This window comes from Podarcis muralis, chromosome 14, assembly GCF_964188315.1.
Source record: "Podarcis muralis chromosome 14, rPodMur119.hap1.1, whole genome shotgun sequence".
NCBI classification, from domain to species: Eukaryota; Metazoa; Chordata; class Lepidosauria; order Squamata; family Lacertidae; genus Podarcis; species Podarcis muralis.
The window spans coordinates 44,539,144-44,611,086 of record NC_135668.1 but is presented as its reverse complement, the minus strand read 5'-3'; the positions used below and the strand labels follow the sequence as shown (position 1 = coordinate 44,611,086).

Sequence of the window (71,943 nt, the reverse complement as noted above, 5' to 3'; positions counted from 1 at the left end):
GGGAACGACTGGCTTGCGTCAGAGATTAGAGACCCTGAGAAAATATTTTTAAAATATTTAGCCTATGACACACTTGTCTAGACGGTTGCTATGTTTACTGCTTGGGAGTGTCGTTATGACCCCAAGTGATAGATTGTACCTGACAAGTTAGTGGTGATCACCTTAGGACAGCTGTATCAGAACAGTCAGCCAAGCAAAAGTGCTGGTGATGGACGTGGAGCAGGGCCAGTGAGCAATGTGGACGGGGAGAAGGTGTGACCTTGAGAGAGTCCCAAGGGCGAGATAGGAAGGCATGGAGGGTTACATTTAACCTTCCACCCACTGCCGCAGATTGTAGCTAGATGGACCAGAGGTTTAACCCCGTATAAGGCAGCTTCCTATAGTTACCCAGGGTTCAGTTTCATCGGAATGGAGGTCAATGGGGGCTGCAATGTCTTCAGCAGAGTCAGCCACCCATGACATGGGGCGAAGCACTGGCCTCAGGTGGCAGAAGTGCAAGAGGCGGCATTCTGCCTGGCCCACTGCTGGAATGCTGGGAGGCAGTCAAGCATGTGGTGTCACCACTTGTCTTCCCCGCCCCAGCCAGAGAAGCTGAGTGACAACAATCTGAATAGCTCCCTGGCTCCCACCAAATTTGGGCACAGAAGTAGGGCACAGCGGTGGCAGCAGAAGTGGGGTGCAGCACAGCAGGCCAGGGCGTGACAATTCCTGTTTGACCTCAGGCTGCAAGACGGGCAGTGCTGCCATGGTCTTTAGGATATATAGTTTTATTTACACATGTATACAACCTGAGCATAGGATGGAGGGTCTGACAGCATTAACATTGCTTTGGGTCCGGCACAAAGCAAGATAAGCCTCTGTGTCTTCAGTTTCTGGTCTCAGCCAAACTCTCACATGCACAGCTCCACTTTTGCAATCAGCTAGCTAAGGTGGGGAAAGGCCCACCCACTTGTCTCTGTGGCAACAAAGCAACCTCTCTGAACATGTAAATAGGAGAACTTAAGTGGCTGGTTTAGGCCTTTACTAAAGGAATTGGTTTGGCTGATTTGATTCTAACATCACAGATACAGGATCACAGGTTTGGAATGGACCTATGATACTATGTGTCACATCTTCTCACAGTGCCTAATTAACTTATGGAATTCAGTGCCACAAGATGCCATGAGTACCAACTTGAAAAGAGCTGCTGCTGCTGCTGTTTAAATTTATATCCTACCTTCCCACAAAATCATGCTCAAGGCAGTTAATGGCAATAAAGTGCAATAATTCAACAAAATGCAAAAAAGGAATAAAAGACAAAGTAAAAAAAATGGTTAAAAGAAGAAAGATAACATATCATTTTTTTAAAAACCCAGCCAATTGCAACATACTTACAAGCCTCTTATACTGAACTGCCTTCCACTATGAAGCAGGATTTAGAGAGAGGTGGGTGCCATGACTGCTGACCATTTGCAATTCTTAGAATTTTGCAATGCTGCCAATCTCCAGTCAAGTCATGCACACAAGAATGCACATGGTGGGGTAAAATGTGAACAAAAATGGGTATGTTGCTGCAAACAACATACAAAAATGCATTCTATTAGGGAAAATCACTTTGCAAAAATGCCTTCATTAGGCAAAAGCGCATACCAAAAATTGTATATTCAGAGAAATTAACATGCAAATGCTGATGAACTTCCATGAGGACTTAACCCACCCACCCCACATTCACAAACTGATGTGGAAAAGTGGAGAACTGAGCTTAAAATTGGAAAAATGAGAAATGGATTTATCCATCTCTAGTATCTGGCCAGTAGACATAACTGCAACCCTAAACATGCTCATCTGTGAATAAGACCCATTGCAGCCTGCACTGATTTTCTTCCTCAAAATAATTCATAACAGCTGCATTTCTACACACTGCCATTTGAATATCCTCCACTACCTGCCGTCGTAATGACAGCCATAAATTTCAAAGAAAGGCACATCAGTTATAAATGTGGCCCAAGGTCACAGAACCAGGAACAGTGCTTTGCAATGCCCTGTGATGAAAAGTTCTTCAGCATTCTCAGTCCTGAAAAATAATTTATTTAAAAGGTACTCAATGCTGCTTTAAAATCGGTCTTCATCATTTGCGTTGGAATACATTATATAGTTATCCTTTGTGGCAGCAAAGAACAGTCAGTGCTATTATTGTGTGGCACCTGCAAGCCATAATGATTTAACATAATCAAGAAGATTTTAAAAGGAATACTTTATCATGGGGGGAGTTACTTCTTCAGTCTACCCAGAATAGTTAGCCTTAGGTTGTCATTGTGATGCTATGGGGAGTGGAAGTGCCTGAGTCCAATTTTGGATGTGTTTTGAGATGCTTGCAGATGGTTTGATTGAGATTGCTGCCAGTGGGTGGAATCCGAAGAACTGAGCAACTAGGGGCCAAACTATGTTTTTTAATGAATCTCTTTAAGAAGATGCATTTGGCCCATTTAATCCAGCATCCTCTTCTCAGAGTGGCCAACTAAGTGCCCGTGGGAAGCCAAAAAATCAGGTCCCAAGCACAACAGCATTCTCCCCACTTGTGATCCCTAGCAATGGGCATTCAGAGGCATATTGCCTCCAAGTGTGGAGGGAGAACATAACCACTGTGGCTAGTAGCCACTGATTGTTAGAATTCCTGCTCCATGATTGCAGTCATGGGATTGTTGTCTATCACATGACGGTATATGTTTTGACTCCACAGAGTGGGAAGTGACAGAGACAGGATGTTTGTGTTACAGTGGTACCTCGGGTTAAGTATTTAATTCGTTCTGGAGGTCCGTTCTTAACCTGAAACTGTTCTTAACCTGAAGCACCACTTTAGCTAATGGGGCCTCCTGCTGCTGCCATGCCGCCGGAGCCCGATTTCTGTTCTCATCCTGAAGCAAAGTTCTTAACCTGAGGTACTATTTCTGGGTTAGCGGAGTCTGTAACCTGAAGCGTATGTAACCTGAAGCGAATGTAACCCGAGGTACCACTGTACTGTGTTCCGTGAAGTGGGACTATTGTCCTTCGTTCTTTTTCTCTTTGCTGTCTGATGCTAGAGAGAGAGGGAGCCATGTTGCAGTGCTCTGTGTGTGTTTATATGTAAATAAAGTAGATTAGCCAAAATGCTGAGTTGCTGAGGTCTGTTGTGCAAACTGTGGATCCCTAAGTGTGCCGGTGTCGGTTGGCATTGGTCGCTGTGATGTTCGGGCTGAAGAAAGCTTATGAAGCTCCTGAACGATCGACCAGGAGGGAGAGAACAGGCCAGTCGGGCATGTGTCTCTGTCAGGGTTCTACTTGAGTGTAAGCTGAACTCCTGACACTGATACCCTTATCCTCTTTTTTTAAAAAAGCCATCCAAGTTGGTGGCCATCACAACTACTTATGGGATCAAATTCTGCAGTTTAACTATGTCATGTGTGTAGAAGTACTTTTTGTCATGTGCCAACATTCAGCTTCGTTGGATTGCCGCAAGTTCTAGTGACATGAGAAACAGGGAAAAGCTTTTTACCACCACCCCTTCTCTACACCATGCATAATGATAGTGGTTAGGGTGCCAGACTAGAATCTGAGAAACTGGGTTAAAATCTGCACTGAGCTAATATGAAGCTCACTGGGTGACCATCTCTCAGCTTAACCTGCCTCAACAGGGTTGTCATGAGGAGGATATGGAGAGGGAGAGAGTTATTTACACCACCTTGAGCTCCTGGGAGGAAAGGTGGGATATATAAAGAAGCAAAAGTAAAGTAAAATAAAATAAAATAAAGCGCAAAGCTTTCTCCCATCACCAAGAAATTTGTCTGATTCCCCTCTCTCTTTCCCATCATTAATAGCAATTCCTGTTCTTCACTATGTTTACATTGTGTTCTGTCTGTCCCTGATCTAAAATCCCTGAGGCAACTAATCACGTTGTGGGTTTTTTTTTTAATACAAAAATTTAATCTTCATCTTTTGTTCAGCTCAGTGCTGAAAGCAACTGAATTATTTCCCAGGTATTGGCAAAGCAACTGAAACATTGTTGTGAATTTTCACCCCCTAACCTCACCTTTCCCTTTTGTTCCCTCATGCTGAGAGCCTGGTGTGCTGAACGGGTTTTTTTGTTTTGTTTCGAGAGCACACTTATGTGCCCATCACTGTCGCATTCCCGTGTGACACAGGGAGTGTGACAGCGATGGGCTCGAAAGCAGAATAAGTGTGTATTTCAAAACAAACGGGAAAAAACAAACAAACAGAAGAAGTATGACAGAAAAAGTGAGTAACTCTGGAAGGACCCTTTGTCCAGCTTTACCTCGAAAACAAATGTGAAGGGAAACAATCAACACCACATCATTACTGCTGTAAAAATAGCATCCCCTTAAAACCCAGGCAACAAGTTACTCTTCGTCAACTGACAGTTGTAATTTATCACTTTGCTAACCAGTGTGCCATGAACTGTACCTGCTGTGTATGATATTCCCACATGCAGGAAAGATGCACACCCACACACAGGGTGGTTTCATAACACCGGGAGCATTATGGAAGCATTTAAACATACCAGGTGGCTCCAAGTATAAAGTAAGTTGGTCCACTGTAGAACTTGGCTGGAACAGATGGATGTGTTTTGCTAAAGTAATAGTAAGTCATTATTGCAGGTGGCGGCCAATGCACTCATTACTGCAGATATTAATATTATGCCGCCTGAAGCAACTGGATGCATAAAACTTGACTCCTTTTGGAATAAAACATTGTCCAGGCTCATTAGTGTTAATCAAAACTTGCAGAAATTTCTTCAGAACAGAATAGAAACATAAAAACTGCTTTCTCCCAATGCTGTTTTTCTGTAACAAAAGCAGCTATTAGAGTATTGTTACATCCATGTTAATAATGCAGTGGTACCTCAGGTTACAGACGCTTCAGGTTACAGACTCCGCTAATCCAGAAATAGTACCTCGGGTTAAGAAATTTACTTCAGGATGAGAACAGAAATTGCGCCGCGGCAGTGCCACAGCAGCGGGAGGCCCCATTAGCTAAAGTGGTACCTCAGGATAAGAACAGTTTCAGGTTAAGAACGGACCTCCGGAACGAATTAAGTTCTTAACCCGAGGTACCACTGTAAAAGGAGCCATGCTTAAACAGGCTGCCTGGAAGCAAAGGGTCAAAAATGAATACTGGAAGGTATTGCAAGGAAACCACTGAAGCTATCAAGAGAATTACTGTGTGCGAGTTACCCGTTAATACAGGGACAGGGAATCTGTAGCCCTTCTAATGTTGATAGACTCCCATCATCCCTGGCCACTGAACATGCTGGCTGGGGCTGATGGGAGTTGGAATCCAACAATATATTGAGGTTGAAAGGTTCCTCAAACCAGCATTAACATCATTAAGGCTATAATTTGGATGTAATGAAGACTTGTTTTATAAGAGGAAACAAAAATTGGAGTAAATAATCATGGAAATGATAATTATTAATGGAAAGAGAACATAGGAAGCCGCCTTATACTGAATCGGACTGTTGGTCCACCTAATTTGCTATTGTTCACACTGACCATCAGCAGCCTTCTAGGGTTTGAGGCAGGAGTCTCTTCTGGTCCTACCTGAAGATGCCAGGGATTGAAGCTGGAGCATTCTGCAGGAGATGTCCTATCATTCAGTCAAGGCTCTTGCCTGTGCAGAAGGCCCACTGGCAAAAGAGTGGTTGAACAAAGTTTGGGGCTCATTGCACATCAGAGTTGGAGAACCTTAGGGCCCCCAAGATTTAACACTTGATATTCTTCCCAGGCTACACACCTCTTCCCAGCCAAGATCCTCCTTGAGTGCTTTTGCCCGAGTGGGATGTGTCTGTGAATTGTGATCATTCCTCTTGCTTGCCTGGAAGGAGGATGTGTGTGCATTGAAACCTCTCATGTTTGCAAGGCTGGAATGTACTCTTAAGATCCACATCCATTGCTCACCCCACTTTTGCATCTGGCCCTGCTCAGCACTGATCTATGGCCCTTGGATGACTACCCATGAAGGAATGTGGTACTCAAGCCAAAAAATATTCCCTATTCCTGATGTACATAGTAAAACTTACACATTAAGAATGATTCCAAAAAAAGGAGAGAATCTTTGTATATCTATTTACACAGCAGACCCACTGAAATAAAGATATTTATTTATTTATTTATTTATTTATTTGCTGCTATATGACAACAACAACAACAACAACAACAACAACAACAACAACAACAACTTTATTATTTATACCTCACCCATCTGGCTGAGTTTTCCCAGCCACTCTGGGCAGCTTCCGGAACATATAAAAATATAATAAAATCTTAGTGGTTTAGACCTAGGGTAGTTATATGAATTAATTCAATGGTTAGTGTAGTAAAGGTAAAGGTAAAGGTACCCCTGCCCGTACGGGCCAGTCTTGACAGACTCTGGGGTTGTGCGCCCATCTCACTTAAGAGGCCGGGGGCCAGCGCTGTCCGGAGACACTTCCGGGTCACGTGGCCAGCGTGACATCGCTGCTCTGGCGAGCCAGAGCCGCACACGGAAACGCTGTTTACCTTCCCGCTAGTAAGCGGTCCCTATTTATCTACTTGCACCTGGGGGTGCTTTCGAACTGCTAGGTTGGCAGGCGCTGGGACCGAGCAACGGGAGCGCACCCCGCCGCGGGGATTCGAACCGCCGACCTTTCAATCGGCAAGCCCTAGGCGCTGAGGCTTTTACCCACAGCGCCACCCGCGTCCCCACAGGTTAGTGTAGTAGATGCAACCAATTGTGTCTAGTTGGAACTCAGATTTCCATACTGGAATACAGTGGTACCTTGGTTCTCGAACTCAATCCGTTCTGGAAGTCCATTCGACTTCCAAAACGTTCGCAAAACAAGGTGCGGCTTTTGATTGGCTGATTGGCCCTGGAAACGATGCCGACAGCCGAAACGGACGTTCGGCTTCCAAAAAAAGTTCGCAAACTGGAACACTTACCGTATTTTTTGCACCATAACACTCACTTTTTTCCTCCTAGAAAGTAAGGGGAAATGTCTGTGCGTGTTATGCAGCGAATGCCTACGGATGGCGGGGGGATCTGCTGCAGTCGTGAGCAGAGGATCCATGGTTCCCCTTCCTTCCCTCCTCTGTGGTTACAAAGCATGGATCCACATGGATCCTCAGGATTTTTGCATTGGGCTACTCCAAACTTACTGTCAGATCACATGTCTGTGGCCACAGCATGAACCACAAAAATCATATATCCATTATTTCGTTTAGAATATTTTTCTTCTTGTTTTCCTCCTCTAAAAACTACGTGCGTGTTATGGTCTGGTGCGTGTTATAGAGCGAAAAATACGGACTTCCGGGTTTGCGGCATTCTGGAGCCAAGCCGTTCAGGAGCCAAGCCGTTCGGGAACCAAGGTACCAATGTATAAGGATTTAGGATAATATTGCAAATGACATTTTAAGTTTTTTTAAAATGTGGCTTGCTAATTATTGCTGATTGGGTTATTTTATGGTACGTATAATGTGTGGTTTGTGTGTGATGATGATAGAATAAATACACTGAAATAAATTCAACAAATTGAAAGAATGAATGCTGGAATTTAGAGAGGAGTAAAAGTCACTAGCAACGTTACTCCTTAGACAGCCTCACAATTTGGTACTTATTTCATGAGCAATCCATCATCGCCCAAGGTTAGTGTAGGTTTCTTTAAAAGGAAAATCACCCTGATTAGCTGTGTTCCTATTTGCATACATCCATATTTATTGCTCACCAGTCCCTGAAATGCCAGATGGCAACATCCCAAGACAAAGGCTGGGTCAGAGACCCTGAGATATGAGGGGAATCGATCTGTCTTAAGGGGCTTTTCAAGGTATGATAATGGTCAGGCATCTTTTTTTCTCCGCGGTTTAATAATCCAAACAATCTGCAAATTAGTGTACCGCAGATGGGAAGAGAATCAGGACTCCATCCACACCATACATTTAAAGCATCATCATACCATGGCTTCCTGCAAAGAATCCTGGGAACTGTCGTTTGTTAAGGTGGACCTAATTCCCTTCACAGAGCTTCCATTCCTAGAGTTCCCTGGGAAGGATTGTAGAATTGTCGCTCTGCGAGGGGAGTAGCAACTTCTAGCAATTTGGAACACCCTTAACTACACTTCCCAGAAATCTCTGGGGAAGCCATGTCTGTTTAAAGTAGTATGATACTGCTTTAAATGTATAGTGCAGATGGAGTCAAAGAAGCTGCCTTACATTTAAGCATTTGCTCGCTGTAAATTTAGGTTTTAGATTTATTACAATGTGCTGCAGTGTGGAATGTTGCTGTTCAAGGTTCCAACTAACACTTGGTCCCCATGGAGCATGCTCAGTTCTCCTTGGGCTGTGTTTGCCTCACCCCACATGGAGCTTAGTCCATTAGGGCAAATGGGGTACTGCCCAACCAACTTCAGGCTGCTGTCACCCTCAGCTGCCTGTCTTCTTACATGCAACCCTTTCAACTGGTGGCTCCAGCTCTCAGCTTCTCCCTCCTTACTCTGTGTTGCCCTTGTAGAACTCAGCAGGGAGGGTGAAGGAGAACTATAAATAATAACTATAAGAATCTTCTTTTGATACAATTTCTCTATTTGCTCAGGAGAGCCAAACCTCCATGAAGCTAGTGGCTGGTTTCGATTTAGATTGCCTGGATGACCTGCTGTGTGAATCTAAGCAACCAGACATTTGTGCCCTCGCTTGCAAGGGTTCTGTGTCCAGGAAACATTTAAAATCTCCCCTTCCACTGCTAATTCCCATGAGTTTTGAATTCTGATTTAAAAAGAAAAACCCAGCAACAAGTTCACTTCTTGTTCGTCGAATCGTATATAGGTGTGGGGTGGGGAACCTAAAGCTCAGGACCAAATTCTGCCCCCATGGCTTCTCTAGGTGGCCCATGGAATTCTTCCTAGGCCACACCCCTCTCCCTAGGCCACACCCCTCTCCCTAAACCACTCCCCTCAGTGGCGCTGCTTCACACCCCAAATGTTTTTGCTTGGCTGGGATGTGTCCCTGAACCCTAACAATGTCTGGATGCAAAGGTTAGATTTATACTGAACTATCTCAGATCTCTTGCATCAGGTACAGTTTGGCTCTGAACCCTTGGTACACGGTATCTGCTGCCTTTAATACAGAAACACAAATGCTTTCCTATTGTGCTCCTATTGTGTGGCTGCAAAAATGTGGAGAACTGAATTTAAGATTGGCAAAAAAGAGAAACGGAGAGAAACCTAGCTGGACACATCTGCCTATCCCTCGTACAGACTCACCACAGCCCACCCACCACGAAGCACAACAGCTCCAAGCAACATGCAACAGGACAGGGCTAAGCCTCTGTTAATTTAAACCATTCTTGTTTGTTCCATAGACAGAATGCAAAGAGATAATGAGATGGAACAAATCCTTTGGCCTTTGATGACATCTCATAGCTTTCCCCTTAATAGTAATAATAAAAATAAAAAAACCTCCCCAAAACCTTTGTCAAATGACGGTAAGTGGTCTTTGTGTAGCCTCGTCCCTTTAACGTCGCTGATTCAATTGCTCAGCCCATGTTTCTCTGTGCCAACTGTGCTTTTAAACCAAAATGAACTTCCACTCAGACAGACGCTGCTCTCATTTCCTGGCTGTGTGGTGAGGAAGTATGTTTCCTTATGAAAGAGCATCTGCAAATGGCAGTGAATTTGATAATGGAACATTAAGGGGTTTGATCTCACTCCCATTCTGTGCCAAGGCTCTCCTCCCTGCACCACCCCCGCCCCTTGTGGGGGGGATTATATATTTATTTCACAAGCTTTATATACTGCTTGGTTGTAATGAAACCTCAAAGCAGTTTACAAAAAAAACACAAGTTGATAAAATTATCTGTAAAAAACACACACAACACGAGTTAAAAACAACTATTTAAAATATTCAAATAATAATAATAATTAACACCACTGGTAAGCTGAAAAACAGATTAAAATATGTGTTGACATCCTGCATGTTTGGATAGCCTTTCCTAAACAGAAATGCTTTTAGCAGGCACTGAAAAGGGAAGAAGAAGAAGAAGAAGAAGAAGAAGAAGAAGAAGAAGAAGAAGAAGAAGAAGAAGAAGAAGAGATTGTATTCGATATCCCACTTTATCACTACCATAAGGAGTCTCAAAGCAGCTAACATTCTCCTTTCCCTTCCTCCCCCACAACAAACACTCTGTGAGGTGAGTGGGGCTGAGAGACTTCAGAGAAGTGTGACTGGCCCAAGGTCACCCAGCAGCTGCATGTGGAAGAGCAGGGAAGCAAACCCGGTTCACCAGATTACGAGTCTACCGCTCTTAACCACTATACTACACTGAAGTACATTGAAGGCCCCTGCCAGGTGTCCAAAGGTAGGGAGTTCCGACGTTTGGATGCTGCCACACAAAAATATCATTTCATACAAATGGGAAATGAGTGTTATGTAGCACCTGTAACAGGGCCAGTTCCGCAGAGCAAAAAAGTTGACTGGGGAAATGTGGGGTAAGGCATTCTCTCAGGAAAACTAGTGTGAAGTATGGACAAAAACACATCTATTGGTGAAAATGACATATTAAAAATGCATCATGTTTGACAAATTGCTTTGCTAAAAATGTTTGTGTTAGGATAAAATTCTCAGTAAAATGCTGATGAATTTTCCTGAGGAGGACACAACCCAGCTTGTACACTTGTACTACGTAGCATGTGGACAAGCCCCAAATATGCAACCCTGATTAAGAGATCACATTCATCCCGAGCCAGCATTTAATACAAGTCATGTCTCATTCCAGAATCGATTTCCAGCCTTCCATTAGTTCTTGGCAGCAGCTGTTGACCCCATCAGTGTAAGTGAGAGGGCAGAACCTGGTTTCCTATATTCATTACGACCATAAGAGTCAAAGAACCCATTATGATGCCTGCAGAGATTGGAAGGCCTTCTATAAACACAAACCTGCCCGAGTGTGTTTTCTGACATCCCCTCCCTTCCATGACATATGGCTTGATTTGGAAAACTGGCTACTGAATTCCGGATTGTAACCCCTCTCGACCGCAGCCTCCAAGTACTTCACCTCTTCTGCTGCAGTTAAAAGAAAAATATGTAGCTTCTGTGTCAGAGTCAAACATGAACCAGTATTGCAAAAATATATGGCAAGCGTAATACGAAGTCGATGACGGGGGGATGAAAACTTGAACGTGTGAGCTGGCATATAAAAAGAATTCCTGTTGAGTTGTTCCAATTCTGATGTCTAGGATTGCCTTTGGGAAGGGTGGAAGTCTTTGAGAAATAGGATCATTTAGAACCTATTTAGGCTGAGAAGGAATGGAAGCAGTCACTAGAACAGGCATGAGCCCAGTGGAGCTCAACTAGAACCACTGGAGAGCCCGGCATTAACAGAGGAAACCAGGTTCCATCTGTCAAGCCTCCACTTTGAATGTTAAAGTCATTGGGTGCAAAACTTGGAAAAGTAGCCACTAGCTTCATCTGTGGCCAGCTGCTAAGAGTTTTATTAGTTTGTTGTTGGTTTTAATTTTTTGAGTTTTAAATTGTTGTTGTCAATTCTTGCAGAATCCAGTTTTCTGACAGCAGAACCTGGGAATTAGTTTAGTGTGGCATTTGTGGCTAACTCCATAGCAAGCCTCACATTTAAAAGACAGAGTGGGAGAGATATGAAAACTGAAATGCCATTCAGTATATATTTTTATTGCCTGTGAGATAATTCATAAAAACAATAAATACTCGCATTGACTCTAAATGTTATGCCTTCTTTTTTTTTTTTACAAAAATGTCAGCCACCTCATTCTTTCACATTTGTATGTTTATTGCCTGTGGATGGAACCTGACCTCACATAATCAAAGAGCAATTGCAGTATTGTTGGTTAAATTCCTTTCAGCGTTGAAGGAACTCAACAGTAAATGTAATAAAAGATGGCTTTTATTTTAAAAAAGAAATGGGGGGAATATGGCTTTAGCAACAGCTAATTTCCTGGCCTTGAATAACCGGTTCATTTACTACTAGTTAAACATGGGTGGCGCTGTGGTCTAAACCAATGAGCCTAGGGCTTGTCGATTGGAAGATCAGCGGTTCGAATCCCCGCGACAGGGTGAGCTCCTGTTGCTCAGTCCCTGCTCCTGCCAACCTAGCAGTTCGAAAGCACGTCAAAGTGCAAGCAGATAAACAGGTACTGCTCCGGCGGGAAGGTAAACGGCATTTCCATGCGCTGCTCTGGTTTCACCAGAAGCAACTTAGTCATGCTGGCCACATGACCCGGAAAAACTGTCTGCGGACAAATGTCGGCTCCCTCAGCCAGTAAAGCAAGATGAGCGCTGCAACCCCAGAGTCGTTCACGACTGGACTTAACTGTGAGGGGTCCTTTACCTTTACCTTAGCTGCTATAGCACTTTAAAAAGAAAGAAAGAAAAGACTGTTATAGTGACATTATACCCTTTATTATCAGAGACCTCCAGACCTGGAATTTTAACCCAGATTTTGCAAATCTGCCCAATATGGATCCATTTGGAATGGACTACAGACTGTTCAAAAGCAATCTAGAAAGTCTTTTTTTATATTCCTTAATGATGAATAAGTGTGTGGGTCAGAGGCAACTGGGAAAGTCCATTTACAGTATCAAAATAATAGATTCTGCCTGCTGCACAGTGCAGCAGGATCCATGGGAGGTGAGGTTCCCATGGATCCCGGTCTCCCAAGATATACAGTAGATTTTAAAATTGCCTTTCAGAGCACACCTGCTTCCAAGGGGAAGGGCTGTAGGTCAGTGACAGAGCATCTGCTCTGTATGCAGAAGGTCCAAAGTTTCATCCAACACATCTCAAGGTAGGGTTGGGAGAGACTTCTGCCTCAAAACCTAGAGAGCTGCTGCCAGTCAGTGTCAGTAATACTGAACAAGACAGACCAAGGGTCTGATTCAGTATAAGGGAGCTTCCTATGTTCCCACAATTGCCCAATGCTCACAGCAGTGCTGCTACTTGCCACAACTATCAGGCAATGCCCACCAGGACCCCACAACAGAGGAAAGAACCCCCCAAGGGACACTTTTACCAAAGTCCCCTCAAACTGGGAGCTGACCCAGGGAGGGTTCCATCTGAGCATGAAAACTTCACTGAATGCAAAATCCCAAGGATGTTTACTTACAAGGTTGCACTGTGTTCAGTGGGGTTTGGCTCCAGGTTAAGTGTGCATAGGCTTGCATTTTCAGGCTCATGCCCCACATTGTGATGTAACAATATAATTTTTGTGCACCTGCATTTAGGGACCCTAGCCATACTCAAATCAAGTTGAAGTTACTCTAGATGATTTGCAGAGCAGTGATTTGTGGTGAGGATAGGCCAGGTATGTGGAAACAGATGCTGTCGGACTCCAACTCCCATCAGTCCCATTCAGCTTGGCCAGTGATCAGGGATGATGGGAGTTGTAGTCTAGCAATATCTGGAGTTGCCACAGGTTTTCCATCCCTTGGATAGACACACATCTCTTCATATAATATGCACTGTTCCATTCATGAAAATGCAATCAATTCTTCCTAATAAGGGCTGCATTTGGATTTGCTTTGCAAGCTTCGAGTAAAGTGTGTGTAAAGGGAGTCCTCAGATTGAGTCCTAGTACACACACTATTGAAACTCCCTGGCATTGCTGGAATTTACCTCCCAGTTTCTGAATCCCCCCCCCCTCCCAGACCCTCCTTCTTAATCATCTCTCCTGTAGAACAGCTAAAGCTATTCAGACCAAGAGTGCTGCAAGAACAGAATGGATGGATTGCAGAAGTCATGGACTGTGCATACAAAAGCACCAACTCATTTGGGAGGCCTCCAGATTCTGATACATATAGAAAAACTCATTCTTGCAACTGCTGACTATATTGGTTCAGGAGCCTGGCCTTATGCCTGGTCGACGGAGCGGGTCCTTCTGCCGGTAGCACTTCAATGATCCAGCTGCTTTTCCAACCCTAGATTGTGGCATAGCTGGCTGCCCACAGCCCATCTGCATCCTAGCCAAGACCTCAGATAGGAGGGAATAAGCTGCACACAGAGTGTAGCGGATTTCTGCTAGGCGTTAATGATAAATCCTCTGATCCACCACTATGATGTCAGCCACATGCTTGGTGTTTATGTCCTGTTCCAGGAGCATTGCAGTTTACCTGGCCACAGATCAGGGGTGCCAACTTGAATAAAATATTGGAGGGGGGCAGGTAAGCTCCTCTCTGCATAACAGAACACATGCCATGTGAATGGCAATGCCCATCGACTTTGGGGGGAGGGGCAGTCCCTCAAATATTTTGGATGTTATTTTCAGTAATGTATGCATTTACTCTACTTTTTACATTTTACCCTACTTGACTGGAGAACTGCATTGCAAAATTCAGAGAAGTGCTAATCCCAAAAGATGGCTGTGTTTTGTTTCAGAATGTGGTCATTAGGTAGCTTCTCCTTTAAATGTGAACTGAATCAAAATGGTCTCTCATTCCCAGTTATGGTAAGTTAATGTAGAGAGTGCATCCCCACCCTCCTGTTATTTGGGTGGAAAGAGCCAGGTTATGCCCTGAGTTTTCCAGGATTGTGTTTGGACGTTTTCCATCTATAGTCAACCCATGAAATTCGCAGCACACTCTCTCATTCTATGTAACTGGCATAATTGATGGATGTTTACATTCTTCAGTTCTTGGCTGTCTTTCAGCCTAGTCCTCTGATGGGCTAGAGGGCTCCATAGGGAAAGCTATATATAAAATCCTGGTGCGTGCAAAATTAGCGCACAGTCCTGGAAATTCTGACTGCTGCTACGTCAGACTTCCCTTGGCTCTCTCTCTCCAATTGCCTCACTCTTTCTTCTTTGACTTCTGTAGATCCAGGTTCCTGCCTGATCTACAGATGAATTTCCTGATTGCTTCTGCTACCTGAACATATTTAGTGCTTGCCTTTGCTTTTAAATAGTCAGTTTCACAATCCTAGATCTTGACTCTAAACCAGTATTTACAGGAATTTCCTCTGGCATTCAGGCTGCCAGTAGGGATTCTTATTGGCATTCAATGAATTAATTTGCAGCAGAGTATTGCAATATTCAGGGACGCGGGTGGCGCTGTGGGTAAAACCTCAGCGCCTAGGACTTGCCGATCGTCAGGTCAGCGGTTCGAATCCCCGCGGCGGGGTGCGCTCCCGTTGCTCGGTCCCAGCGCCTGCCAACCTAGCAGTTCGAAAGCACCCCTGGGTGCAAGTAGATAAATAGGGACCGCTTACTGGTGGGAAGGTAAACGGCGTTTCCGTGTGCGGCTCTGGCTCACCAGATGCAGCTTGTCACGCTGGCCACGTGACCCGGAAGTGTCTGCGGACAGCGCTGGCCCCCGGCCTCTTAAGTGAGATGGGCGCACAACCCTAGAGTCTGTCAAGACTGGCCTGTACGGGCAGGGGTACCTTTACCTTTACTATTGCAATATTCAGTGTGTAATGGGAAAAAGTAAAAACATCTTGATTTCGCTCTAGGCACTGCAAAGCTTTGGGTTTTTCCCAATTTCTCCTTCTCTGTGTGCGAAACTTACAACTAAATAAATACAAAGCAAATAATGAATCTTTAAACCCTGTCTCAGAAAATCCTTTCGGTTGCTTTTGGCAGTCTCAAGACCAATTGCATTTTTGAGGAATTGTAGTTTTCTTTGGATACTTTGTTCATGGAATGTCTGATACCAGATGATGAATGTCTATCAGGAAGAAATCATGACATACCTACTTGAAGAAGCACATGTGTAAAGGTTGCTACCTGCCATCTTAGTCCATATCTGCACTATGCATCTAAAGCAATATCAGAATAAACTATCTCACATTAAACAGCCATGGCTTAGCCTGAAGAATCCTGGGAATTGTGGTTAAGGGTGCTGAGAACTGTCAGAAGACCCCTATTCCCCCTCTCAGAGTTACAGATCCCAGAATGGTTTTAGCAATCAATCCCTGTCCTCAAGAATGTCTGTGAATTGTAACTCTATGAGGGGGGAAAAGGGTTGCCTAATAATTCTCAGCATCTTTAACTAGCTACAGTTCCCAGGATTCTTTGGAAGAAGAACCCATGGCAGTTTAAAGTGGTATGACACTGCTTTAAATGTATAGTGCACACATGGCCTTAATATGCATGGTATCAGAGCATGAATCATAACAGGTTTTTTTTTAATACGGATCACTGATTTTTCTTTTAAAAAAGATCAGTGGTGCTATAAGCCCTACCCACTCTCCTCCTGAACACTATCCCTTTCCTTAGCTCCATCTGCCCACCAAGCCGGCCTGCTCTACTCTTAGCAACTGATGAAAGCAAAAATGTGATCATTGTATAAATAGTGAACAGAGTAGAGCTATTGATGGAATCATCTCCCTTCGGAGGTGTAGCAGAACCACCAATGACATGGATTGTAACTTTAAGACCTTGTGCTGGAGCTTGCTTTTCTCTCTTCCCTCCCACTCTTTCCCCCTCATGTGCCAAGTCCTTTTAGACTGTGAGCCTGAGGGCAAGGGCCATCTTCGCATTCACTGCCTTTTTTTGACTAAAGGGTGAGATATGACAAAAATATAGGATTGGTCTTTTGCTGCTTGTTAAAAATACATCTATTTACTCATGCAGTTCCAGGTCATTAATTCTTAGTTCCAGCTCTTAATGAACCTCTGATATCTTTTTGTTTATCTGAATTTATAGCAGCTGGACATATTGTTGCATTATTGTATGTGTGTATTGCTCACAGGGCTGTCTTAAGCATATGCGGTGCCAGGGTGCAAAGATCTGCCTGGCGTCCCCCCCTGGTTGCCCAGTCCCAGGTGTACAGGAGGGCGGAGCTGGCCGGCCGCCTCAGCGTCTTGCTGGCTTGGTCACCCCCGAACTCACGGCACAGAGCCACTCACAGTAGAAGAGCCTGCCGCGGCACTCTGACTGACAGATGGGCTCTTCCCTGGACTCAACTCTCTTAAATCCAATGGGACTTCTTTCTGAGTATCTATGCAGAGCATTACACTGTAAGCTGATCACCCTGCAATTGAATTGGGCAAGAGTGGGAAGCTAGAGGAACAATTCATTGAGCCAACACCAGTTCACAGCTTGGTTTTTGATATGATAAATGGTGGTGGCAGTGACACAGAAAGAACTGAAGATCTTCGTTAGGGGCACCTTTTTCTTTTTGCAATGCTTTACACAGAGAGCTCTCCTGCTGCAACGAAATGTGATATTCAACAGATGCCAGTGTTTCGGCTGATAAGTAGGGGGGAGAAAACCCCCCCTCTGTTCAAAATGAAACAGGAACCACAGCACAGAAGGCTGTGTGGGTTTTCAGCCATCTGAACTGTTATTATGATTGATGTGGAACCGATCGTGGGAACTGGATCAGAGGGAAAATATTACGCTGACTGAATATATAATAAAATTTTCTGATGAGTGACTTGGCTAAGTTGCTGGTGGAGTTTGGAAAAGGCAGGCTGTCTCTCCCCGTCCCCCAATGCCGGAAGTATTCAAAGCAATTTTGGTTACAACCAAACATTTGCCTACAGCATTTGAGGCAGATCTGGAGGTTCCAGATTTCTGCTGGGGATGTTTAACTCTGGCTTTCTTGCATGGACCCAGGGATTGGAGAAAATAGCTTACAAGTCCTGCCCCATCCTAACTGTAAACATCATCACTTGATACTGCAGCTGTGCACAGACACAAACAATTATCGTAAGCATGAAGGTCAAAGCTCTGTACATCAACTTTCATCTATTTGGGTGCTTAACACCCTTCATTTCTGTTATTTCTAGCAGGTAGCTGTCATGATCCTGGAGTCAGATTCCTCATCTTCAGAGTATGAGGAATTTTGAAGCCAGAGGCGAAGGGAATGCAGGGTTAACACTAGACATGTTCTCATATGAGCCTGTGTGGCTTTAAGATAAGCATCACAGGCTAAGTGCTCTGGCCTCTCATTAGTTAAGGTCCAAGTGATGGGTACCAGGGACAGAGACACCTTTGTCGTCCAAGGTGGTTGACACTGCAGTTGTGGAATTCCCTCCTTAGCTAGGTCCACTTAAGTACTTTCTCTTCTTGTTCTTAGACGGATACTACAAAAACCTCACCCAGTCACAAACCAGGTATTTTAAGACAGATTTCTACTCTGTTTATGCTTTCTCCTTGGGTTTTAATGCCGTTTTGCTTTGTAATGGTTTTGTTTGATTTATTTTTCGATCTGTTTTTCTTGTAATGCTTTTGTTTATTATTTCATTATCATTGAAAGAATTGAAAAGTTGCCTTTTATTTTTATATCAATAATTAAATGCGGGCAAATAAAATCTTACGAAGGTTTGTGGTTGCTTGTCACCATGCTATTATCCTATGCTTTTAAATTTCTGACAGAAGGGATGGGTGAGTCAGGTTCTCTCCAATTCCCATTAATCTAATCTTAAATTCAGTTCCCCACATTCCCTATCAGTTTGTGATCCCGCCCCACTCCAGAAAGTGCTAGTGAATATTCATCAGCATTTTGGTGTGACCCCCCCCCCCCACTATAACACATTGTGTATACAATTTTGCCTAACATACAGATATATTTTTTTGCAAATAAATTTCCCCTAATATAATGCACTTTTGTGTTATTTTATGCATTTGTGTGCATGCTTTCTCCTAGTATATGCATTTTGTACACATTACTTGGCTGGTGAACTGTGTTGCAAAATTTAGAAAATTTTGAGGGATGGCTGTGTTTTGATTCATGTATTGTTTTGGGGAGGGCAGATTAGGTTGAGTTCACTTTTAAATACAAACGGAATTGAATTTCGTCGCCATCACTATCTGAAAGTCAAACAGACAAGGCAGGCTTTGATGGCCTTTCCCAGGCTCCGTCAATATGATATGCCATAGAGAAAGCAAAGAATCCACTTGAAACCCCATGAAGAGTTGGCAAGCACTGAGGCAGGCTGAGGCAGTTGCCAGCAAACTATTACTGCTCATTAAACCTCAGGAAATCCTTCCCAGCCTTTCCTGGTTGTGTGAAGTTGTCTTTCACTTACAATGAGCAATATGGATCAAAACACCCTTTTGAACCACTCTCTGCAATCTCAGAACAGCATTCTGAATGGGCAGATGATGCTAAGACGTGGAAGGGTCAGCAGAGGCTGCAGAAAGGATCTGACTGTTCCAGGTACCTCATTAATTGCTTTTGAAAGCCTATGTGGTCCCTGCGTTTTCTGCCTCATGCTGAATCTGCATTTGGGGCTGTCCTTGCCACTCCTCCACCTCTTTTGTACTGAAAGCCCTCACTGAAGCATTCATCGCCAGCAATACATTTCTAGTGCAAACAACAATGCTGCCATCAACCCATTGCTGTAGTGTCTTTGTTTTTGACATACAAAGATGAAAATTGCCAACTGCAAACTAGCCCGTTTCCTTAAGCTGGAAAAGGAGGTTGTATGTACTGGTGTATAGGGATGTCAGAGAATCCTGACAAAAATGCAAGTGGAAGTAGAAATTACTGATGTTTGCTATTTCATTCCATGTCCAGAACAGAAATCAATCAAATACCTGTGAATAAAATTGGTATTTGTTGTTGTTACTGCTTTCAGTCTGCAATGACATGTACCGTATTTTTTGCTCTATAAGACTCACTTTTTCCCTCCTAAAAAGTAAGGGGAAATGTGTGTGCGTCTTATGGAGCGAATGCAGGCTGTGCAGCTATCGCAGAAGCCAGAACAGCAGGAGGGGTTGCTACTTTCACTGCACAGCGATCCTTCTTGCTGTTCTGGCTTCTGAGATTCAGAGTATTTTTTTTCTTGTTTTCCTCCTCCAAAAACTAGGTGTGTCTTGTGGTCTGGTGCATCTTATAGAGCGAAAAATACGGTAATTGATAATGCCTCCCCCCACCCATTCACATTGAATTTCCTTCCATTGAACTGAGAGGAAATAACATAATGACAAGTCCGCTAAACCTTTTGGTGCAGCAAAATTGTGGCTGGGTCCCAATGTGCTGCATCGCAGTCCAGACGAAGCCCCGTTTCTTGCGTGGCTCCCTGGCCAGCAAGGCAGCCTAGCCTTGTCTTGCCAGTCAGGCCTTGTATTCAGACTTACTCAAATTCAGCCAATCTGGGGCAGGCAAATTGGCTTACGCCCTGTGGGTTTGCCTACCTCATAGCAATCGTCACAACTTTGGCATTGGGAAAGCCTTAGTATTGGTTGGAGGGGAGGTTGTAACCTCAACCTGCCCCTCCAAATTATGGGTATCCAGTTAAAGGAATCTGGGAGTTGCTTCTGTCCAGGTGGCCAGGCAGCGGCTGGAGCCACAGCACACCTAAAAATGGCGATCCCACAGTGGGCGCTTCTAGTTGATGTAAGTCATAGGCCCCCCCCTCCTGCTGTCGGGTTGACCTAGGTTTTACTTCCAGCCAGTGGGCCTGGAAGTTCATGGTGTTACCCAATGCCTATGCCAAACCTCTGACACCTGTCAATCAAAAAAGTTGTGGCCTTATTTGATCCCAATACACTGTCTTGTCTGTTATTGTTGGTCGGTAGCACACAATGTAATTTATTTAATTAACTGTGTAAGCGAAATAATTTTGCCATAGCATGTGGTGGGATGAATAGATTAATTTTTGGCAGGAGGTGAACTGCCGTGGAACAGAAACAGTGCTGTATACGATGGATACGGAGCAGAAAGGAAAACAATGCCTTCTTACTATTGGTACTGTTATTCTGTGCTTCTTAAACATACCCATTAAGTAGCACCCTTTTCCATCTGTGGCCATGCCCCATTTTTCTACTGGCTGGGGGCAGAACACTTCTCACACATCTGACAAAGAGAGCACTAGTCCATGAAAGCAAAATTCTGCAACAAGAACATGGTTGGACTACAAGGTACCACCAGAGCATTGATTCTGCTGCAAAAAGGGCTGACATAGCTACCTTAAACAATTCAGGTAGAAAAAGCGGGGGGGGGGGGAGGATATGCACCCCTCCTACTGGATGTACTCTAAATCACACCACACCCTTTATAGCAAATCTTAGAGCAGACATGGCGCAGGTCTAGCGCCATAATGTCTTTCTCTCCCTAAGAGGCAATTAGATGCAATTCATTACCAAATTGGGAAGTAACGTCTAAATTAGACACTTTTTCCATCTTTGGGCAGAAATTGAATCCCCCCCCCCCCCGCATTAGATGTTGTTTTCCAATTTTAAGAGCATGCTGTTTCACATTCAAAGATACCTTTTGGCCAAAACAAAAGAATCTCACGAACATGAAACTTGATGCCCTCAACTTGCTGTGCCTCACCGAGTCTGGACAGGGGTCTAAATGAATTTGTAGTGTGAATATATTGCTGATTCATTTTTGTGGCTGTCTGTAGGGCAGGAGGAATTTTGCTTGTTGACGTTTGATTGAAACCTGCATTAGCTGCCAGCGCCCACACGAACCGGAAAAAAAGAACTTAAAGGCAAGTGAGAGATTGACTGTAGACATGTACATCTGATCTGACTGATTTTCACACTTCCCTAGATTTAACTAAGAGCTGCTTTCACAGAAGCTCTGGCAAACCCATGCCCTTTCTAAATAAAATTATGAACAAATTGCAAATGCATGTGTGACCACATGGAATACAAATAAGGAGACTGCTTGTGAAATTCCTTCCATTAACTATAATTTCATTTATTTAAGGTTTCCTTTTTAATATTCTTCCTTTCCACAAAATGTGCCCGAGGCAGCTTACAATCAATGTGGAACAATTTAAACAAATCAATATATAAAAAAATGCTAGAATAAGCCACCTGTAAGATAAGGAAACAGCCTAAATGAACAATTGGCAGCAGCAAAAGGCACAAAGTGTGTCTTACATTTGATACTAAACAGATTAAATCTATGAAGCAATTAACAAGATAGCAATTCAGTGGAGGAGGGGAACTAGGCAGCCAATGGAAGAACAACCACTGAGAAAATCCTCTCTGCAACAGCCATTGGCTAAACTACAGGTTACCAGGGCCAGCTCTAGATTCTGGGTAGTCCTTAGGCATTTACAACCCACATTTCTTGCATTGTGAAACCCAAAGCACCATACCTGTAGTTCCCAGGCAGTCACTCTTCTAGGCAATGACCAGAGAAGCTTTAGCAAGGCTGTGGCCTCAGGCTTTATTGGGGTGGGGGAATACCAAGAGAAAAAGAGGTGGCAGAAAACGAGAGAGAAACAAGTGGCCTCATCCCCCCCCCTACTAATCCCACCCTCTTTTGGCTTTAACCCTGTCCACAATTGGCCTGCAGTCCCTGATGGGTTATCCCCAAGGGAAAATACAGCCCTTGACAGGGGTGGAATCTACACACATATAAAAAATGCTGTGAAAATGCTTAAAAAAAAGTTTTGAAAAATACATTGAATTTGTCATAGCTCACTGTCGCCATCTAGTGTCACATTTGTATATTGCATGTCTTTCACATAAGCCCTCTCTGTCCAAAATTCCTGGGTGCCAGCTTGATTGTATGTGAAGCTGTGCACAAGTTTTCCTACCTGGAGATAATCCTCATGCAGAAAAAAGTCACCTAGTAGTAATTAGAAATGTGTGTTTGCGCCCTTGGAAAGTATGACTGTTTGGAATCAGATTATGGCAATGACTGCAGTGCTGGCATTTTGTTAATGGATCAACGTCTCCTTTTGTTTCTTTAGTTTGCATAGTTTGATTAAGAGACCAAAGTATGAATGAAAGAAAGGCAGATAATTCTCTTTATAGAGATTGCACTGTGTGGAAACTATGGCTTTCTGAGTTAATCAAGCATCCCTGAAGAGCTGCCAACATTCATTTTCCTTGTAATGCCCATTAGAATGCAAGAGGAAGCAGACGACACATCATGGCCAAACACCTGACGTTCTGGCATTGTGAATGTAACGGGGTGAAGAAATAATTCTCTCATCATCAGTCACTAACAAAAGCAGTACAGGAAGAAAGATAGAAGGAAAGTGGGATGTAAGGATGGAGGCAGAATTCAAGGCTATATTGCACATTTTGGGCATTTTTTAAATTTACGTAAGTTGTTGAACTCCAACACCCATCAACCCCAGCCAGTGTTGTCAGAGCTCAGGGATGATGGGATTCCAAAAATATCTGGAGGGCCAGAGGTTCCCAAGTAGGGCTGTAGACTTTTCTAAAATGGAGCCATGGGGATGTGATTTTCTTTCCCAGGCAGAGAGTCTTCGGGAAAGTTTTTCCAGAGAAATGAGACCAAGCTGACAGGGTTGGGGAGGGGAGGGGGTGGAGAACCTTCCATGAATCAGCCCAACTCACATTGTAATTCAGGGTACACACAGCGCCAGCGGACACTCCTACAGAATAAGTCCATCAGCTGCCTTAATGCCCATGTTCTTCATAAGTATTCTTCAAACCTGCTATTGGCAAAAACAGAAATGAAGTATCCTCTAAAAGGTTTACTAATGAAAAGAAACAGGCTTTCATTTTGAAAAAAAAAAATCCATACTCAATCCAAGATTACAAAACATATAGAGGAAGAATTAATAGGAATAGCCTATGAAAAGTATAGCATGGACACGATGAATTCATGATGAAATCCCTGGCATAGTGAAGAGGAATCAGGGCCGGCTCAAGACATTTTGCCACCTGAGGTGGACCCCAAAATGGCGCTTGTTCCCTGCCAGGGAAGAAGAGGTGAGGGAAGATCTGTACCAGGAACAAAGGAGGCGGGGGAAGAAAGATCAACTGCTGTCCCTGTGGATCCTGCCACCTGATGTGGCCACCTCACCTTTGCCTCATGGATGGATCTGCCTTGAGGGGAATGCAGGCGAGCATAGTTCCAGGACTTTTTTCAGAGCAGGAGCAATGATGAAGTGATAGCAAGGCTTTCAAATTCTTTTGAAAAACTAGAGGGTCTCAGCTTTTAAAAAAAATTAAAATCACCCCCACTCCCCAGGTGGCAGCCCTTTCACCAAACCAGCCCAGTGAGAATTGCCCCTGTTCAGAAACCATGGGACACTGGGGTCATACCCACACCATACATTTAAAGCACATGGTTTCCCCCCCCAAAATCCTGAGAAGTATAGCTTGCCATCGCAGAGCTGCAATTCCCAGCACCCTTAAAACATTGCAACAGTTTCCAGGATCCCTTGGGGGAAACTGTGTGAATTAGATGTATGGTACTGATGTGTCCTAAGGGTCAGTAGGAAAAGGAAAAAGGAAAATTGGGAGTGTGAGGAGGGGAGAGGGAGAGTTGAGTGTCCTCATCAGCTGATGAATGAAGATTAAACCTTGCCGCCTAAGCTGTGTGGCCCTGTTCCCTCAGCACAGCCATTGGAGGATTACACCCTGCCCTACCTATCAGTCAATGTCATCAGTGATGTCAGGTGGGTGTGGCTTTAGGGGGGAAATGGCTTGGAGCGCCAAATTGGACTTCTTAGCAGGCCATGATTGGTCTCCACATACTGGAGCTTTCTCGGCTCTATGCTAGAAGGTAAATAAAATTTTTGCTTGGGGTTCCCTAGTATTTGCTAGTAGCAGGCTGAAGCCTTCAGCAGGCATCTGAGCAAAAATCCAGCTTTATTAGCCCATCTGTGCCCTAAATCTTTCTCCCTAAATTTCAGGGTTAGACATTTCAAAACAGTGCCTCAAACGCGGCAAATGACACAAACTAGAACACAAAGGCCTTTTCCAAAAAGAACAAAGCTCTTTTGAAGGCAGCTGAAATTGTCAATGCTAAATTAAAAATTAAAAATCCATTCCGTGGGCTGAAGAGAGATGGTGAGTCTGCCAGACAGCCCTTAGGGCGATGAAGTTAAAAAAAATAAAAAATCTTTCCACTCCAGCTATAAAGCTCTCTTTCGTAATATATTTATCGCGTCACGAAATATATAGCTGACTTGCATGAATACGTTGCATGGGTATCGTTTTCTTTGGCAGCATCTATGTGAAAACAGCTTGGATGAGTAATAATGAAACCTGTGGAAAAAAATCTGGTTCCTTTACTGCCTAATTATTGATGGGCATCAAAAGCAGCAGGCTGGTGTGTGCGGTGTTTTTTTAAAGGATTTTTCCTCCCTCAATCCAATAAACAACTGATGCATGCTGTTTGCACAAAATTAAGAGTTATATGCTCATAAACATATAAACATCAGCTGTATTTTTCAAGCAGTGTGTTTAATACGTATTAAATTGAAGTTTTATCTTTGCTTAGCACTAAGATGACAAAGCAAAATGTGGGCAACAGTGAAGGCTGTTGGTGCTAATATTAGACAATCCGTCCATCTCCACCATGCGCTTGGCCTCACCAAGCAAAAAGAATGTGCCATATCTCATATTGCCCATGTTAGACTTCTCCGCAATTGTATTGACCTCGCCTGTCAAAGCAAAAGACATATGGCTTTAATACCGAACAACACTTCGTTCTCATAACAAAGCTCTGTTGCACGTACCGCACACTAGTGCTCAATAGCCAGGAAAGTTGAACTCGGTCCTGCTGTTTAGCACTTAGCTCTCCTCACTGGCTGGCTGACACATGTCAGAACTTCAAAGCTCGGTCATAAACTATAAGCCACAATCTTGGTGTAATCAGCAGCAAAATCCCCGTTGGCTGTAAATGTGAAAGTCCAGGGGTTGTAAGCAATGTTTCTGCACAAGCTAACCTTATCATCCAGTCCTTGCAGGGTGCTTCAGCCACGGACAGAGATTGGCTTCGGATCAGTGTAGTCTGCACCAATGGTGCCATTATTTCAACCTTAGTACTTGAGGCCTGCAAAAAGTCACATCAAAGGGAGGAATTCACTTTGAGGCTTGCAGATAGTCCACAATGTTTTTGGCGAGTGTCAGAATCAGGTTCTGCCCTAACAAAATGTGGTTCAACTCATGTTTGGATCTTGCCAACATAGATTTGCTTTAAAAAAATTCCTTATAGGAAGAGCTGTGTGAAGCTCTCCTAACAAAGGAAACGTTAATACCTTACATTTTAAGTAGTATTATACCACTTTAGTAGTCGTGGAGATTCCTGAGAACTTTCAGATTCTTAAGGGTGCTGAGAATCGTAGCTTTGCAAGTTCAGCACCTTGAGCAAACTGCAGTTTCCAGAATTCTCCATGACTGCTAAAGTGACATAGGTGCTTTAAATGTATGGTGCAGATGGAACTGGAAAGAAGACTTGACTATGAATGGGTGTGGGCTTGTTACTGTTAGCCACTAGAGGGCAGGCAGAGTTAACCTTAGCTGAGTCTCAGCCCCAGGATCAATACCAAAGATCAGCACTTTGATATCAGGCAAGTGCTGTACTTTTTGGGGGGAGCTGCTAAAGATTTCTTTTGTTTAAGTGAGCCTACCCAGACACCTACATTTGACATGTATTTTAATATGTACATATTATTTTACAACGCATATTTTTTAAACTGCTGGCTTTATTGGTAATTTTATTGTATATTTTATATTTTATGTAAGCTGCTTAGAGAATTTGATGATTAAGCTGCATATAAATCCTGTTAAGAAATTATAACAAAAGAATAAAAACAACCTTTCTCTTTATTCGTGTTCCACCAGCAACTGAAGTCACTCATTTTTAAACAAGCTTTTTAATTCTGTTGCAGCTTAATGTATATATTGTTAGTTCTGCTCTTTATGTGTTGCTGTTTCTAGTTTGGTAATTTGGGTTTTAATGGTTCGATAATTTTTGCATATACATTTGTTGGCTGCTGCAAGGAGCTTCTTTGTGGAGGGAGAAGTGGGATATGGATTTTTAAAAATGAAAATGAGCAATTAATCAGGTAGTCCCTCATTCAGATCTCTCCCCTGCCTTGAACTGAGTATACAAGTGGGGCCTGCAACAAAATGTTGCATTGTGGAGCACTGCTGCCCAAAATTCCAGCTGTTCCCTTCCCTGTTGTGCTCCAGAAGATTCTCTCAAAGCCTGGGGTCTCAGTCCAATGAGGTAAAAGCCTTTTACCAAAACACTTGTCCAAGAAAGTACAGTCCAATGTACAGCATAGTCTCAGTTAAGCCAAGCCCAATCACCTTATATTCTGTGGCCTCCTAAACCACATTCTAGCTCAGGTATACCCAAACTCAGCCCTCCAGATGTTTTGGGACTACAACTCCCATCATCCCTGACCACTGGTCATATTAGCTAGGGATGATGGGAGTTGTAGTCCCAAAACATCTGGCGAGCTGAGTTTGGGGATGCCTGTTCTAGCTTCAGCTGCTTGGTAGTAAATAAGTTCTAGGGACTGCTCATTCACAAGTAGACCCCTTACTCATGAGCCACATGATGACTCAAAGTCTGTAGACATATGTTGTGTCATGGCTCTTTGGATTGGACTCTGGGCCTTTTGGCACCAATCTTCTCAGAGACTGAGGGGTGGCTCTTCCTCCTCCTCCTCTGACAAAGTTCTTCAGCAGGTCTCAACCTTTGACAGCTCCACAGGAAGATTCTCAGCACTGGTGCCAGGAGGCCCTGCCTGTTGCTCAAGGTTCTTGCCCTGTGAAGCGTCTGGTTTGTCCTCCAAGGACTCAGTGTCTGGCACCAGCTCAGGGCTAGGCAGGATGGCCCCACCCCTGATTTTCCGCCCTGCACAAAACAGCCAGTCAGAATTTACACTGGGCTATTTTGAGGGTTCGTTCTATAGGACTAAACTTTTTTTTGATACTTCTGCAAACTTCTAGTACCTCTTCTGCTGCCTCCCTCTAATGGACAGATGTAGCCAATCTTGCTGTGTAAGTAATGACATTCACAGCCTGGACATTAGAAAAAGAGGGAACAATTAACCAACATGCTATTATTCTTCCCAAGAATTATGACCCAAATCTGTACCTCTCTTTTTTTGTTGTGGGAGAAGTTCAATTTTCATTTTTATTCTCTGTATTTCCTTCCTTCTTTCTCTATTTCCTTGTTTCAGGGATTCCCATACTGTGTGACTCATAGACCACCAGTTGGTCCATGAGCTTCATTCAGGTGGTTCATGGAGTGTTGGTGAAAATACCATTAAAAATCATGCAGCATCTACTGAAGTGCTTTACCATTGATACAACAAGCAGAAAAATCATTAAGTGGTCCACCGAGAGCAATTGTAAAGTGATCTGTGGGGATGGAAATGGGAGGGTGGGAACCCCTGCCTCATTTCTTACATGGTTTTGAATTGTATGGTTTTGATTAAATACGTTTTTAAAAAGCAATATTAAAAAATGATTAACAAGCATTATTATGTTTCAATAAGGAAGGCAGTGAGAAAAAACGCTCAATTTTTATAACATATTGGAATAATAAGGATTCAGCCTTAAGAATATTGGGAATGTTATAAAGGAGGTGTTGGTATGAATAAGACTTTAGCACTGGGTGGTTAATAATGTATCTGGTTAGCGATATAATAGCTTCAAATTTGAAAAACAAAACAAAAACAAAGGCAGGGAATTAATTTGGGAGTAGGAGGGTGGAAATTTCTTATCATCATTGCATTTGAAGCTATAGAAAAAGTTTGTACAAAGCATTTGCGGAATTTAAAAAAATGCAAATGAAAAATTATTATTATTTAACTGCTACATCGCCATTCCTCTCACAGTGCAGAGCAACATGGCAACACAACTTGATTACTGCAATGTGCTCTATGTGTGGCTACCCTTGAGCCTGGTCTGGAGGCTCCAGCTACATTGTGCGCCCAATTTTATGGAACTCCTTTCCAGTTGATGTCTGGCAGGCCTTCCTCCCTTATGGCACCTGTTGAAGACCTTTTTATTCCAGCGGGCATAGCTGCTAACTTCCTGGGGCCCTGGGTGCCTAAGCACCCACAAAATTCCCCATGAAGGGGCAGGGCACCCACAAATTTCAGTGCCAGGGCCATGCACGCTGCATGGCACCCATGGGTCCAGGTACCCACAATCGCAGGGCCAAGCTGACACTCTTGCCAGCAAACATTTTATGTTTGGTTTTGTCGTTACAACTGATGTTTACTTTAGGGGCACTGTATCTTTGTAAACTATTTCGAGATGACTGCGGTTCAGAGATACATGAAGGTTTTAAATAAATAAATCAAATGAATAACAATCACTTGCAAAAACTGCAGGACCATGGCAAGTCACTACTTCTCAGCCCAGTCTGCCTTACAGCGTTGGGGCGAAGTGTTGGTGGGAATCTATTTATGCTATCTTGAGCACCACAGAAGAAAGTCATGTTGTATACAGTGGTACCTCAGGTTAAGTACTTAATTCGTTCCGGAGGTCCATTCTTAACCTGAAACTGTTCTTAACCTGAAGACCACTTTAGCTAATGGGGCCTCCCGCTGCTGCTGCGCCACCAGAGCCTGATTTCTGTTCTTATCCTGAAGCAAAGTACTTAACCTGAAGCACTATTTCTGGGTTAGTGGAGTATGTAACCTGAAGCGTATGTAACCCGAAGCATATGTAACCCGAGGTACCACTGTAAAGTAATAAATATGAAATATAAAAGGTGTAGTTTCTTCTCACACATCACTGCACAGCACATCTCTTGGGTCATTGTCCCTGAAGGTAAAGGTAAAGGTACCCCTGCCCGTACGAGCCAGTCTTGACAGACTCTAGGGTTGTGCGCCCATCTCACTTAAGAGGCCGGGGGCCAGCGCTGTCCGGAGACACTTCCGGGTCACGTGGCCAGCGTGACAAAGCTGCATCTGGTGAGCCAGCGCAGCACACTGAAACGCCGTTTACCTTCCCGCTAGTAAGCGGTCCCTATTTATCTACTTGCACCCGGGGGTGCTTTCGAACTGCTAGGTTGGCAGGCGCTGGGACCGAGCAACGGGAGCGCACCCCGCCGCGGGGATTCGAACCGCCGACCTTTCAATCGGCAAGCCCTAGGCGCTGAGGCTTTTACCCACAGCGCCATCCGCGTCCCATCATTGTCCCTGAAGGGTGCTTTAAATGTGCCCAGACTTACCACAGCTCAGTCTCAAATAGTATTGCATTATAACAAAGAAAATGCCTCTGAGCAATGTGCAGAGTGCTTGCTTTTACATTTCAATCCTACCCTTCCTTTTTTATTAAAAAAGCACACATTCTCCCACTTTTATTCTCACAACAGCCTTGTGAGGTAGGTTAAGAAGATGAGTTAGACTAGCAGAAGATAATGTACAAGTGCTGTGACGCTGAGGAGTGACTTGCGCCCAGCTTTTCCCAGTTTTATTTATTACATTGCTACCCCACCTTTCCTCCAAAGAGCTCGAGGTGGCACACATGGCTCTCATCCTCACAACAACCTTGTGAGGTAGGCTAAGAGGAGAGGCTGGTGAGCTCCATGGATAAGTGAGGGGATTTGAACCCTGGTCTCCCAGGTCCTAGTCTAGAACTGTTCTTCTTTGGTGATCACTCGTAGCAGAGTAAGATTGTTAAACCGTGTTTATGGAAGACAATGAGTCTGTAAGTGACTGTAGCCACTACACGACACTGCCCACCACACATTATTATTATTATTATTTCACTGTTTCAACCCACATGCGAGAGAAGAGCTGCGACGGGCTTTGAGCCCAGACACCTCTCCTTCAGGTTAGATGAATGAGCGAAAGCTTCTCCTCAGGGAATAAAAGCGAAATAAGCTTTCGCGCCTTTTCTCCCGCGCTTTGCTTCGCGCCAAAAAACCGCGCGCCCCCGCCCCCCAGCGAGCACGCGCCTTTCCCCATCCTCCTCGCGCGCTTCCCTCGTTCTCTCCCAAGCGGGAAACGAATGAGGAAGCTTCCCGCCTTCTCTCTCCTTCTCTCTCCTTCTCTCTCTCTCTCTCTCCACTCTTCGACCCGCCCCGCCGGCCAAGAGCTGAGAAGGCGTCACGCGGGCTTCCGAACCGACCGACCAATCAGAGCGAGAGGCCGCCACGGCGCGCGCTCCCTTTGCCCGGCTCTCCCACGCCCCCTCCCTCCTCGCAGCTTACCCGGCGCAGCCTTTTAAGAGCGCGCCAGCCGCTTCGCCGGCGCAATCCTAGTTTTGCTGTCTCTTGCAACGAGTTGCTGCTGGGCGTTGCAAGCTTTTCCCCGCTCCGCACTTTCTTCCCCTGCGAAGAAAAGTGCTTCCCCGCGCGGAGAGACGCTCGCTGGGCGCTTCCCGACGGCAAGCCGTTTGGAAACCACCACCCCAGGGGCTTTCCCGGGTCTGGCAGCCTCTTCCCCCATGCTGAGCCGGTCCCTCCCGCAGTAAGTTAGCGCCCCCCACCCACCCCACCCCACCGGCCGGCATGCTGCTGCCTGTCTTAGCGGGGCTGGCTTTCTCCGCGTGGGGGGCAGCGGGCGCCCAGGAGAGCCCTCCGGGGAGCCGCTTCGTGTGCACCTCGCTGCCTCTGGACCCTGCCAACCCGGGCTGCCCGCTGCCCCCCATCCCCATGCAAGGGGGCGGGCTGCCCCCCGAGGAGGAGCTGAAGGCCACCGTGCTGCAGCTGCGGGAGACGATCCTGCAGCAGAAGGAGACCATCGGGAACCAGAGGGAGGCCATCCGCGAGCTGACCGCCAAGCTCGGCCGCTGCGAGACCCCCGACGGCAAAGCGGGCACGTGGAGGAAGGAGTTCGGCAAAGGCAAGGACACCATGGGCGACTTGCCTCGCGACCCCGCCAAGATCATCGACCAGCTCAGCCGCACCATGCAGACGCTCAAGGATCGCCTGGAGAATCTGGAGGTGAGGACGGGGGAACGCGGGCGGAGCTGTCCGCGGTGCTGAAAGTTAGCCGCCGACTTCGCCAAGCAGGGACGGCAGCCAGTTGGGGGCAATGGATAGCGGGGAGGGCTCTGTGCCGAGCGGGAGCTGTCTGTGGTGCTGCAATCTGGCCTCTGGTCCTGGGAAAAGAGCGCACCCCGTTGGGGGTGATTGACAGGTGGTAGCTAGGTGCGGGGTGGGAGCTGTTTGTGGTGCTTCCATCTCTTTTTGGAAAAGAGAGCAGCATCCTTGTGGGTGACTGATGCCAGGTAGCTTGTGTTTGGTTTGAAGGTGAGAAAGTCACTTTGCCTTTGAAACTTGACTCTTAGGGAGTCCTAATAGGGATAAAACAACCTTTTGTTGTCCAGGATGCTGAAAATTGGCTACTGGTGTGGAAAGGAGGCAAGCTAGACTTATGCTGCAATTCTAAAAGTTAGCCTTACTAGGGAGCAAGCACTTCAGGGCACACTGGAATTTACTTTTTTAAAGTAGGCATTGCATTGTAAGTATCACTGAGTTCAGCTCTAACCCTTCTTCCACAGTGTTGAAGGCGATATGTATATAGGAACACGGGAAGCTGCCCTATACTGAGGTAGACCATTAATCTAGCTAGTTCAGTCTGCCTGCACTGACTGGCAGTGGCTTTCCAGGGTTTCACAAGGAGGGAGTCTCTCTCAGACCTGTCTGGAGAAGCTGGAAATTGTGCATGCAAAACAGATGCTCTTTCACTTTGCTACTGCTCTTCTTCATGCCTCCCGCTTTCTTTATCCCTCTGTGACAGTCACAGGCTAAAATACATTAACTTACCCCAAGGTCATCCACAAAGCCTTGGGGCTGAGATTTGAACCCAAATCTCCTCAATCTATACCCCAGACTCTATCCACTATACTATACTAGCATGATGGCTAAATGGAGCCTCCATGTGTAGGGGGACTGTACCTCTGAATACCAGTTGCTGAAGGAGGCAACAGCTGAGCATGGCAGCAGCCCTTTTGCCCTGTTTGCAGGCTTGCCAGAGATGGCTGGTTGGCCAGTGCAAAATGTTGAGCTTGATCCAGCAGTGCTATTCTTATACTGCTGCATAAATAACCTACACATTCTTCTGAGTAGTTGTAGTGTCGAGGAACAGGATTTGATATTATCCCCCATCAAGAAGTGCCCAGATCCCATTATAGCAGCTTTGCAACCTTCATTTTCTTAAAAATAGTTTATTGCTGTCCATATCTAAAGAATTGTGTGAAACATCTTCATTCCTAGTCTATGCATCTGGTCCATTCTATAGTATGGTGCTGTTCCAAGTTCAAATACCAGGTCATTTTTGGGGGAAGAACTCCATATTTGTGCCCGCCTGTCTTCTTTTTTGCCATTTTCTTAGCCATTCAAGATTTGTAACCTATAGTTTCATCTTCTAGGCAGCTGAAGGTGCGTCTCTCCTTAGGGGATTGTTGTCACCCGCTAAATATATACGTCGTAGATTATCAGGGGAGCAATTAGTGAAGTTTCAACCTTCTGGGACACTGCAATAAACAGGCTTCATTTCCCAGAAACTCTTAGTCATCGTCTCATCTTTAATGGGATTCTTTTTAAAAAGAAAGGCTGCTCAGGTTTTATGTAAATCACTTTCTTGAACTTCTCTTTTATAAAAGGGGAACTTTATTATCACATTAAGCAGAGAAGCTATACTTTAATCCAGGCATAAGAGGGAGAATATGAAGGGGAAGTGAGATCCGGAATTGGTCAATTTATTAGAAATCCAAAGAAATAAAATATTCACCAGCTCCTGGCAAGGCAATGCTTGTTCTGAGCCCTGGTGCAGATTTTGTGAAAATTGATTGCAACAAGTACAAACTACAGAACTGGTGTTTATGAGGTGCTATTTCCCCCAATGGAAGCACAAGAAGGTATAGATGTTCTATGTGTGTTTACCAATAAAATGGATTGAGAGGAGATTTGTGGGTTTTATTTCTCTGCCCTGGTGCTTTTCATTTCTTTTTCTTAATCTCAGCCTTGGCTAAGAACATAGTTGCTTAAGAGGTTGCAGTGTAACGTTGACATCCTAGATAATGTGTCCTTGGCATATGGTGCCATGTAAGAACATGAAGGTTTTTATTTTGTTTTAAGTGTTAAGTGCCGGTCCATCTTCTCAACAGTTTAACTATAAAACCTGCTACAAAGACAATTGGAATGAATGAGACAGTACTTTAGATATTATTATTTTTATTATTAGATATATTATTTTAGATATTATTTTTCAGCCCAGTGGTCACTGATGCTTAAATATTAATGCAGGGTATATCTCCTCTCCCAATCCAGCTGTCATTTTGAAGGACATGGTTGAAAGCTTTTTGTAATCAATGCAGAATTCGGTGTTTGAAGCAGCTCTTACATTTGCTTGAAGTGCTGTCAATGTATAATGAGGAAGTCTCATAGTAATCAAATATCAAGGATACAGCTGTTAAGGACAAGTTTTCCCCCTTCCTCTTTGGAAAGGAACATTATCAGTAAGGTGCAGCACCTTTGGAAATGCTAGATGCTTTGATTACCTGTGGGACACAGTGAGGCAATCTGTGGCCCAGAGGTCACAGGTATCCCCCTGTTTCATTTCATTTCATTCTTCTTCTTGACTATGACATTGAATAAACATAAGGGTGGATGAACTCAGTAACATCAGGCCTATAAAAATGTAAATAAAATGACTAGCAGCAATGCTTTTATTGCACAGTTCAAAGGCACCCTCATGAACGCTCCAGTAAAAGGATTCAAAGAGTTAGCCATTCAGTGACGATTTACACAAATTTATCTGCATTCCCCAAAATCACATGTCTAGATTGGCGTGAGATCTCTGTCGCATGTGCCATAAGCATTTAACATTTGTTCATGCAAAGAAATGTTAAATCTGGCAGCTAATGCCCCTGTAGGAGCTATTGCATGCCACCAAAGTCACACATTCCCCCCCCCAAACATACCTGCATAGAAGTGACATCACTTTCTGTAGAATGGAGCGGCTTAAGAGTTATCAACCGTCCATTTGTAAGTAAAAAAAGTTGACTTCTGGTCATAACTGAAAGTGTTGGTTTGACCCAGTGGTAGCCAATAGGATACCCTCCAGATAGCATTCGAAATTAGCCAGGTGCTGGGCGCATTTTGTACCTGGCTATTGGCCACTTGCGACCATGTGAAGATTATTGGGGCACCAGGACAACACCTGATGTCTCTACTCTCTGGAGCTGCATGCCTGGGGATCATTGGATCTCGCCTGTTGGCACACACTAGCAACACAGCCTGTAGAAGTCAATCCATTATATTTTATCTGCAAAATCGGAATGAATTTTAGGAACCAAAAAGTTGTTTTGAAAAATATGACTTTCGAGCCATCTGGCTCCAAAATGGCAACTAGGCATTCTGTTTTAGTGACTGTAACCCAGGTTTAAGGAGCCAATTGGCTCCTAGCTTATATATCTGAGTTTTTTAACACTGCCTCCAGATGTTTCCAGCTTCCAGCAGCTGCAGCCAGCATGGAGACCTCTATACTTCCAGAAGTCCTTTTCCCACAGCTGATCTCCGTATTGATTGCTGAATTGCTCTTGTAGAGCATGAAGCCAGGTCATTTCTAGCATTGCTCCATCTTTGCAGGGTATCGTTGACTTGCCAAGACCCTCCATTTCTGCTTTCCTAAAAGAAGGCTAAAACTTTGTTTATTCCAGCAACCCTCTACAGTTGTTAGAATGAGATCTGTAAGGTCTGGCTGTTGGGGATGCTAGTGTGGACTGCTTTAATTCATTGTTTTGCAATGCCTGTTTTATTTATGACATAGCTCATCTCCCCACCCTCACGGCTAGTTTTTTTTAAAAGGAGATGTATTTTTCAAACATGAACTATTACTGAATTATAAATTGGAATTTAAAATAAGGCTGTGTTCCTAATCATGCTTATTTGAATATTAACAGTGTTGTATCCAATGCTATTCCTACTCATAGTAGACCCCTTGAAATTAATGGGAATGACTCTCTTGGGATACTGTTAATCAGCTATTAGATGAATTGAAGACTGCTGCTCTCTTCCTTCCTGCCCTGAAAGGCTGATCTGTGGAAATCCAGCTTTTTAAAGAGAGGGTGGTTTACCGGGTTCTGCATATACATCCCCGGCTGTTAGATCACAGAGGAGAAATGTACACACGTTTCCCATCTGCACACATGGTTTCCCATACAGTGAGATATATGAACTCAGAAGCTCAATTTTTGCTGCATATGCTTGACTTCCGGCTGCCCTGGGGCATCTGAGAAGATAATATAGTATTAGTGTCTCGTTAAGTTTAATGAATGAGAATTGTGGCGTTTTGTTTTGTTTCCCCCTTGTCCCCTCTCCTTTATAGCATCAGCTCCGAGCGAACGTGTCCTATACAGCCCTGCCTCACGATCTCCGAGAGATGCTTCAGAGGAGGCTGGGAGATTTAGAGCGCCAGCTTTTAAGCAAAGTGGCAGACCTGGAGAATGAGAAATCCCTGCTTCATAATGAGACTTCCACCCACCGGCAAAGGACAGAGGCAGCACTGAACGCACTTCTTGAAAGGGTTTCTGAACTAGAAAGAGGTAATAATGATGCCTAATTTACACCCTCCTTTGTATATTCCGGCGTGGGTTTATTTTTGTTTGACTTGTTGACTCAGCAGGAGCTCAGATGTCCTGCAACACTCCAGCCCTGTGTATTGATTTAGGGTGCAGTGATGCCTGGAGCAACTTGTATTGCTGGTAGTGGATGGGGACAGGCGTTACTGCATTGGTCTGAATCTAAGCTGAATAAATAAATAACAGAATAAGGGCATACTGAGTGCAGACTTATACACACATTTGGACGATGGATGTGTCAGAATCTTAAGCCTTGTCAGAGGAATTGGCCACTCTCCAGGCACCCGGCTTTGATTCCTTGTTGACCTCCCCGTCTGCGACTCCCGGCAAGATACAGGCGAAGGTCTCTATCGGCGACCCTCCTCTAACGTGAGAAGAACACACCACTCTTCCCCTCCTCCCTGCCATCCCCAGGGAGGGGAAAGAGACAGACAGAAATGTATTTACATGCCTTTATTTCTGTCTTTTCCAGCAGTACAGAGAAACGTGTCTGCACTCTGTTAACACCAACAGCAGAGAGATAAACTCCACCCCTGTACTTCCAGTACAGGTCAGATGACACTCTGAGCTAACATCCGGTGCTCAGTACAGTGAATAGACTGTCCCTTTGTTCCCACGGTACAGTCCCAAGCATCAACATCCTGTTTGGCTTTCCAGCCAGCTGGAGCTCGCTGCTGCATTGCTCCTTTTTCGTAACAGGATGTGCAGTACCTCCACTGTAGTTGGCCACTGTTAGAACCAGGGCCAGATTTAGGTTTGATGAGGCCCTAAGCTACTGAAGGTAATGGGGCCCTTTATATGTCCAGCTGTCCTTTGCCAACAACAAATTGTCTCTGTTTTTCGTGTTGAATATATGCTGTATGGTAATTTATGGACCTAATAGGCATCTAAAGCCATTTGCACATGTTGCCATGCAACCAATCTATGCAGAATGTAGGCACCCTATATATAGAAATGAGCAAACCAGTGATATTTTAGGGAGCAGGCTAGCAGGCGGGGCCCATTACTTGCATCATAGGAGCCTACACAACACAAAACACTGTTGCTGTAGGTAGGTTTTGTTTTATTTGTTTTTTGTCTTATATTTTGGAAATGTACATCCAGTTCCCCCCCCCCTTTTAATTCTTTTGGGGGGCCCCAAGCGAGTGGGGCCCTAAGTTATAGCTTGTTTAGCTTATACATAAATCCAGCACTGGTTAGAACAGGATGCTGGGTTAGTTGGCCAATGGCCTGATCAGATAGGGCTTTTCTTATACACTGGTACCTCGGGTTACATACGCTTCAGGTTACATACGCTTCAGGTTACAGACTCCGCTAACCCAGAAATAGTACCTCGGGTTAAGAACTTTACTTCAGGATGAGAACAGAAATCGTGCTCCTGCGGTGCGGCAGCAGTGGGAGGCCCCATTAGCTAAAGTGGTGCTTCAGGTTAAGAACAGTTTTAGGTTAAGAACGGACCTCCGGAACGAATTAAGTACTTAACCCGAGGTACCACTATATTCCTATGTTTATGTAGCACCCCCTCTTGTTCAGTGCAGAATCTGCAATGCAGGATGCAGCTGATGTATTCCTGACGGATGGTTGTACAGCCCCTCCTTAAAACATACCCAGTGAAGGGGAGCCCACCACCTCCTGCTGTCAAAAAGCTCTGGCTGTTAGGAAGCATCTCCTGATTTTCGGCTTAAACCTGCTTCCTTCCCTCCAATTGACAACTACCACTTGCTTCTAGCCCTGCTCTCCAGAGCAACAGATAAGAAGCCTGTTCCATCTTTGCATGGCGGTCCTGTAGCTATTTGGAGGCTACTGCCATGTCTCCATCACTGCATGGAATCCATTCTCACGATCTCAAAGGGATGATGTCGAGCAAGGAAGAAGTGGCATCAATCCTGCACGATCCATTTCTGGCAATGGAATTCCTGCGGTCCCCCAGCACACTTTTCATTTGCAAAGCAAGAAGAGGCCTTGTGGATCCATCTAGTCCAGCATTTCTCAAACTTGGATGCCCAGCTGTTGTTGGACTACAGCTCCCACCATCCCTGGCCCTCCCTTTATGGGAGTTGTAGTCCAACAACAGCTGGGGACTCAAGTTTGAGAACTGCTGGGTGTAATGGTGGTGGCTGGTGCTGAGGTCAGGCTGAGGTAGACTGGGCATTGTCCCATTCACCGTAGTGGATCAGCGCCTACTGTTTAACAGTCTGTTTCCCATAGTGGCCAACCAGATACCTCCAAGGAAACCCAAAATCAGGGCATGAGGACAATAGCCCTCTGCCATTTTGGCTCCCCAGCAGGTGGTATTCAGTGCTTTACAGTCTCTGAACCTGGAGAATGCATATAAATATCATGACTAATAGCCACTGGTAGACCTCTCCTCCTCCATGAATTTGTCTAATTCCCTTTCAGAGCCATATCAGCAGGTGGCCATCACCACCATCCTGTAGCAATGAGTTCCATAAGCTATAGCACAAGTCTGTCCATGTAATGCACAGAAGCAAGTCCCATTGGATTCAGCAGGGCTTATTGTTTGCAGCATTGCAGTCTAACTTTAAGTGTTGTGTGAAGGAGTACTGCATTTTGTTTGTCCTGAACCTCCTATCAGTTAGTTTAATTGGTAGACAGAGGAAGAGAGAGGTACTTACCCTACCTGTAAAGACGTCTTCTTTGCCTTTGAGCAAGCTGTGAAATGAGACAAACTTCCCTTTTCTTTTTTGCTTTTAATTAATTGCTGAATGTCACTTCTGTTCACTCCACAGACCTTGGGGCAAGCATGTCCTGTCTCAAATGCGCAACCTTTACTGTGGATTACTCCTGGAGCCACTGGGGGACACTCTTAATCCTAATCATTTAATCAGATCCTTAGATTTAATTACTGGGAAACAGCACGCTTGGCTAGAGTTTGTGTATTTAAATTTCAAGCACACATGGCAAGGGAGGAATAACACGAAACTGTCTGCATAATCATTTTTCCTTTCCTTTCCCCCCTGCTTTTACAGAGCAAGAGTGTGTGAATTGCTTAAATATAGATTCTCTTTAAATGATATTTATAGCGTTAAGCAAGTCTGGATCAAGGCTTGTTCAGGCAAATTAATGATTGCACCTCCGAATTGTGCCAAGGGATGCATTTTGTGAAGGTTAAGCGCCAGCCTTTGCAGGAGCCAGGTTGCACATATCTGGGCATGCCATTACTCTTATGGGGAAAGGGTGCAAACGTTCCCTAAAATAAATCTCTAGACCACATAAGCACCTCTAGTTTCTCTTTTTTGTTGTTCGTTATTGTTGTTGAGCAAAAGCAGGAGAATCTTCATTTTGGGTCGCTTAGTTGTTTTTGCCATGATGCGCTAGTTACAGGGATGTTTTGGAGATATAGGAAGTCTAGTGATAGGAAGAGAGAACGCTGCTGGGCTCCTGTTCTGCTTTGCAACCTTCCCAAATGCAATTCGATGCTTCCCTAAAGGCCATTCTCTTGGTCCCACCACCTTCGCAGGCATGTTTCGCGAGGACATGAGACAGAGCCGTCTTGGTGGCTGCTCCCAGATTGTGGAACTCCCTTCCACAAGAGGCTAGGCTGGCCCCCTCTGTGCTTCCCTTTCACTGGTAGACAAAAGATTTGTTTGTTCAGACAGGTCTTTGGCCATTAGCTGACTGTTTTGGCAGGGTCTTCTATGGCTGGATATTCTACTTTGAGTGTGTGTGTTTTCAATGTTTTTAAGGGTTTGCAGTGCTCTTTTTTAATACGGTGGTACCTTGGTTTACGACCATAATCCGTTCTGGAGGTCCGTTCGTAAACCAAAACAGGTCGTAACTCAAGGTGCGCTTTCGCCAATGGGGCCTCCGAAAAAATGGGTCGTAATCCCAAAAAATTTGTTCGTAAACCAAAAAAATTGTTCGTAATCTTAAAAAATGGGCCGTAATCCAAAAAAAAAAAAAAATATCGCAAACCAGGACGCACACTTCTGGGTTTGATTTGATCATAATCCAAAATGGTTGTAAACTAGGCTGTTCGCAAACCAAGGTAGCACTGTATGGTTACTTACTAGTGTTTTTTTAAAAGAAATATTGACACTTGTTGTGTGTTTTAAAACACTGATTGTATTTGTTTTAATTCACTGGAAGAAATGTAAATCAAACAAATTTGGTTGGCCACTGAGGGAATAGAATGCTGGAATAGATGGATGGGCCTTTTGTGAGACTCAGCTCAGCTCCTCTTATGGTCTTGGGGAATGGGAGACATCTTCTCAGCGTGAAGTCCCAAAAACACACTGTTGGAAATAAGTGTCTGTGGAATGAAAAAAGACTCAACTCCTGAGACTAAAATTAGATGTGGCGGCAACAGACTAATGTGGTTCAGCCTGGTTCTGTCTTATATTTGGTCCCAAGGTATGGTCTGATGACCTGTCAGTCCCACAACCTTGCTGAAGCTAAGCAGGTCTGATCTGATGGGTGATCACTTGGAAACCAAATGTGTGTTGGCTTGGATTCCAATACAGTGTGTGCAAGGTTCCATTGTAAGAGCAAACAGGACAATATCTAAGGTAGGCCAGGGATTTGGATTGTGTCCCCAGGTTGTATAAAGCAGGCACCCCCAAACTTGGCCCTCCAGATGTTTTAGGACTACAACTCCCATCATCCCTAGCTAACAGGACTAGCGGTCAGGGATGATGGGAGTTGTAGTCCCAAAACATCTGGAGGGCCAAGTTTGGGGGTGCCTGGTATAAAACAAGTGAAGGGAACCTTTTGCCCCCATATGAATCAGCCCAGACTCTGTAGCCTTCAGCAGAGCCCCTTTTCCATGTGCCCCCCGAGGGAGGGACAGAGGGTGGCCACACAAAAAATGGCTTTTTAAGTGGTGCTCCATCCCATTTCTGGAATGCTTTCATCCGGAAGATGTACCTGGTACCATCATTGTCCATCTTTAGGCACCAAGACTTACTTTGCTTAGGCCTTTGGTAATTAAGTTGTGTCCTATCGTAGTGGTCATATTTTAGTATACTTATTAAAATGTCCTTATAAAATGTATTTTGTAGTGCTCATTGTTTTAATTTTTTTCTGGTTTTAAAAGATTTTTAGGTGCTGTGTTTTGTCAAATAGCTTTTAGCCTTTTTTTTGTATGAGCAACTGATAAATTCAATAAATGATAATTATACATTGCATATAATTGCAATGGTTAATATTTACATTGCATTATATTTAAATACTCCACCTTTGCTCTGCAAAGCTTAAGTCATTATACATGGTTCTTTCCCACTTGCCCCATTTATCCTCACAACAATCTTGTTAGGTAGGCTAGCCTGGAAGATGGTAGCTGGACCATTGGTCATGGTGGCTGAGGCTGATGGGAACTGGAGTCCAGCCACATCTGGAGTTCTGCAGGCTCTCTATTTCTGTACACAGGAGGTCCTCCTGTGTAACTGCAGCTCCCATCATCTATGACCATTTGGCCATGGTGATCGGGACTCATGGGAACCGGAGTCCAGCACCATCTGGAGAGTCATTGATTTCCCATGCCTTCTTAAACCTCTAAATCACACTGACCCTTTATATGGGTGCAGGACCAGCATTGAACCTGAGTAAACATGTTTGGAATCAGGCTGAAAGATGGACACGTTGATAAAAAATTAACAGAACCTTTTATCCAAGGTGAAAGGCAGCATGGAATGAAAATGTTCATCTTCTCCCCAGAGAGACATGCTGTTCCCAGCTGGGTTTTAACCTCTTAATAGGGTGGTGATGCATTCATAGAAAGAGATTCCAGAGGCAAGCAGACTGCTGCAGAACTTGCGACCAAATACACTCAAAGGGAAAATGAGTCTGAGAAAGCAGCAGGATAAGTGCTGCAAATCAAATCCCCAGGTCTTGAAAAGCAGTCAAAAGCTATTTTAAAAAAGCTGACCTGCTAGATTTCTTTAAAAGCAAACCATCTGGGACAGGTAGTGTTGAGATCTGCCGGAAATTGCCACATGCAGTCTTGATGTAAGTTACCTATATCCTCAGTCTAAAAAACACATTTACGACGAAGTCTGCTCCATAGAAATCAAAGGCTTTGTGTTCTGTTTCATTGCAAATGAATGTGCTTGCCAATTTCTTTCATATATATATATATATATATATATATATATATATATATATGCCACACAGAGGAAGGAAGGAATAAAACGCATAGTGATGTTTTTTTTAATTAAAAAGAAGGCAGCTATTCATCGGTAAGCACAGAATCAGAACGTCTAATTAAACGAAGATACCACATACATACTCTGCAGAGGGTCTTGGGTTCAATCCCCAGTATTTCTAATTAAAAGGAGCAAGCTGCCTGAGACCATAGGGACACTGCCAGTCAGAGTATGTAACACCCAGTTAGATGGATAAAATTGTCAGAACTGGTACAAGGCAGCTTCCTATATTTCCAATCCTGACCCAGACAGCCTACAGTCTGCGATGTTTGCTTCAAGGACTCGGGCAAGGGATATCTTTTCAGCACCTGTGGCATGACACCCAATAATCTCCACATACCCCAGAGGAGATTGCAGTAAATGCTGCTGTCCACCAGAAGCTGCTCTCTGGGTGAGACTGAGCCATTGTGTTACCTTCCTGGCAGGTGGGTTGCTGTTGCTTACCCAGGAGGGATGGAGGCAAGGCAGTGGAGAGGTTGCTACAGTGCAAACGCACTTGCAGGAGTGCTAGATTGGCTCTGCTGTTGTGTTTGCACTGCATCAACCTCCCCGCTGACTCACCCACCCCTCTTCTGGGGAGCTAGCATGGTGCCTCTGCCCCACTAAACAAGGCTATTCTGTGATACCTGCTATCTATTTTCAGATAGACATGTGGAACTCACAACAAAATATTACACTTTACAGCATGGGTAGGCAAATTAAGGCCCGGGGCCCGGATCTGGCCCAATCGCCTTCTAAATCTGGCCTGTGGACGGTCCGGGAATCAGTGTGTTTTTACATGAGTAGAAAGTGTCCTTTTATTTAAAATGCATCTCTGGGTTATTTGTGGGGCATAGGAATTCATTCATTCCCCCCCCCAAAAAAAAATAGTCTGGCCCCCCACAAGTTATGAGGGACAGTGAACCGGACCCCTGCTGAACAAGTTTGCTGACCCCTGCTTTACAGTACAGTGGTATCTCTGGTTATGTACTTAATTCGTTCTGGAGGTCCGTTCTTAACCTGAAAATGTTTTTAACCTGAGATACCACTTTAGCTAATGGGGCCTCCCGCTGCTGCTGCGCCGTCACTGTGCGATTTCGGTTCTCATCCTGAAGCAAAGTTCTTAACCTGAGGTACTATTTCTGGGTTAGCGGAGTCTGTAACCTGAAGCGTATGTAACCTGAAGCGTAGGTAACCTGAGGTACCACTGTATTGGTCACCCAGCCATGCTTTTTTCAAGCTTACTCCATTCCATTCCTACTCCTGCCCAATCTCCCAGTCAGTTAGCATTCCATGCTTACTGAGCATGCTCAGTCCTCACTGGGCTTCCATAGAGCTTTCCTTTCCCTAAAGATTTCTTATACTTTCGTTGTATGGGTTGACTTCCCCACCTACAAGTTTGTTGTACTTCTGCAAATCTTGGGGTTCTCCCAAGACCGCTGATCCCTCCCTCTTGTGTGTGGGTGATGCTGTTTTGGCTTCATAAGCAACAGCCCTCACAGCTTGATAGGTTCAGCACAGCTTCTTAACCAAATTGGAATAAGTGGGTTTTCACTGTCCCTTTAAGATCCAGCACTTCTTCTTGTTGTTGTTCCTGATATTAATTTATATAAATCTTATTGCCAGAAAAAGGCTTCTTAAACAGTGTTCAAGTACAAAAAGCTTGAAGGGGTTCTAGCGATTAAGATAAATAAGATTATAAAGGGAGGGATAAAGGTTTAAAATGAATAATGAACGATCTTGCTGAACTAATTTTTAAAATAGAATACAAGAAGGGAAGGTGGGTGGAAGTAAAGAAAATAAGGTTTTGAAAGTTATTAATATGAAAGAGTGTTCTTTTTTTATGTTAAATTTTTTCCTTTGTATTTTTCTGTTTTTCTGTTTGGACTTTCGATGTTCGTTGTTTGTTTTTTGTGATTTTTGTTGATGTTAACTTTTTGGAAAACTCTAATAAAATATTATTATAAAAAAAAAAACAAGTACAAAAAGCAATTCCACAAGCATTAAATTATAAACATCCACAATCAAAATACACAATAAAATGATCCCATTCAAACTTTAAAATACAGGGGGCACCACTGAAAAGGTGCTTTCTCCTGTCACATACATCATGAAGATCCATAAAATAGATATATTTTATATTTTAATTTTAGACACTTAATACTTCAGGGAAGAAACTTTCCGTGCAAGGATGAAAACAGCACGCTTCTTAGTTTGCTTTCAGAGCTCTTGCGTTACTTTTATGCAAATGTGATTGATTGATTGATTGATTGATTGATAAACCAGGTAAAACCTGTGCAATGAATCAGCTTCTTTATTTGAGTGACCTCCCTGCAATTTACGTGGGTAACCTTGTGTCCTTTGGGATATGGCTGTAGGTACCAGCGCCTTCAAATCGCCGGATGAATTTAAAGTATCCCTCCCTCTCCGCACCAACTACTTGTATGGGAAGATCAAGAAGACGTTGCCTGAGCTGTATGCCTTCACTGTGTGCTTGTGGCTGAAGTCGAGCGCCTCTCCGGGAATAGGGACACCCTTCTCCTACGCTGTCCCTGGGCAAGCTAATGAAGTGGTGCTGATCGAGTGGGGGAACAACCCCATTGAGCTGCTCATTAATGACAAGGTGAGGAAAGACCTGCCTTCCAGTGAGCCAGTGTGGTGTAGTGGTTGAGAGCAGTGGACTTGTAATCTGGTGAACCGGGTTCGATTCCCTGTTCTTCCACATGCAGCTGCTGGGTGACCTTGGGCTAGTCACACTTCTGTGAAGTCTCTCAGCCTCACTCACCTCACAGAGTGTTTGTTGTGGGGGAGAAAGGGAAAGAAAGCTGCTTTGAGACTCCTTAGGGTAGTGATAAAGCGGAATATGAAATCCAAACTCTTCTTCTTCTTCCTTTTGAGAATCCCATTTCTTTCCACCAGCCAAGGCAGGAAAAAGAAAGAATTCCCACTGTGCAATAGTGAAATGTTCAAGGATTAAGCTCTGCTGCACTGTAAGATGTAGCAGAGTTGAATCCTGCCCTGCTGAAATAGTAGAGCAATTCTTCATTCAGTCTGGCGGGTCAATGTATTTGAGCCCCACTCTTGTTAAAACCATAAACAGGCAAATGGAGTGTCTTGGTACATGGCCCCTGGGACGGCAATTCTGTGCACACCTGCTCCCTAACAAGTCCCATTGAACTGAATGGGTCTTGGTTCCAAGTAGAGATGAGCCAACCGCTTTCTTGTTTTTTACCCAATCTTAAGTTTGCCACACCTTTACATCAGTTTGCATAAAATAAAAATAAAAATCCTCATGGAAATTCATTAGCATTTTAGTGCAAATATCTCCTGATAGGGACATTATTTGTATGCAATTTTGCCTAATGCACACATTTATGCAAAGCAAATTCTGCTAATATAGCACATTTTTGCACGTTATTTTCACCAATGTACTTTGGGTACCCATAACTTGTCTGCAGAACTGCACTGCAAAGAAAAGTGAATTTTGAAAGATGGCTGTGTTTCATTCTGCATATTGTTTTGTAATGTGAAGATTTGGGAGGCCACATGACGTTTACTTGCTTGCAGAGGGAAGGATGAGGCTCCTAGACTTTCACTGCTGCAAGTTCTCCCAGTTGATTGATCAGGTTGTAAAGCTGCAGTTCTTGAATTACTTTGCCGGTAGAAGCTCCTTTCACCAGAGTGCGGCTCGTTGGCTTGGCCGCTTTAAAATTAGGGTGTAAGTCACGTAACAATTAATCAAGTCAGCAACTGACCTATTACAAATGTGGTCAAAATAAGGCTCTGTCAGAAGGAGAAATGTGTTTGTGTGTAGCTGGGGAGGGGAGGAGAAAAGGCCTGTTGTTCTGTGCAGATGCATTGTGGTAGTCTCATAAACATCGAATCCCTGGGAGTGTTATAAGAGGTTGCTAAGAGACATGTGCATCATTCGGAATTTGCCACAGTTCATAATATATGCACACAGGGCTTCATCAGCATCCAGGTACAAAAATCAATTCTGCTAGGCAATTCTAAAGGAAAATGTATTTAAGCCTGTTCAGAGGATATTGCTGTTACCACGGGGGAGCTGCAATGATTCCAGATAGATAGAAGGAATCATAGAATTGTTGGAAGGGACCCCAAGCGTCTTCTAGTCCAGTGTTTCCCAACCTTGGGTCTCCAGCTGTTTTGGGACTACAATTCACATCATTCCTGACCCCTGGTCCTGCTAGCTAGGAATGATGGGAGTTGTAGTCCCAAAACAGCTGGAGACCCAAGGTTGGGAAACACTGTTCTAGTCCACCCCCCTGCAATGCAAGAATCTCAGCTAAAGCGTCCACGACCGATGGCCATCCAACCTCTGCTTAAAAATCTCTGAGGAAGCAGAGTCCACAACCTCCCAGGGGAGTCCGTTCCACTATCAAACAGCTCTTACTGCCAGAAAGTTCTTCCTGATGTTTGGTTGGAATCTCCAACTAAATACAGTGGTACCTCAGGTTAAGAACTTAATTCGTTCTGGAGGTCCGTTCTTAACCCGAAACTGTTCTTAACCTGAGGTACCACTTTAGCTAATGGGGCCTCCTGCCGCTGCGCCACCCCTACCACGCTGCCTCCACCATCATTCCTGTTCTCATCCTGAAGCAAAGTTCTTAACATGAGGTACTATTTCTGGGTTAGCGAAGTCTGTAACCTGAAGCGTCTGTAACCCGAGGTACCGCTGTATTTATGGAATCGAGGATAAGAGTTTTTGTGACAGACTGTATGTCAGGCCTTTTCGCTTTCCAACACAAAATAGCTGAGAAGATTACAGTGGTACCTTGGGTTACAGACACTTCAGGTTACATACGCTTCAGGTTACAGACTCCGCTAACCCAGAAATAGTACCTCAGGTTAAGAACTTTGCTTCAGGATGGGAACAGAAATTGCGTGGTGGCGGCGGCAGCGGGAGGCCCCATTAGCTAAAGTGGTACCTCAGGTTAAGAACAGTTTCAGGTTAAGAATGGACCTCCAGAACGAATTAAGTTCTTAACCTGAGGTACCACTGTATTTCTTCATCAGATCAACAGCTCATCTAGTCTAGCATCGTGTTCCCACTGCGGCCAGTAGATGCCTATGGGGAACCTACAAGCAGGATTGACCACAACAGCACTCCCATCCACTCATGATCCCCAGCATTCAGTGGCCTAGGAATCTGCGTTACACTTCATCAGACCATTGGCCTATCTAGCTCAGTGTTGCCTACACAGACTGGCAGCAGCTCTCCAGGGTTTCAGGCGGGGCAATTCCCCCAGCCCTACCCAGAGATGCCATTAGGGATTGAACCCGGGACCTTCTGCCGATGCTCTGCTACTGAGCTGTGGCTTTTCTGCTTCTGATACTGCAAGTAGTGCATAGCCATCCTGACTGGTAGCTATGGCAGACTTCTCTATAAATATGGCTAATTCCCCTTTAAAGCTTTCCTAGTTGGTGACCCTTGGCTGCAGCTTTTGGTGGAGAATTCCATAGCTGGGCTATGCGCTGTGTGAAGAAGCACTTTATTTCCCCTGCCCCGAATCTTCCAACACTCAGCTTTATGGGATGACCCCGATCAGTATTGATCCGGAGCAGAACTCCAATGTATAGTTAGCAGAGTAAAAACTTAAAACACATTGCAGGATCCAGCAGAGCTTTACTTCTACTAAAGGCAAAGGAGCATAATGGTCACAAATCCCATATATTCAGGACTGGCACTGTCCATAAGAAATCCAGTTGCAGCAGATTTAACTTAAACTTACTTACAATAAGTCTAAACCTTAGCACTAAGCATACAGTCATACCTCATGTTACGTCTGCTTCATGTTACGTTCTTTCAGGTTATGTCCTACGGCGACCCAGAAGTACTGGAAAGGCTTACTTCTGGGTTTCGCCGCTTGCGCATGTGCAGAAGCGCAAAATGACGTCACGCGCATGTGGAGAAGCAGCAAATCGCAACCCGCGCGTGCGCAGACGTGCCGCTGCGGGTTGCGCTCTTTTCATGTTGCGAAGGGGCCTCCGGAACGGATCCCGTTCACAACCAGAGGTACCACTGTACTATGTACAGAACACCACACCAGAAGGAAAAGAGATAGAAAGAGAAAGTGAAACCCAGGCTCCTTCTGGCCTTACTTTTATAGTGAGCATGACCTTGACAGAAAGAGATAAAACAACCAGTTTAAACCAACTGTAGAGTACTCGGCTTTTCTGAAGGAATAACGCAAACATTATGAACCGTCTGCTTGTTTATTTCCCACAGAGAAGCTTGCAGAACCCTCTTGAATTAATTAGAACAGGAAAGATCTCTACGTGTCGGATCAATACTTTCTGCACTAAGAAATGCAAACTGACAGCAGGATTGTTGGGGAGGATGCACCTCCTTCCGCCCCCCCCCCCCCCTTTGAGAACGCTGCAGTGTGTTAGTGTCCAATCTTCACAACTCTTCTCCTTTAGGATTTGGGTTTCCTGAGGACTAGGCTCTTGCCGCTCAGCAAACAGGTCCAATGGATGCTGTTACACTTTGGGATAAGCAGGGCAGAAGGCAGGGGAGCCAGCAACAGGAGGTGACAGAGTCAGTGACTCATTCTAGTTTTGTCCCCATCTTCCTCCCTGCTGAATTCTACAGTTCAGCTTGATCCTGCCGCTTAGCATCTGCCTCTCCTCGCTGATTGGACACATGACGGATTTGCCAAGCTTCGCCATAAAATACGAACCGAGATTCCAGTTTAATCAGCAGCAAAATCCTGTTGGCTGTAAAATGGGAAAGTCCAGAGATTGCAAGCCATGTTCCTGCCCTAGCCAACCTTACCGTCTGTTCTTTGCTTCAGCCACTGACTGGCTCAGGATCAGTGTGGTCTGTGCCAATGGCGGCTGGTGCCCATTGGGCCTCCCAGGGAGGAAGGCAAGGAGGCCAATGGTGGGTAGAATCAGTGACTGGCAGAACCAATTGATTCTAGCTTTGTCCCCATCCTCCTCCTCCTCCTCGCTTCTACAAGGGGCAATGCTGAGACTAAAGAGGAGGGAGCTGACAGGCAGGGCCTCCGCTTGGATTGGGTGCAGGTGAGAAGGCAGGCAAGCGAGGATTGGCTGAAGACATGCTGAGGTTGGTGATGCAACATGCCTTCAGCCACACAGACCAGCCTCCCCTGGACAGGCCTGCACCCTTTGGGCGTAACGCTCCAGGCATCCACAATAACCTTTATTATCTTCCACAGGTCGCCCAGCTCCCGCTCTTCATTAGCGATGGAAAATGGCACCACATCTGTGTGACGTGGACCACGAGGGACGGAATGTGGGAAGCTTTCCAGGATGGGGAGAAGCTTGGGACCGGGGATAATTTAGCTCCTTGGCACCCCATTAAGCCGGGAGGGGTTCTGATCCTTGGTCAGGAGCAGGTGAGTTGTGCTAGGTGCTTATTTTCCCCCTTTTCCTCCTTCCAAGAAATTAAAACAACAGGAAATTGGACATCTCCATTCCTTTCCCAGAGCTATAGTTCCCAGAGAATTTCAGCGATCAATCAGTCTTAAAAAGGGTATTTGAGAGTTTTAGCTCTGTGAGGGGAATAGAAGGCCTCATAACAACTCTCATCGCCCTTAAACTACAGCCCCCAGAATTCTTTGGGAGAAGCCATGACTGTTTAAAGTGGTTTCATATGGTTTGAATGTGGCCTGAGAGGTACCTGCAGATATCCTTTTTTATTGTGCATTCATGGAGTTGTATCCAATATTAGTCTTATTCAGTGTAGATTAGTTGAAACCAATGGGCATGGCTAATTTAGACCTATTGGTTTTCAATGGGTTTACTCTGAGTAAAGTATCATTGGGTGCAACCCATGATGGTTTTGGGGTAGTTATACACAATCTCACTTTCAACACTGTTTGCACCTATAAAAGCTTTGGGGCAGACACACTGCTTCATCATCCATCAGTGTGTGTCCTGCAACTCCCTGTTGGAATCCAGTAACTTTTTATACCACAAATGCCCCGAGGTGTGTTTTGGTTCTGCATTTGTTGCTCTGTAGTGCAAGAGTGCCCTTCTGTGTGGCAATAATGCAGAAGCATTGCATGATAACGAATAAAGCAGAATGGTGTGACCAGTATAAATCATAGAACTGTAGAGCTGGAAGGGACCCTGAGGATCATCTAGTCCAACCCCCTGCAATGCAGGAATATGCAGCTGTCCTATATGGGGATCGAACCTGCAACCTTGCCATTATCTTTTTTTTAAAAAAATTATATTTATTGAAGTTTTAACAATAGACTCAACAATAACAATAACAATTACAATAACAACAAAAACCACTACACACTACACAGATACAGAAAAGAAAAAATACGAAACAAGAAAGAAAGATAAACAATCAAACGCATAAAAGAGAGGGAAAAAAAAGAAAAACAGCACATAAAATTATACTTTCCAAAATGCCCTTTCATTAACTTGTTCCTTTGACTTCCTCTCGCCTCCCTTTTTGCTTTCTATTTTAATTTGTTGTTTTTGCAAATCCTTCTAATTTAACATTACCTGCTTTTTCATAATAATATATTACACACAATCTTAAAAACAGCTTATGCAAAAGTCAAATTGTTTAATGCCAGTCTCTTTCTAAACTTCTTTAATTTTGCCAAATTTCTGTAAATAGTCTTTAAATTTCTTCCAATGCAACCTTGCCATTATCAGCACCAAGCTCTAACCAACTGAGCTATCCAGGCAGTAATGTACTGTTATTGCTTCAATGACATGTTGCAGAAGACTGCACCTGTCTTAAAAACCCCCACAGTAGTTCAACTAAGGGCTATGCACAAAAAGTGTTTTAAAATACAGGTTCTGCCCACAATCTTGCAAATCCAACTATGGGAGAGACCAGTATAGAAGGGGAAAGAAACATCCCCAAAGGGTGTGATTTTCATCTGCAGAAAGGCAGAGAGTAGGTGGGGAAGGAAAGGAGGAAGAACACGTAGGGAGCTGTCCCGTACTGTGTCAGATCATTGGCCCATCTAGCTCAGTATTGTCTACACGGACTGGCAGCAGCTCTCCGCATTCCCAGCCTGACCTAGAGATGTCAGTGATTGAAACAGGGACTTGCTGCATGCTAAGGCAGATGCCGTACCATTGATCTGTGGCCCTTGAGACTCTCCTTCCTCTTTTCCTGCTGGTTATCTTTCTATAGCCTAGCATCTTGCTTCCCACACTTGTCAGGCAAATGTTTCTGGGAATCCCATAAGCAGTGCACAACAGCGGTAGCCCTTTGTGACGTTGCTGCCCAGCAACTGCAACTCAGTTGCATGCCTCCTCCGAACACGAAGGAACATGATCCGTCTTGTTATTTCTGGCCTGCTTTTTGAAGCCCATACCCTGGGGCAGCTTACAACAAATCAATAAAACACCACATTAAAATTTGAAATTCAAAAGCATCTCCCGAGCTTTAAAATAGCGGCAGTAGAGAAAAGTTATTAAAACACTGCATGATGGTTCATTCAGCAAGGTATTTGGGGCCTGCCTAAAGGCCAATGAGGAAGGACCAAACCTGGGGATGGTATTCTAGGAATGCAGGGCCACCACAGGAAAGGCCCTCTTCTTCATCTTCTACAGGGAACATCCATAGTTCATGGGTAGAGCATCTGCATTGTATGCAGAAAGTTGCTGGTTCAAATCTATAGTGTCACCAGGAAGAGACCCCTGTCTGAAATCCCAGGGAGCAGCTGCCAGTCAGTGTAGGCAATATGGGCTCAGTATAAGGCAGCTTCCCATGTTTCTGTGGTTAATTCTCCTCGGCCACCTCTTCCCCTCCTCCTGCTAATGTATTATAACATAAAAAACCTAACACATCTCTGACATATTGTTGGCCATACTGTATTTCTTTATTACATATTTATTTTACCTTTCCACCAGGAAAGTGTCGTGGTTACAAAGCAATATTTTAACCAATGTGGGGCTTGAACCCATGACCCTGATATTAAGAGTCTCATGCTCTTCTGACAGAGCTATTGAGGGCCTCACATATGAGTACATCAGTCTCAGTATGTTGCAAATGGCAACATCACACATGTTGCACACAAATAAAAGATTCATGGTTGTAACTGAACACAGTGAATAAACCATCCTGCACATTCCTGAGCTCGCCACCCCTTGCAAGGGTGCTGATTCCATTGTACTAATGAAGCTCATTGCATCACTATGGGACTCCCCATTCAACTCAATAGAGGGGCACCTCTACATAGGAAAATCTGCAATAAACAATTTATGTTTATTGGGGAGCAGTCCCCATCCAAAAATCTGTGTTGCATTCTTAGGGTCCCTTCCAACTCTACAATTCTGTGATTCTATGTGTGACCTAAGGATCAACTGGAGGAGATACTGGAAATAGGAAACCAGAGTCCCTCAAGATGTTGCTGGACTACAACTCCCATCATCCTTGACCATACTAGCTGGGGCTGATGGGAGTTGGAGTCCAACAATACGTGGAAGGCCACAAGTCCCCCCCCCCCACTCTTGGTATTTAGGATTTGCATGCAGATGGCCCTAGATTCAATTCCTAGCATCTCCAGGAAAGTCTGAGAAAGGCTCCTGCAGTTCTTCCACCACCAGTCAAGTAGTCAATACTGTTCTAGATGCACCAGTGGCTTGACATGACACTGAACGGCTTCCTAATTGAGAAAACCAGGCCCGTAGCTTTCTGCCTACGCAGAAGTAAGCTGCACTGGTTTCTTTTTCTCATCATTTTAGCAAACGTAAAGATACTGATTTGGCCATCTCTTTTAAGGACGGTCTTGAACTAATCCAAGCTTTGGTTTTCATTCACTTTTAGGACACTGTTGGAGGAAGGTTTGATGCAACTCAAGCTTTCGTTGGGGAGATGAGCCAGTTCAATATATGGGACAGAGTCTTGAAGCCTGAAGACATCATGAATATTGCTAACTGCTCCACCAACATGCCGGGCAACATCATCCCCTGGGTTGACAACAACGTGGATGTGTTTGGAGGTGCAGCGAAATGGCCCGTAGAGACGTGCGAAGAGCGTTTGCTCGATTTATAGCCATGACCATAACCCATTGAAGTGCCCCGTTTTTCTTAAGACAATCTCTCGTGAGGTCTGACGCTCTGATGCCCCTATCCGCTTCCTTTCATTAGCGTAAATTTTAATTACCCCTTAGTAAACTCACTGCCAGGGTACCAAGGAGAGGCACAGTTCTCCACAAGTGCTTGCATCAGCCTCCCTTAATTAAATGGGAGGTGGTGTACGAGACAAGGGTTCCCAAACTGGTCTGCAGGCCACCAGTGGTCCATGAGCTTCATTCAGGTGGTCCATGACATGTCTGCAATAATACCATTAAAAATCACACAGCATCTAGCTCCGTGCACTGCAATTGCTAGAGCAGGCAGAAAAATCCTTAAGTGGTTCACCAGGACCCTCAGCAATTTTCAGATGGTCCATGGGGGGAGGGGGAAGTTTGGGAAGCACCTGTACACTGTTATGCCCTCAACCTGTCCATCTTTGATTCTGCTGAGCGGAGCTCCCGCAGAAGAGGTTCGTGGCCAATTCTGTCTGTTACCTGCATGGGTTCCTGGCTCGAATTTCCAAAACCATCAAGCTCTCAGACTTGAGCAGTAGATAGTGCCATGGATCCGCGTCCAAAGCTTACTTCCATCCCTCTGGCAGAAACCCCATGTCCCGTGCAAATACTTTGCCCCTGCTTAGTGACAGAATGTGTCCCGTCCTAACAGCACATGGTGTCAAATAAAGCACAAACGTCATAGGGGTTAAGTGTAAGGACTTACATGCAATTTGGTCGTCGCAATAGATTCATGCTGTTTCCCACTGAACCTGTAAGGCCCAGCCCTGTGTTTACAGCCAAATGGAGGAATTGGGAGCCCTTGTGGGGCTGAAGTGAAGAATGGGAAAGGGGAGGTTCCTTAAAGCAGGGGTGAATTACTTCCTGTGGCCCTCTGGGTTTCTCTAAATGGCCCTATGGAAATAGAACAAGGCCCTGTCTTTCCAGTGTGGAGTAGTGGTTAAGAGCAATGGACTCATAATCTGGTGAACCGGGTTTGATTCCCTGCTCCTCCACATGCTGCTGCTGGGTGACCTTGGGCCAGTCACACTTCTCTGAAGTCTCTCAGCCTCACTCACCTCACAGAGTGTTTGTTGTGGGGGAGGAAGGGAAAGGAGAATGTCAGCCGCTTTGAGACTCCTTCGGGTAGTGATAAAGCGGGATATCAAATCCAAACTCTTCTTCTTCCTTTCTTGTGCCCACTTCAGGCTGTAGGCAGAGTCCCAAATTTCTGGAGGATCCTGTCATGTGAGAATGAAACTGTGTCATGGAGAAAAAGGCTATCGATGGCTACTAGCCACAATGGTTGTATTGTCCACTACTGTCATAGATGCAGGATGACTCCGAATGTCGGTCGTTGGGGGACCCCAAATGGGGGGAAAGAGAGGTTGCACTCAGGTCCCATTTTGAGGCTTCTTGTAATCTGGTTTGCCACCGTGGGAAGAGGATGCTGGACTAGATGGGCCAGTGGCCTGGTCTGGCAGGCTCTGCTTACGCTAACAGAAATCCAGCTTATCAGGGTTATGGGTTTTTGTTGATCTTCCTTTCGCTTTAGATTTCCACATGCAAATTGTTGTTGGTTTTTTTAAACACTAGCAGTATTCAAACATGTGGCATATGCAGCATGCAGTCTGAAATGGTCTGTAGCACAAAGGGCAATATGATATTCTGTTTCTGCACTTCTGAATCATCTCAAGGAAGGGGTAAAATTAAATGTGTCTATTGCCCTGGTTCAATGGGTCTGGGACTTTGATGCATAAGCTGCCCTGTCGACAGGTTTCCCTGTTCTTTTCCAATGGAAGAAGCAGAGCTGTGAGCTCATCCTACCTTTACGCCAGGTGTCCTCCTTTGCGACTAGGGATGGGGGAAGAGATTTGATTCCATTTGCACTTAAAGGGGAGCTAATTCACACTTTCAGAAACGATCTACAAATTGAAACGCAGCTGTCCTTTGAAATCCACTCTTCTTCAAATTGAAACACAGCCCTCCTTTGAAAGCCACTCTTCTCTGAATTTTGCAGTGAAATTCTCCAGCCAAGTACAAAAATGCATTTGCTAGGGTAAAGTATGCATAAAAATATTCATATCACTGAAAACAATATTTAAATGCATGATATTAGGGGGGATTGCTTTGCAAAAACATGTCTGTTGCACATAGTTGCATACAAACATGTATATTAAGAGGAATATGGCGGATTTTCATGAGGACTTTTTTAAAAAATGCAAAGTGCTGTGGAAAATATGGATAACTTTAAGATCGGAAGTGAGAGGCTGTGAGAGAACCAGAATTCTGCAGCAGTTCGTGAAATTGTGTGTTTTTTTAAATGCTCATGAAAATTCATCAGCATCTTAGTGCAAATTTCTCATAATAATAATAAATTTCTCTAATAATCACATTTTTGCATGCAGTTTTGATTAATGTGCACATTTTTTGCAAGCAATTCCTCCTAATAAAATGCATTTTGAATGTATTTGTTTTTGTGCACACTTTCCCCTAATATATGCATTTTTGTAAACGTTGGTTGGAGAACCCTATTGCAACATTCAAATAGCTGCAAATTTCAAAGGACGGCTGGGTTTCAGATATATTGTTTGGGAAGTGCGAATTTAATAGATTTGGCTTCAGATGAAAACTGAATTGGATTTCTCCACCATCACTGGTTACGTAGAAGTAAATCCAAATATGGCTATGACGGGTTGTGAATCTTGAGGCACGTTGCAGACCTCCTTTCACACTTCCCCTTCAGAGTATATCATTTGCAGTTGTTCTAAAGTCCTTAGGCAATAGTTAGGATCTCTAAGTAAACCCAGTCACAGAGAGAGCCCAAACCTTTGCTAATAGGATCCTGACCTCCCCTTTCCTCAGACCCCAGCCCCTGTGTTTTGGTAGCCCTTCCTTTAAATAAAAAAAGCACTTTTTAAATGCTATGGTAACTTTGTCTTAATATTGCATCATTCAGGCCCTTAAAAAGCAAAAGATATGCACTATTTACATTGCAAAAAGTGTTGCTGTACAGCTGAGAAACGGGCAACACCTTTCTTGGTTTTGTTCTTGTGTGTGTTTGTGATGTGGTACAATGTATAGGAGTCCGTTTTGCGGCATGCCATTTCACTCCAGCCTCGCAGGAAAGTGTTAGCAGCACCATCTACCCTGGATCTACTCCTGAGTAAGCCCCTCTGAAATGAACCTTGGAAGGTGGTGGACTCGCCTTCCTTGGAGGTTTTTAAGCAGAGGCTGGATGGCCATCTTCAAGGATGCTGCAGCAGAGGATTTTGTGCATCGGACAGGGGGTTGGATAAGATTACTTTTGAGGGTCCCTCCCCCCCCCCGAATCTCCGATTTTGTGAATGGGAGTTGTGCCAAGAACTTGGTGGTGCCCCTTCCGCCCATTCATTTCAGTGGAGGCTTGTGCAGGACAGCTGTTCAAATGGATCGTGCCATGTGTTTTTGTTTGTTCATTTTATCTGACCAAATTTATGTACTGCTTGATTGTAAATAGGACTTTACGAAAAACAAAACATAAAAGTTGTCACTTTAGCAATTTTGATGGCATTCAGTTTAGCCAGCAAGGGATCTGACCAAGGTCTCTCTCTCTCTCTCTCTCTCTCTCTCTTTCTCTTTCTCTTTCTCTTTCTCTTTCTCTTTCTCTTTCTTTCTTGTATCCACTACTAGTCCTAGGCTGTGTACACACTATACAGTACCTTTAAAGCTCATTCAAAGCACATTTCCCACCACCGCAAAGAATTCTGGGCACTGTAGTTTGTTAAGGGTTGCTGGGAATCGTAACACTCTGAAGGATAAACTACACTGCCCAGAATTCTTTGAGAGGATAAATGTGTGTATGCAGCCCTACACAGAATAGACCTGTTGAAATTAATGGACATGACAAACCCAGGCTCATTAATTTTAATAGGTCACTTACTTAGATGTAACCCTGTCTTCCTTTCCTCCAGGGCAGTTCAGTTGTTGCTGGGGCTAAGGTTTTCTGATTGTATTCACGTCCTTCGTTGGCTGATGAATGTACTGGAAGTCATTTGCTGGGTATTTACGTGGAAGTGAACCGAGGCCTTCCTTCGTTCCTGATCCGTTACGCTCGCATCGCAGAGTAGCATGCACAGGGATTCTGAACAGGGTTGCCAACTGACCAGAAGAAAGTGATCTGGGCTGCTCTTGTGCCTTGCACAGCAGCTTGCACTGCATAAGGGGAAGCTTTTCGCAGCATGGGTCTGGCTGTTAATCAAGTTTGGTGGTTTGAGCCCACCCATGGATGGTTGTGAGCAGGATTCCTGCATCGCAGGGGGTCAGAGTAGATGACCCTCGGGTCCCATCAAACTCTATAATTCTAGGAGTGTGTGATCGTCTCTACTAAGGCCTCCATGTCAAACTGCTGTTGGAGGTGCTTCTGCAGAGAGCTTGTCTGGAAACCCTTCCAGGTTTTTTTTTGACCAAATGCATGTGAGTTGGAATTCCCACTGGGTGACATGGGGGAAATCCCATCTCTCATGCACATTGCTCCCTTAATTCCCTGCTTTGGGGCTTCCCAAAGGCATCCAGCTGGACACTTGGGGAAGCAGGGTGTGCTGGATTACTTGGACCCTTGTTCCGAGTCAGCAGAGCTCTTCCTTTGTCCTGAACAGTTGGCAACCTTATTCCCGAGGCTAAGTTCCCAGAGATGCTGCTTGCCCATTTATTAGCCCCAAGGCACTATGATTCAATTGATAGGGGAGGCCTCTGGCTATTGGGAAACCATGTGTCCTACTTTTACACAGGGTGGTCCTCTGTTTGAAGGCGTCTTCTTCTATTTGAAGGGCTGTCTGGTCCAAAGATAAAAAGCCTAAGAGAGAAGAACAGGAGGGATTTTGAAGTTGGCCACCCTCAGTTAGCACAGAGGGAGCAGATGTCTTAACCCCACCATGTTGAGATGTGTTATATTTTTATTCAGATTATAGTTAATTATTTCTAAATTCTGTCTGAACACTGGAATTAACTTATGCAAATATGTGTCCTCCTTGTCCTCTTTTTTTTTGGCGATACCCTACACCTGAGTAAGGACCCTTGATCTTTATTAGGTACTGACTCTTAGCCATACTTAACCTTCTGGGTATATTTTATTTGTTTATTTCCTTTTAAAATAATCTACCCAAGAGACTTTCCAAAGGGGATTGTACTTTTGCTTTGCCTTTCATAAGCATGTGCCAAAGTTAAGGATGTTGTTTTAGTCCGTCCCGTCCCCCTCCCCTGCACTTGCTAAGAAACATTGGCTCTTCACTGGGCACTTCACCTGCAAGTCCCATTGAAATGAATGGGCACAGTAGTGCTTCAGTAGATGCCGCCCATTCATTCCAATGGGAGTTTGTGCAGGAGGACTTCCTGTTGCGGGGATGGGGAGCCTGCTGTCCTCTATACGCTGTTGGACTCCCAGTTCCCATCAGCCCCAGCCAGCGTGGCCAAGGGATTATGGGAGCTGTAGTTCAACAAAAAACCGAAGGGCCCCAGGTTCCATATCCCTCTTGGACAATGTTTATGATTTTCTTTATCTCTCCCAATTAAAAAACAACTGTCTGTTATTATTTTATTTTTTTAAAAAGAAATATCTCCTGTGATGGTCCTTTGTGCTTTACAAAAAATAAAAATCAGCAGTGTTGCTTTTTAGTTCTTGTTCGCTATCATCATATCTGTAAGCACTGAACTGTCTTTAAATGTGTGTTTTTTAAAAAAGCAAATGTGTTCTTTTCCCAATACCTTGTAGATGTGGCTCCCCTCCCCCCTTTTTTTGCATTTGGTGACTGTTTGGCTTGCATCACTAAGAGTACTTACATGACATATTGGGGTGGGGGCAGGGGGGACAGAAAGCTGATAACCTTTTCTGATTTTAGGGGGATTTTAAAGGGAGGGGAAGGAAGGGAATTTATATATTTTAAAAATCATATATTATTTTTCAAATGTTTGGATTGTACGGAGCTCTCGTGTAGTGACTGTATCATTTGTAGGAGAAAGTTGCATATTTCCATTAATATGTAGTACAATGTTCTTTTCTTTTTTTTAAAAAAAGAGGAAATTAAAAACTTGCACTGTAAATTTAAAATGTCTTGGTGCTTTTGTGAAATGCTGATTCCACTGCCACGAGGTTCGCATGTTGGTTTTTCAATCAACTCCAATCTTATCTTTGCAAATGGGGAAGATTGAGAACATGAGCTAGTCACATAAATGCACCTAAGCCCTCCTTCTTTCAAAACTCTTTAAACTCTGTTTTATGCATGTGTTTCTAAATCTCCCCCAAATAAATGCAGCTGGAAGGTGCACGACTTTGATAGGATTGTGCCTTAAGCAAGGTAACCAACCCAATGCATTCCTAGGTGTTTCGGAGTACAAATCCCATGATCCTTGACAACTGACCACTCTGGTGGGAGTTGGAGTCCATAATATCTGGAGGGTTCTAAGCTGGCTCCCCGTCCTTTAAGATGCTAGGCTGACCTTGCGTTGGCAACACAAAGACCTTTCTGTATTGTGAAGCTATTTTCCCATCCTTCATTGCCTGTGCAAAATGATAGTGCTAATAACAACGACCTGCTCCAAACCTCCCCAGTGCTCCTCAGCTGAAAAGAACGTGGGTCTTGGTCCAATGTGTGATGCATCCTTTTAAGAATGTGCAGAAATTCAAAATTTTAGAGGGCCATGTGTATGGCTGGAGACTCTGCCCGTTTATTTAAGAACTTTGAGGCAGTTCATAGTAGTGGCACTGAAAGGCGATGGAGAATTCCGATGAAACTGAAAAGGAAGCAGAAGTTGTGGTCAGGAAGGGAAATAAATCAAGCAAGCGGCATTCATTCTGTGACAGTGTTGTTGGCGTTTTAAGTCCACGAATGACACACAATTAATGACTTTTTAAAAACCTGTTGTGGAAGTGTAGGTGGGTTCCCACGAGGCAAGACACAGTGATAACAGCAAGAAACTTTATTGAACTGCACAACTGGGAAACGGGGGCAAAGCAACTGCTTATATACATTCCTGAAAGCCTGTGCCACTCCCACTCCCAACATGATTGGCTGTCCAAACTTCCAAGCTGCAAATCACGACTCAGAGTTCAAGGGCCAATGGCAGAGGCCCAAATCCTGAAATGTTCTGTGATTGGACACCATGTATCAAATCAGAACACAGGAGCTCAGAATCCTTAGTCTAGACTCAAGCACAGGCAAACACAGACCACTGAATACATAACAGTTGTGACATTTCCTTTACATTGAAATGAATGTAAGTTATGTAAGTTACATCTGTCCTTGAAATGGGTTACATAAGTCATGTAGCTTACGTTAACCAGTGGACAGTGCGACACATAACATAGAATTTGGTGGAAACTGAACTGCAGAGGAATAGAAACAGTGCTGATTATGGCATGTACAGGCTGGAACGGAAATCGCTGTCTTCTTACATCCCTGGTAGCACCTTCTGCCCCAATTTCCTGGCCGCCCATTCCTGCCAATTGCTGAGAGCAGCAATTAGAATCTCACAATCTACTACTGTTAAGTACAGACCTCAGACTCCGACCTGGCTCTTGCTGGATGAAGAACTCGAACTCAGATCAGTACGATACATAGATAAGGCAAGGGTTACAAGGCACAGCAGGTGGACTGCAGGGCTGAGCTAGCTAAGATGCTGATTCAATGAACAACAGCTTTTAAGGAGCAGGATGGGCACAGCTTTAGCACAGCAAGCAACAGTCATCTTTTGCATGTGGGCAGGCAAATGGGTGCTCCTTTGAGAGGGTTGGGTCTGAGTACAGTCAGATGCATTGTAGCATATCCCTGAAGGATAGCTCAATTGGTAGAGCATGAGACTCTTAATCTCATGGTCATGGGTTTGAGTCCAACGTTGGGTGAAAGATTCCTGCATTGCAGGGAGTTGGACTAGATGACCCCATGGTACCTTCCAGCTCTACAGATCTGAGATTCTAGATGGTGGTGGTGACTGAGAAGAGCCCCTTTGATCAGTTCTCTCTATTGCCATGCCTTTCCCCAAAATTTAGGCATCTGCTTCGGTTTATAGAGTACTTTTAAACTTGTTGTTTTGAAAACAGCAGCAGCAACAACAACTTAAACCTGCATAGTGCCAAGCCATAGCTGAGCTTTGTTTCTTGAAATGCAGACATCTCTGAGGTGGAAGATGACAGCCAGTTTGATGGCAAAATTGAGAGAGACTAGTTTGCTTGGAAGACAACAACCTGTGTACTCCGCTGTGTTAATTCAATGCCTTTAAACTGAAGAGGCTTTATGATAAATTCCTTAGCTAAGAGTTATTTACTGAATTGCGACTGCCTCTGGGGTGCAGGACAGCTGCCAGCCAATTTCTGCAGGAACGGAGAATGGCTGCTTGATGATAGATAAGTACACACAGATGATGTTGTCAGTCAATCACAGCAGGGGATCACTTCCAAGCTCTTCTGTCATTAGAAAATCATCTGCCTGATAAAAAGAATAAAATATTAATACTTGCCATGAAGTATGAAGGGGCATGGCTGGCATTGCTAAACCTGAACTTATATTTTTCAGGAGGAAAACGTTTGCTTACCTGGAGTTCAGACCACACAAGTTAATCCCTCTGGCTACTCTTAAGGTGTTTGCAAAGATTAATAGGCAACTGTTCAAAAAGTATGAGAAGTGGAATATTTATTAAGATGGAGTGGTATGTCTCTTACAGGGATAATTATCAGGTGAGAAAATGGAAATCAGTTTTGGGAGTGCTGTTAAAACATACACAAAGCCTGCACTTACAACTCATAGCTGGAAGGCAGAGTCATTTAAGACCTCTCTTAAGCTGAATTCAGACATGGGGGATATTGCATTCGTTTTCCTGATTGCAATTCTAGTGCTACTAATTTCTTTCACACTGCAGTCCCTGTTGCATGATGGAACTGTGGCTTTTTGGCCAATATAACAGCATGTCATGCTCAATTTCATTCACACCCTTAGCAGTGGTGTGACTCAAAAATCAATGTCAAGGGACAATGCCACTACTCCCCAAGCTTTCCCACATGTGTGCTTCTTTCACCCCATGATTCATCCATGAACGGCAGGAACAGGCTGTATGCCAGGATACAGCTCCAAATTTAATCATTCTACTCCAATAATTTTGCGGGTTAAGGTGGCTGCGAATGGATTCTTTTCTGGAAGCAATTAACACAGAAATGAGTGCTATTCTTCTAGTACGTTCTGCAAGGTTTCCGGAAGTGGCTTTTACATCACCTGAAAGCTCAAATATAATGTGGAAATTAACGTTAGAGAAACTGAATAAACTGTGTGAAAGTCAAAGATGGGAAGCCTACAGTACTCTGATGTTGCTAAGACTACAAATCCCGTCATCCTTGACCATTGGCCACCACGGGAGGGTGGGTTGTCATCTGCTGGGACCTTCCCTCGAATCATACATCTCCTGGGGTTCAGAATCTACAACAGGCTTCCTCAAACTTGGCCCTCCAGATGTTTTGAGTCTACAATTCCCATCATCCCTGACCACTGGTCCTGCTAACTAGGGATCATGGGAGTTGTAGGCCAAAAATATCTGGAGGGGCAAGTTTGAGGAAGCCTGATCTACAAAGCCTCACTCTACTGGGAACCCCCTAAGGTCTTCCAGGTCTAACTCCCTGAGCTTCTCCTCCTTCTCCAGGTCCGACCACCCTGCACCAAGATGTTTCCATGGGACTCTTTGTGCTGGTGCAAATAGATTTTGCACTCTCAGCCTGCTTGCTGAAGCGCTTGCTTGCTTGCCTGCCCAGTCCTGAGCCTCAGGACATCAACCATGCAAATGCAGGTGTCCACCCCACACTTCAGAAACAGAGCTCAGGGGGATAAGTCAAATGTTGCGTCTGTGTCTTATCGTCTGACTAGCCATGTGTTCTAGAGCTCCACCACACTTCTTGACTTTGCAGCCTGTAACCCAGTCTTGGGTTCCATGATCACTGCAGATGGTGACAGTGGTCATGAAATTAAAAGACGCCTGCTTCTTGGGGGAAAAGCTATGACAAACCTAGACAGCATCTTAAAAAGCAGAGATGTCACCTTGCCGACAAAGGTCTGTATAGTTAAAGCTATGGTTTTCCCAGTAGTCTTCTCTTCTCATGAGGTGGCCAAAGTATTGGAGCCTCAGCTTCACGATCTGTCCTTCCAGTGAGCACTCAGGGCTGATTTCCTTAAGAATGGATGCGTTTGATCTTCTTGCAGTCCATGGGACCCTCAAGAGTCTCCTCCAGCACCATAATTCAAAAGCATCAATTCTTCAGCGATAAGCCTTCTTTATGGTCCAGCTCTCACTTCCATACATCACTACTGGGAAAACCATGGCTTTAATTAGATAATCTAATAAGAGTCTGTAATGTAGGAAATGATGCCTCTTTGCAACTAGGGGATAGCAAGAAAAGAGGCTGGAATGAGACCCTGAATCACAGCATCTTTATTTGGGTCTGACTCACTAGATCCCAAACTTTTTGTCACTTGGAAGGCAGGGGAGATGCTGCAGCTGCTATCTTTCTCTAAAGAACAGGGCTACATTATTTCGCAGGAGGGAAGGTGGACGTTTATTTGAACGCGATAATTATTGCAGTGATGCATCAGGAGGAAATATATATATATGTACCGAATAAAGCAATGGGGGAGCAAAGAAGGAATTCCTAACGCCTGGATGCTGAAAACAAGGAATGAAACGACACCGTAATTGCTACTGCAGTATTAGTTTCTGCTGAGGGGAAAAGGGATTTTTAAGGTTGTGGGAAGAGGGTCATTTTCTATGTCTTGGCTCCCAGAGGGAAAAATGTAGAGCTCATGCTCACTCGGGATCAGGGCCGGCCCAAGATATTTTGCCACCTGAGGCAAACCACAAGGTGCCCCATCTGGAAGAAGGGGTGAGTGCAGATCTACATCAGGAATGGGGAGGGGGGGGGGAGAGAAATCAACCTTACCTGATGGTTGAAGTGAAAATCAAAGGCTGTCATGGGGGAAGGGAAGGGGGCTGCTCTGAATCGCAGTGATATCCCAGGGGGCAGCTCTCACCATTTCCTCCCTAGGGGTGGGAGAAGAAGAGCTGCAGATTCTGTTTGCCAAGAGGTCACTGCAGAGGTGGCACACAGTGACTATCACTGTTACTGCAGTAGCAGCAGTGGGTGATGCATTCCTTGGAGCCTGGATCTGCTGGCCCTGAGGATCCTTCCACCCGAGGCAGTCTCCTCATCTTGCCTCATGGGTGGGCCGGCCCTGAATGGCTGCTGAAGCAATATCAGAGCTCTGTTCTCCTATGACCAGCGCCTGAGTATGTTCTGGCCCCAAGCCTCCCCTTAGCACTCGTCCTAAAACCACGGGCGTCTGCTGGGATGTGGGTCTTGGCAGATGCCAAACCATGATGTTGCCCCTGCAATGGAAGTATATTCACAAAATCAGAAGGTTGGCGGTTTGAATCCACACAACGGGGTGAGCTCCTGTTGCTCTGTCCCAGCTCCTGCCAACCTAGCAGTTCGAAAGCACCCCAGTGCAAGTAGATAAATAGGTATCACTGTGGTGGGAAGATAAATGGTGTTTCCGTGCGATCTGGCTTCCGTCATGGTGTTCCATTGTGCCAGAAGCAGTTTAGTCATGCTGGCCACATGACACCTGGAAAGCTGTCTGTGGACAAACACCGGCTCCCTCGACCTGAAAGTGAGATGAAAGCTGCAACCCCATTGTCGCCTTTGACTGGGCTTAACTGTCCAGGGGTACTTTACCTTTTACCTTTATATATATATAGTATACCTGAAGGAGCATCTCCACCCCCATCGTTCTGCCCGAACACTGAGGTCCAGCGCTGAGGGCCTTCTGGCAGTTCCCTCACTGTGAGAAGCCAAGTTACAGGGAACCAGACAGAGGGCCTTTAGACATTTAGAAGACATCTGAAGGCAGCCCTGTTTAGGGAAGCTTTTGATGTTTAATAGACTATTGTATTTTAATATTCTCTTGGAAGCCGCCCAGAGTGGCTGGGGAAACCCAGCCAGATGGGCAGGGTATAGATAATATATTATTATTATTATTATTATTATTATTATTATTATTATTAGCCAAACTTCTCAGAAAACCTACCTTTTGCTGTTTCTTTACACAGTGCCTCCCTCAGCTCTTGGGATCCGAAAATGGCCCAGCTCAAATCATCCCTTGAATAAAACAACATCGTCTGTCAGAGCAGGAAGAAGGAACTGTTTGTTGAGGGAATTGTCCACTGTGACAAAATATTAAAACTGTGATGAGGGCAGGCTGGGGGGGCGGCGGGGGGAAACCTTGTTTCTTTCCATCGACACCAGATGTCAGAAACAATGTCAGTCCGAGTGGCCTTTCAGGACGGATCTGCATCATCTGAACCTCGGGGACTGCAGACAGAACCGTCTTCCACCCTCTTTGCCTGAAGGTCAAGTTTGCATTTTGCAAAGGAGCATCGCAGGTGTTGCCTGCACTAAACACATTCGTTTTCATTATAGACTCCCCTCCCACCCCCACTGGCGAGATCAAGGAACAGAAGAACTCCATAATTACTGAGAACATAATCCACCTACTTTCCCAGATGTCAAAATGACCTCCGTAGTCTCACAAAAACCATGAAGTGGAAAACAAAGTCAAAACACATGGATGTCTGCTTTGGGGTTTTTATGGGAGGGAGGGGGAAGAAAGTGCTTGCACATCTTTTTTTTTTTTTTTTGGGACAGGAGGGTTGGTTTACATCAAGACACAAATTCTGTTCCCACTCTGTTCATCTCTGCAGCTATTTCTACACAGAGGAGGGGGGGTGGGGGGTGGAAAGCCTTTCCCTTAAATGCTTGGAGCGCCTGAGTGAATTTTTGACTAGGGAAGATGTCCCAGGAGGGAAGAAGCTAAAATAAGTCTGGGCACAATGCTTTATGAGGACAATGCTGGGTTGGGTGAGGCTGCCACGTTCAATCTCACCAGGAGTCCATGCCCTCTCCCCCCCCCCCCGTCAGTGCCCACTGATTCATCCCCCACTCGGTCAGCCGCAGGCCCTAACAGGCTTACCAGACAGAGGGCCTTCTCGGTAGTGGTGCCCACCCTGTGGAACACCCTCCCTTCAGATGTGAAGGAAATAAGGAGCTATCCTATCTTTAAAAGACATCTGAAGGCAGCCCTGTTCAGGGAAGTTTTTAATATTTAAAGCTGTATTGTTTTTAATACTTGATTGGGAGCTGCCCAGAGTGACTGGGGAAACTCAGCCAGATGGGCGGGGTATAAATAATAAATTATTATTATTATTATTACCTGGTAGAAAACAGCAGTGTTTTTCCAGACTGGGCTGTGTGGCCAGCTCTAGCGACTATTTAAAATTTCCCACAATTCTCCTGGTGTAATACTGCCCCAGGTCATTGTGGGTAATTCAAAAGAAGGGTTGACTTGGTGGGTTGACTTGCAGTTTGGAGCACCAGTGGATTTTGAAATATATAAAAGCAGGGGTGGGGGACCTTTTGCATCCTAAGGGCCACATTCCCTTCTGGGCTACCTTCTGAGGGCCACATGCTGGTGGTGGGCGGAGCCAGAGGCAAAAGTGGGCAGAGCAAATTAATGTAAACATTATGTGATGGCCTGGGATTTGGACTTGAATGCTGAACCTGAGGAATCCCAGCCTGCACAGGATTCCCCGCCTCCAGAACCAGCTGAGCTGGGGCTGGGGCCTGAGTCTGAAGGGTCCTCACCTGTGCTGGATCCTAAGGTGCAGGCACCAGCTGAGTCTGCTCTGGCCCCTGAGGTGATGGAGGACCCATTGCCTGCAGGTGCTCCACTTTCAGCCCCATCAGGGGAAGCTGAGGTTGCCTCTGGGTCCGGTAACCCTCCAGCCTCTCCTGAGCTGCAGAGGCTCAGGGCAGAGAGGTGGAGGGAACTAAGTTCCCGCAGGAGGAGTGCTCACCTCCAGGCCAGGAAAGGCGAGTCACCCGAGGATCTGGGCCGCCCTATGCCTCGGGGCAGATAAAAGCTGGCCAGCCCCAGTCCCAAGTTGCGGGAGCAACATTGTTGGTTGTTAGTTCCTGCCTGAACCCTGTCCTGCTCTTCTGCCTGAGCTCCTGACCCGCCCTGGCTCCCTGCTTTCATGCCTGTCCCTGACTTCACCCGACTCCCTGCCCTGCACCCAGCTTGAGCTATTACCGACTGCCTCTATGTTGCACCTTTGACCACGGACTGGCCTCTTGGGTAACCCACAGGACCAGCACACATTACCTTTGTACAGTAGGTCAGTTTCTGCACTCAGGCTCCTCTCCATCCAGGCAAGGAAGAGTTCAAATTCACATTCCAGGTAGGCAAAGCACTTGTGGCATGGTGCAGGGTGAGTGAGGGCCAGAGAGACTGGTGTAGGAGATTCCTGAGGGCCAGACAGAGAAATCTGGGGGATGCAGTTAGCACCTCAGTCCTGAGGTCCCCTCCTCTGTTTAAATTACAGCCATTATTTCTAAAATTGCATCTCTGCCCATCAATCAGCATAGACAAAGCTTTAGCAATTAGAACTTGACTTTCATCTTGCTGCATGGGATTCTAACATCTGAATTGGCTCCAGTGGATTTGCAGTCACAAGTGGATTGGTTTCTCCATATCTGCCCCAGCTGAATGAACCTTTTTTTTTTTTTTTTGGCCCAGGTTTTCCTCGTCTGTGAAGTTGTGCTAATTAATTTGAACCTGGAAGGCTGCCGCTCTCAAACTTTCAAAAGACACATTAATTATGACCGAATGCGGAAGGGCAGATGTTGAGTAGTATTTAAAGATTACAGGACCAAGGTAGGTCAAGTTATTTTGGTGTGACCCTCTGGACCCATGGCAGCTCTTTTAAGCTGATTATGAGACAGGAACCCGATTGCCTGCTTCCACCAGGAGAAATTCATCATATCTCACCCCCCTGTTATGAGTGGGAAAGGGAGGAGGGGAAAGTATTTTAGTCAGTGTTTTCTTTTGGCATCTGCCAAATGAACTCAGAATAGCATGTGGCTTTCCCAAGAAGACCAGGTTGCCTCCAGCTCTCTGAATATTGCATCTGTTGCAAAATATGAATTCTTTACTTGCATGGTGAGATGATTATCATTCCAAGGTATTCCAGTGCAGCAATTGAGACAAATTCACTGCTGAAATCACGTTCTGTCGGGGACCAGGAGTTGAATTCTTCTTTATCAGGTGACAGAGGTGAAGACTCCCTTCCTCTTTGGGTGCCATAACCCCTGTCTCTAGCAGTGATGTGGATACAGAGTCTAAGGCTGCAGGGGCACCAGGTGGAGAGCTGAGTCTGGGTCAGTGTCAAGGCTGGGGTCAGATGCAGAGACTCTCAGTGCAGCTAATTCTTCATTCAATAAAATGGCATGCAGTTCAGCAACACTTCCTGGAAGGTCTTGCCCCTATAGAGCAGTTTCCAGGACTGATGGTCCCCTACCTTCTACCTCCAGTAAGGCTCCTCCCCGGCCAGGTGTCTCCCAAGCAGCTTTGAACTGTGTCTGGGCACCTGTCCTCTCTGTTCCGCTCTACACATCACTTTGTGTGTCCTTGGAGCCAAGCGGGGAGGGGGCTTGTCCCAGTAGGAGAGGCAGACTCCTGGGATTCTTCTGCAGTTTCTTGCCCACCTCCTCCTCTGTGTCAGGAGTGCGTGCTGGAGCCAGGCCCTGTGACCAGTAGGGCTTTGCAGGACTGGGGCTTTCCTAAGTTTGTTCTCAAGAGGCAAGGCATGGCCGCACAGGTGAGGCCGATTGGTAACTCACAGCACCTGGTGGCAAGAGCCAGGAAGGGATATAAAGTCAGCATTTCCCTTCGGCTCTTTGCCACAGCAACACGTTCCCTGCCTTGCTGCATTTGGCTCCTTGACTCCTTGCTTCTTGATCCTCTGACCCCTGGCTTTGTAACTCCTTGCTTCTTGATCCTCGGTCCCTTGACTTTGTGACTCCTTGCTTCCTGACCCTCGGACTCTTGGCTTCCTGGCTTCTGGACTCCCGTTCCTGCTCCCATCCCGCCGTCTTGCCCCCGGTCCCAACGTCACCACCTGTGAAGCGGACCGTGACACTCAGCTTCAGTCTCTGAGTCTGAACTCCCTGTCACAGGCTCTCCTTGCTCACTAAATCCTGTTGCCTCTTCAGCATCCACTAACTCCCCTACTCTTCATTTCACCTCTCCTCGGTGTCCTACTACCAATCTCCTGGCTCTGAGCTTCCCTCCTCTGGGGTTTCCCCGGCTGGTGCCTTTCCACCGTTCCTCATCATTCAGCCAGTCCCTGGCAGTCAGGGCTCAGAGCTGGCTACAGAAGATAGGGAGACCATTGCTGCTGAGGTGGCTGGGCAAGAACTCCCAGAGGAACCTCCCAGTTCACCAGAGCCTATAGGGACAGAGCCTGAGCCTGAATAGCCAGATGCCTCTCACGCCTGTTTAGCAGCACTGCAAGCACGCTACGAGGAAGATTATGAAATGAAGGGTGAGTGCACATCTTTAAGCCCCTGAAGTTCTGTCAAGGGGGTGGAGCCTGGAGGAGGCCATCTGGAGGTCTCAGTCTGTTCCCAACCTTTTTTGGAGCAAGGTGCTCACTTGGAGCTGTCCGTGGTCCTTCTCCTGTGGGTTCTGGCACAGGACCAGACCTCAACAAAGGATGTGCAGAGGTGCTGCTGCCAGATGAACCCATGAGGCTGCCCCCTGTCCTTAGCCCAAGGATGTGGTACTTCTGCCCTCTGACTCTGCTGCAGAAGACTCTGGAAGGCCTTTCATTCTGCTCCACCATTCCCACTAGGCACCAGTTGCTACTGAGTGGCTAGGTTTAGTTTTTATACTCTGTCACAACTCCCCCTTTCTCAGGAGATATGTGCAGTTGCAAATAAATGAATTTTGCAAACAACCGTCAGTTTTAAAGCAGTGCAAAGAACACACATGACAGTTTTATAAATTATTTTGCCTCATTTTATTGTTTTACCCCACAATACGTTGAATGCCAGTTTCGGGAACCCAGTTTCAAAGCAATGCTCCTTTCTCTCTGCTGTGGCAGTTTTCCATATTGATGTTCCAAGGAGACTTTGGCAGGCAGCTTAGGCCCCTCTGTTGAATACCTATTCAATATTTCTTTTTCAAGTTTCCTTTGCTGCCTTCTGTCTGTCAGGTGGCTTAATTCTCAAGGCCTAACTAGATGAGATGATGCAGAGCTAGGATCCGGATTGCCTGCTTCTTTACATTTTAGCAAAGAGCAGCCTGCTAGTCTCTTTGTAAAACTTGTGATGCTCACACTTGGCTGGGGCTACAGAAATAGGATCTGGCTGGCACATCTGGCAGGACGCAGGGACACATGAGGGGAAGTGTTGTAGCTCTTGGAGCATCTGCTTTGCATGCAGAAGGGCTTGGGTTCAATCCGCAGCATCTGCAAGTAGGGCTGGGAGAAACCACTGTCCGAAACCTATGGAGAACCACTGGCAGTAAGTATAGACCAGATGTGGGGAACCTTTTTGAAGGAATGACCAACAGGTGTGGAGCACACTTCCATCCGCAGACAAAGCCACAGCTGTCTGAACATCATGCCCTCTATCTAACCTTTGCTCTCTTAGTGGTCTGCGGTGCCCTGTCTGTGACCTTTGTCTCCTTCGTCATTACTGACACAGTGGAAACAGGTGCCAAAATAACTTTGTACCACCTCTCAATCTTGGGACTGGAAGATGTGTAAAGGTCACGGTCCAAAATGTATCTGACTGGTTTTGCATATTGTGCTAATAAAAAGAGCTTCGGCAGAGCTAGCTGGCAGCTTGCCTGTGCACAGCTCACCTACATTACCGACTCCTGCCTCATGTCTTTCACTTCACCTTTTGCCCTCCAGATGTTGTTGAACCACAACAGCTATCAGCCTTAGCAAGCATAGTCAATGGGCAGGGATGATGGGAGTTGTAGTTCAGCAACACCTGGAGGGCCAAAGGTTGCCCACACCAGGTTGAGACAATACTGAACCAGATGGACCATTAGGCTGACTTTGCACAAGGCATCTTCCTATGTTCTAATGACAGAGGGTCATGTTGGGCTTAGAAGAGGTCACATGAAGTGAGGAAAGGTTTTAATGAAAGCAGTACCTGGTGTGGAATTGCCTGATCTGCACCACCCCAACCTATGTGAGGCTTGGCTTGGGCAGCCACTCAGGAATCCATACACTAGTGGATCCTCCACTTAGCTCACGGATCTCTCATGCTCAGTAGCCTGAGGACTACCTCTTGTCCTTATTATTGTCATTCTCTTGCTTATTTTTATAAATTAATTCCACAACCATCTTCCAATGGCTAGCTAGCATGCAGGGTTCCTTCATTCGCACATGTTGGAAACAAAGTTAGTTTCTACTCTGGGAGTGATCAGTCTTGATCACATGCTGTTGCTCCCCAGGGGACCAATGTGATGCCCTCCAGATGTTGGACTACAAGTCCCATCAGCCCCAGACCATGTGACCTGTGGTCAAGGATGATGGGAATTGAATTCCATCAACATCTGGAGGGCGCCATGTTGACTACCCATGGTGAAGAGAATGCTGAGCTAGGCGGACCAATGGTCTGTAGGGTATAA

The 71,943-nt window shown here is 45.0% G+C and overlaps 1 protein-coding gene and 1 long non-coding RNA gene across 2 annotated transcripts; one reads left to right on the top strand and one right to left on the bottom strand.

The window, feature by feature from the left end:
• Positions 1–25,129: 25,129 nt before the first annotated feature.
• Positions 25,130–30,650, bottom strand: LOC114584902 (uncharacterized). Its single transcript, XR_003703751.2, has 3 exons — positions 30,400–30,650; positions 25,590–25,696; positions 25,130–25,304 (listed from the first exon to the last, which is right to left on the bottom strand). It is a non-coding gene; the product is annotated as an uncharacterized LOC114584902 (long non-coding RNA).
• Positions 30,651–30,822: 172 nt separating this feature from the next.
• Positions 30,823–54,360, top strand: NPTX2 (neuronal pentraxin 2). The gene is made up of 5 exons (XM_028706553.2): positions 30,823–31,564; positions 35,955–36,171; positions 44,729–44,973; positions 49,556–49,735; positions 53,146–54,360. The coding sequence occupies exons 1-5, from the start codon at positions 31,130–31,132 to the stop codon at positions 53,371–53,373; spliced, it is 1,305 nt and encodes a 434-aa protein (XP_028562386.1). The 5' UTR covers positions 30,823–31,129; the 3' UTR covers positions 53,374–54,360.
• Positions 54,361–71,943: the final 17,583 nt, after the last annotated feature.

What these genes read in the sequence shown, in the direction of transcription:
- NPTX2 (XM_028706553.2), top strand. Translation starts at nt 31,130, where the DNA reads ATGCTGCTGCCTGTCTTAGCGGGGCTGGCTTTCTCCGCGTGGGGGGCA. An exon ending in AGCTGCTCATTAATGACAAG is followed by an intron (nt 44,974 to 49,555) that starts GTGAGGAAAGAC and finishes TATCTTCCACAG; the next exon opens with GTCGCCCAGCTCCCGCTCTT. An exon ending in TGATCCTTGGTCAGGAGCAG is followed by an intron (nt 49,736 to 53,145) that starts GTGAGTTGTGCT and finishes ATTCACTTTTAG; the next exon opens with GACACTGTTGGAGGAAGGTT.